This window comes from Peromyscus leucopus, chromosome 2, assembly GCF_004664715.2.
Source record: "Peromyscus leucopus breed LL Stock chromosome 2, UCI_PerLeu_2.1, whole genome shotgun sequence".
NCBI lineage: Eukaryota > Metazoa > Chordata > Mammalia > Rodentia > Cricetidae > Peromyscus > Peromyscus leucopus.
This window is the reverse complement of record NC_051064.1, coordinates 120,665,282-120,737,143: the sequence shown is the minus strand read 5'-3', so window position 1 is coordinate 120,737,143 and position 71,862 is coordinate 120,665,282. Positions and strand designations below refer to the sequence as shown.

Sequence of the window (71,862 nt, the reverse complement as noted above, 5' to 3'; positions counted from 1 at the left end):
TGCCTGTTTGTTCTTCTATGATGTCTACTTTTCCATGACAGCCCCGAGTCTCTTAATTAACAGTGTTTTAAATTCCCAGTCTGAGGCTTTCAACATCCTGTCATATCTGATTCTGGTTCCAATACCCGTGTTTCTCCAAACTTATTTGGCCTTTAGTGTGTGTTAGGATTTGCTGTTGTTGAAAGTTGTAAAGTGTAGTTGATGGAAGGAATGTGGTGTAATAAAAGGGGTCTGGAGAGTGTGGCTGCGAGGTGTAGGCAAGAGGAGGTGTTCTCCAGCTGGGTCTTAGTCCTGGGGGAGGCTGAGCTCCTGGCTGAACATCCCTTGTGCTTTCGGGTGCTCCTTCCTTCAGGTGAGACGGTGGCGAGAGAAGGCGGAAGCGGACTGTCCCCTTCTCCCGAAGGAGAGGTTAGAAGAGGTTGACGGGGGAATGTTTCTTTTGCCCCAGGACAGCTGGGCTCTGCCACAATCCCTAAAGATGAATTCTGACAAAATAGTTTCTCTTGAGTTCAGGAAATATCCCATTCTCTGAGATATTTCCAAAACATCACTCTTCCCAGAACAAAAATAATGCCTTCCAGCCATGCCTCTCTCTTCTTCCTCCTCCTCCTTCCTCTTCCTCTTCTTCCTTCCTCCTCCTCCTTCCTTCTCCTTCTCCCTCCTTCTCTCTCCTCCTCCTATTATTTTATGTGTGTGAGGATTTTGCTTACATGTATGTTTGTGTACTACATGTGTGCCTGGTGCCCAAGAAGGCCAGAAAAGGCCATTTGGTCCCTAGAAATGGAGTTACAGATGGTCATGAACTGCCTCGTGGGTGCTGGAAGTCAAACACTGGTCCTCTGAAAGGGCAGCCAGTGTTTTTAACTGCTGAACCATCTCTCTGTCCATCTGTAGCTCCCCTTCCCCCCCTTTAAGATGGGGTCTTACATAGCTCTGGATGGCCTCCAACTGATACGTAGTTGAGGAATGATCTTGAACTCCTGATCCCTCAGCCTCCAGCTCCCAAAGCTTAGATTACTGGCATGTGCCATCCCTCTTGGTTTATACAGTACAGGGGACTGAACTTGGGGTTTCATGTGTGTTAGACCAGCATTCTATCACTTGAGCCACATTTCCAGCTCCCAAACTTCTTCTAATTGGCCATTTGAGATCTTGCTACCAAGTGTTGAACACTCATGTGGAAGTAAACACTTTAACTGTTATCTCACTTAAACTCATCAATCCCACTACTCCAATCTATGGGATTGATTTTTATAGCTCAGTAAGAACTAAGTGATTTGCTCCAAGTCATGCAGTTAGACAGAAGGATTTGATCCCAGCACTTGGGAAGCAAAGGCGGGCAGATCTCTGCAAGTTCGAGGTCAGCCAGGTCTACAGAGCAAGTTCTAGGACAGCCAGGGCGACACAGAGAAAACCCTGTCTCAAAAGAGAAAAAACAAAAACAAACAAGAAAACCATCACCAACAAAACAGAATTTGAACTTGGGTCTATCTGTTTACAAAGTCTATGTATATCCCACCTACCATGCTGTCCCCCACAGAGTAGACTCAGGGTAAGGTTTCAGGGCCAGAGGCAAACACAAGCCGGATTTGAAATCTGAATTCCAGACTGAAGTAAAGGAGGAGAAGTAGAGGCTGAGAAGGTTGCCAGGGCTCATTCTTAGTCACCAGCCACAGGACTCTGGAGGTTAAGTGTCTACTCCTCCCAGTTCTTCCTCTTTACAGCCACCACTGGGCAAGCTCCATTACCTCTCCTAGCCCCAAATTCTTAGCAGGTAACTCAGAGGCTGCCAAATGGTTACTGCTTTAAAAAAAAGTTGTTTTTCGTGTTGGTGGAGGTGGTAAGGTCACAACTCTCAGCTGACTCCATCCTGATGCTGGGGAGAGGGAACTGGGCGGCCCTTGAGAGCATTCTTCTAGTGCCACTCTGAATGGGGTAGACCGGGCTTCCCATGGCCATTCTGATAGTCTCCTCTTCTGACTGCTGTTAGCACTCAGTGCCTGACAGCTTCAGAGCACAGTGGGGCGCATCCCTCTGGTCCTTGTAGCCAAGCGTCTCAACTGTTGAGAAGGAGGATCAAACCAAACCAAACCACACAAACCCAACATCCTCATAGCTCCAGCTCAGAGTCAACCCTGACACTTCTCAACCAATGTCAGAGTCAGGACCATGAGCCAGAAGGTCAGGGTGGCGTAAGAGACTAGGTTTACACTCCTGTCTAAAACAGCTTAGAAAACAAAACAGACCAAAGGAGTGGCCCTCCAGACAATTCCAATTAGGCAACGGGGTGACCAGGGATCACCAGGAGAAAGGAAGGAAAACAAGGAGAGTCCCAGGGCTGACTTACCATCGGGAAGCCTGTCTAAGGTCATGGTACTCCTTGACTGAGTAAGACGTGCCTGGGAGTCTAGGGAAGCCGATGATGCCATGGGCAGTGTCGTTGAGGAAAAGAGAGCTGTGGAGAAAGAGATTAGAGATACTCATGAAGAGGAGAGCGTTGGATATTTGAGTATTGTCCATGGATACTGCCTGAGGCTAGGAAAGGCCCACCCAAAAAGACAACAGGGAAGCACTTAGAACTCACACAATGCGGGGAAGTAGAGCTTGCTTTTGAGAGCCAGAGAGAAAGCTTCTGAGTTCAAGGTGCAAGGGTGAGAATTCCTAAAAAGGGCCTAAAAAGGGGATGACTGCTCCATGGAATAGTTAAAGGGAAGGTTTTTATTGTAGCTGTGAGAGAGAGAACAGCCGGAGGTGTGTGAAAGAGTCCAGAACAGCGAGAGAAAGTAGACTGGACATGGCCAGGGCTAGCACACACACACACACACACACACACACACACACACACACACACACACACACACATGAGAGAGAGAGAGAGAGAGAGAGAGAGAGAGAGAGAGAGAGAGAGAGAGAGAGGGAGGGAGGGAGGGAGGGAGGGAGGGAGGGAGGGAGGGAGGGGGAGGGGGGAGAGGGGGAGGGGGAGAGGGGGAGGGGAGGGGGGGGGAGGGGGAGAGGGAGAGGGAGAGAGAGGAAACATCAAGAAAAGTAGGGTTATAAGGAGAATGAGTAGCTACAGGAGGGAAGCCTGTAAGCTAGAGGGAGTTTAGGGGAGCGGAGGAGGGGAGAAAGGCTAGGAGGTGAGCATGGATTTTGAGCATGGATTTTGAAATGTGTAACAGGTATTTGTGATATTGAGGGAGCCTGGAGGTCAGCATAAGCTTTGATGTGCTAATAGGCACCCAGGAAGCCATATGCGCCTTCTGCCAGAGGTAAGGGAAATGACTCTTTTTGGTAGAGGAAACCAGTTTCACAAGCTCTTGAGGGAATGCTGGCTTTTATCTAACCACCAGGAATCCTCCTATAGTCCAAGTTAAGCTCATATCTGGTATTTGGATTGCCTTTTGGAGTTTAGGGAACTGGAGTTTCCTTTGGACCCAACAGGAAGGAAGCAGCTTTATGCAAATTCAGCTCCAGCCTCATTTAACCAAAGGATCAGACTGTCTCCAAATAACTTTATTCTCAGAATAAAATGCAATCTTCTTTATATAAACATAAAACACATGTAGCACCCAATGTATTAAAATGGACAAGTGTCTGGTTTCCAATCAGCAGCTCCCAAGAATAAAGAATCAAAGAGAACACTGTCCGCAGCCTTGAGAAAGCTCCATGAAAGGCACTTTCTATGCAAGCCTGGGGACTTCAGGGGGACAACAGAACTGACTTCACAGAGCTGCACTCTGACCCCCCCCCACACACACACTCAAAAGAGAGAAGAACTCTGCCTATAGTGAAAATATCAACTAACCCATTGACACTGCCCTGGAAATGACACAGACCGTAGAACCAGTGGACAATGACATCACAAAATGAAATATTTAGGGGATGGAGAGATGACTTGGTGGTTAAGAGAACTGGCCGCTCTTCCAGAGGACCCAGGTTCAGTTCCCAGCACCCACACCAGGTGGTTCACAACTGTAACTTCAGCTCCAGGGGATCTGGCATCTGTGGACACCTGCACGTACCCACATGTAGACACACACAACTAGACATAATTTTTAAAAATACATCTAAAAATGAAAGATTTAGGGGTTGGGGGGATGGCCAGTAGGTAGAGTGTTTGCCCTTCAAACATGAGAGTCTGAGTTCAAATCCCCAGCACCCGCAGGAAAGCCAGGTGGAGTAGAGCACAAATCCCGGAACCCCTACCACAGGATGGGAAGTAGAGAAAGGAGAGTCTACTGAAGCCTGTGGGCTAGCCTGGCATACACAGCCATGAGCAACAAAGAGCCTGTGGGCTAGCCTGGCATACACAGCCGTGAGCAATAAAGAGTCCCTGCCTCACACAGGTCGAAACCAAAGACACCTGCATTTGTCCTCTGAGCACCAGCCATGCAGACAGGTGCTGTCACTCTCTCACATATGTGCTAACATATCACATACTACACACACACACACACACACACACACACACACACACACACACATACACACACATATACACATACACACACACTCACACATACATACACACACACTCACACACACACATACACACACACACATACACACACACTCACACATACACACATACACACACTCACACACACTCACACGTACATACACACACACTCACACACACACACCAACGCACGCACGACATAGTTAAAATGAACTATTTAGAGACAAATCTGATAAAATATGTGTAATACCTAAATATCAAACTGATGAAATTACTGAGATAACTTAGCATATACCAAAAGAGAGAAATCGATAAACTTAATTTCATAAAAATTAAAATTTGCTCCTCTCAAGAACATATTGCTAAGAATGAGAAAAAGATGAATCACAAATAGAAAATAGAGTCATCTGGCAAGAGATTTGTTTCAAAATATAAAAAGAGTCATTACAAGTGGGTACTAAGAAAACAAATAATGTAATTAAAATATGGGCAAAGATTTGAACATACACTTCACGAAGAAAACAGATGGATTCTGAGCCAAACCAGGAGAACTGTGACTCCAGTATTGAGACAGATGAAGAGTTTAACATTCAAAATCATCCTTGACTTTATAGTTAGTTCAAGCCCAGACTGGGCTACAAGAGACAACATCTCAAATAAAACAAAACAAAAACAGCAAAACCCCCAACCAATTAATTAATCAATCAACAATAAATAAGTCAATGCTGGGAGCTGGAGATATGGCTCAGAGGTTAAGAGCACTTGTTGCTCTGGTAGAGGACTTAGATTTGATTCCCAATATCTATATGGTGGCTCACAACCATATGTAACTCCAGCTCCAGAGGACCCAACATTTTCTTCTGGCCTCCATGGGAACCAGGCACATAAGTGATGCGCAGACATACATACAAGCAAAACTCTTGTACATAAAAGATGAAAAGGGGCAGGAGATGGCTCTTCAGCTGAGACTACTGATTTGTCTTCCAGAGGACCTAGGTTCAATTTCCAGCATCCACATAGTGGCTCACAAGTCTTTGTGTCCCTGAGTGTAGGGAATCTGATGCTCTCTTCTGATCTCCACGGGCACCAGGAACACATGAGATGTACAGCTTACATACAGACAAAACACACATACACATTAAGTTAAAAAAAAATCAAGCTAGGTTAATTGTGTATGCCTTTGATCCCAGCGCTGGGAGTCAGAGGCTGGTGGATCTCTATAAGTTTGAAGTCAGCCTGCTATATATATTGAATTCTAGGCCAGCCAAAGCTACACAGTATGAATTGGTCTCAAAGAAATAAAACCCAACAAACATAGGGATGCTAATAAGATATGAAAAGAAGCCCAATATCACAGTCCTTAAGAAAATGTAATTTAGACAGTGGCGGTGATGCATGCCTTTAATCCCAACAGTTGGGAGGCAGAGGCAGGCAAATCTCTGTAAATTCAAGGCCAGCCTGGTCTACAAAGCGAGTTCCAGGACAGCCAGAGCTATAACACAGAGAAATCCTGTATCAAAAAACCAAAAAGGAAAAGAACAGAAAATCTAATTTAAAATTAGAATTTGGGACTGGAGAGGGCTCAGTGGGTAAAGTGTTTGCTGTGCAAACATGTGGTTCTAAATTTGGGTTCCTGCATCCATGGGAGTCCATGGCGCATGTAATCCCAGCTCTAAGAGTAAGGCATCTCCGGAGCTTGCTGGACAGTCAAATCTGAAACAGTAAACTCCAGGCTCAGTGAGAGACATTGTCTCAAAAAATAGATACAGAGTGTTTGAGGATGACAGTGATGTCAATTTCAGGACTCTACACACACGGGCACATGTACACACATACATGCACACATATACCACATACATGCATACATACCACATACATACACACACTTGCACACACACACACACACACACACACACACACACACACACACACACACAGAGGCGCGCACGAGATGGCCTTGCACCTCTATTAGAATGTCCAAAATTAAAAAGACTGATTATGTGAAATGCTAAAGAAGATATGGGGCAACTGGAGTTTTCATGGATGCTGGTGTTTATGACCCGACACACGTACTTTCAAATTCTGAAAGTTCCTTTAAAGGTTAAATATATGGGGCTGGAGAGATGCCTGTCTGCTCTTTCAGAGGACTGGGGTTTAGTTCCCAGCACCCATGTGGTGGCTTACAACCATCTCTGACTCCAGCTCTGGGGCATCTGATGCCTTCTGGTCTCTGTGGGCACTAGGCAGGCATGTGGTGTACAGACATACATATAGGCAAAATTATCTATATCTATCTATTACTATACATGTATATATAGTATCATACATATTACTATATCTATTACTATGTATATATACCTATGTAAGTATATATAGTAATTATATATGTATATGTTGCTATATGTATAAAGTTAAACACACACCTATCATGTGATGCAGCCATTCCACTCCTGGTTGTTTGTTCAAGGGAAGCATTACACAAGCTTCCATATGAATATTTATAGTAGCTTTATTTGTAATAGCTCAAAACTGGAAGCAACCCAGATCCTAAGGCCATGGAAATAGCAGACCGGCTTGGCTGCAGATTACTCAGGAAGGTCTGAGCAGGGACTGTGTGGGAGTGTGCAGCTGTGAAGTCAGAGGCTTCTGCATCTATGCAAATGGCGAGTTTAGGCGTCAGAGCCCAGGATCCACAGGGTTCTCATCGAAAAGGACCTTGTAACAACAGAGCTGAGTGCACAGACTGCTGTGAGGACTTCCCTGGACATAGTTCCCACCATCATCATCGTCACTGCTGTCCATTGGTCATTAACCCCTTCATCGTCATCATCGTGACCTTTGTCATTGTCTACCTCAAAGGATTCTGCAAAGGCGTCCACAAAGCAGCAAGTGGCTGCAAGCTTGTGAACTGCTTATGGGCAGCAAGGCAGGCACGGGAGACTTACGGCCAAGTGTCCTACCTGGCTTGGTGGGAAGATGATGGGGGAGGCTGCCCAGAGGAAGCAGCATTTAGTTGGGCCATGCAGGGTGTGTAGAAGTTCTCTGGGTAGAGCGGGGAGAAAATATAGCAGGATGAGTTTGGCAAAGACTGGAGTGTGCCTGAAGACACGGAGTGGTTTCACAGGGTCACGTGTTTGGGGTCAGCAGTGAGGCTGCATAGGGTCCTGGAGCCAGGTCACAAGGGGCTGGGATTCCTTACTGGGGGCTTAAATTGGTATGAGAGTGTGTGTGTGTGTGTGTGTGTGTATTCTTGGAAGTGTAGAGTTCCCACTTATCAGTATGACATACTCATTTAGGACTGTATACTGTGTATTGTGTGTGTGTGCACATGCACCATAGTGTGCATGTAGAAGTCAGAGGACAACTTGTAGAAGTTGACTCTTCTTCTACCATGTGGATCCCAAGAGCTTGAACTCAGAATTAATACACTAATTGGATTTTTGAGACAGGGTCTCACTAGGTGACTCTGGCTGTCTTAGAACTCATTATGTAGATCAGGCTGTCCTGGATAGAACTCATTATCTCTATCACTGCCTCTGCCTCCTAAATTTTGGGATTAAAAGTGTGTGCTACCATGCCCAGTGACTATTTGTGTGTGTATGAGTGTTTTGCCTGCATGTATGTCTGTGCACCACATGCATGCCTGATGCCCACAGAGGTCAGAAGGGAGCATCGGATCCCCTGGAACTGGAGTTATAGATGGCTGTGAGCCATCATGTGGGTGTCCAGAATTGAACCTAGGTCCTCTGCAAGAGCAACAAGTGCTCTTAACCACTGAGCCATCTCTCCAGTCCCTATTTTTTAATCATAATATATATATATATATATATATATATATATATATATACACACACACACACACACACACACACACACACACACATATATATATATACACATATATATGTATGTATGTATGCATTTGAAACACTTTAAAACAGGACCATTCCATGGTTCCACCAATAATATTCTGAACCAATGTTTCTGAAACATTCCTTTAGGACAGTGGTTCTCAATCTTCTTTTCTTTTTTTGGTTTTTCAGACAGGGTTTCTCCATGTAGTTTTGGTGTCTGTCCTGGATCTCATTCTGTAGCCCAGACTGGCCTTGAACTCAGAGATCCATCTGGCTCTGCCTCCCGAGTGCTGGGTTTAAAGGTGTGCTTCACTGCCGCCCGGCGATTCTCAATCTTCTTAATGCTGCAACCTTTTTAATACAGTTCCTTATGTTATGGTGACCCCCCACACACACCATAAAATTATAAAATTATTTTCATTGCTACTTCATAACTGTAATTTTGCTACTGTCATGAATCATAATTTAGATATGTGTGTTTTCCAATGGTCTTAGTCGACCCTTGTGAAAGAGTCTTTTGACCCCAAAGGGATCTCTGCTCACAGGTTGAGAACTGCTGCTCTAAGATGTAGCCCACTCTACAGAATCAGGAACAGAGTTGATGGATTTTGGCCTATCAAAAATTTGGCCCTCAACCAAATTAGAGCCAAGGATAATCAAGAAGTTGTAGCGTCTGAGAGAAAGAGGTTGTTGCCAGGGAGACCCCTGCTGTGCAATGCTACAGAGAAGGGTAGAAAGCCCTTGTTTGATGGGTGACAGAAGCCTGAGCATGGGCCTGCAAAGGTCAGAGCAGACCAGCAGAGACCCACTTCCCCATTCCTGATCAACACCTACTGAGCCACCTGAAGCCAAGAACAGACTCCTCTTGTTTAAGCCAGTTTCCATTCATTTCTTTATTTGACAATATATCCTGACTACTTACTCATGAGTATTACACATAATCTGAGTAGTAGTTGGAGTTACGTCTTCTGTGGCCAGAATCCTAAATCTCATTTTAGCCTGACCCTTAGTCATGAACTTGAACTCTGACTGACCATTTCTAGTGAAGAGCTGTTAGCTGGCAAGAAACAAATGCCCAGCCGTTCATGCTGACTCAGTCAGAGGGGCATTAGAATAAGCATGTGCATGGGGCACAAAGAGAAATCCCAGAGGTATTATGAAGAGCATACTCACAGTGGAGCTCCTGGATGAAGGGAGGCGAATGTTGGGGAATTCAGTCCCTCCCTAACCAGGAAGTTGGACATATCTGGGACCCGATATGGCAAGTTCTAAATATCAGAAGTCCCAACTAACAGCAAGATCCTTAAGCAATTATCCTTATCCTTTTCCCAGGATAAGCTCTGTGATCATGTTTGGAAATGGTTGATAAGGAGTTTCTAGCACTAGACAGATGTGCTAACCCGTATACGACTTCTAAATGTTTGATTAGATGAACACAGTAAACAGTCTTAAACGTGTAGAATTAGGACTTTAAGAACATTGCTGATTCCATTTTCCACTTCCTGGTTGAACTCAAGGACAGTCTTTGTTTTGTGGCCGTTCTAGTAGATATGTGGTGTGGTGGTATTTCATTGTGGCTTAAGTCTCCAGTTTTCTAATGAGTAATAATGTTAAGAATCTTTTTTAAAAATTCTTTTTTAGGGGTTGGGGATTTAGCTTAGTGGTAGAGCGCTTTCCTAGCAAGTGCAAGGCCCTGGGTCCGATCCTCAGCTCTGGAAAAAAAGAAAAAGAAAAAGAAAAAAATTCTTTTTTAGGGATTGGAGTGATGGCTCTGTTGTTAAGAGCACGCTTACAAAGGGACCAGGTTCAGTTCCCATCATCCACATGGTGGCTCACAACCATCCATAGCTCTAAGATCCTCTTCTGACCTCTGTGACACTGCACACACATGGTACAGCTACATGCTCATACATATAAAATGAATATATCTAATAATAAAAATAAATTTTCAAGAGATACATATTTTCTGTAAAATTTATTTATTTTATTTTATGTGCATGAGTGTTTTGCCTGCATGTATGTCTGTGCATCACGTGCATGCCCGGTACCTGTAGAAACCAGAAGAAGGAATCAGAGACCCTGAAATTGGAGTTACAGACAGTTGTGAGCTGCCATGTGGGTGCTGGGAATCAAACCCAGGTTCTCTGGAAGAACAGCCACTGCTCTTAACCTCTGAGCCATCTCTCCACCTCCCTAAAAAAGATACTTAAAAATTATGTTTAGGCCAGGTGTGGTAGTACATGTCGTTAATTTCAACACTTGGGAGGCAGAGGCAGGCAAATCTCCCAGTTCGAGGCCAGCCTGGTATACATAGTGAGTTCCAGGACAGTCAGGGCTATGTAGAGAGGGATATTGTCTCAAAAAAACAAAACAATACAAAACAAAACAAAACAAAACAAAACAAAACAAAACAAAACAAAACACAAAAAAACAAAACAAAACAACAAAAAACAAAAAAAAAATTTTTTTAGATGAGGTGGGGGAATAAAGGAGATGAGGGGTAAGTTAATCAAAGCTAAGGATGTATGAAAAGCCCTTATGGAAACCTCCTACTTTGTAAGCTAATTTAAAAATATAATTAAGAAGAAAAGGAATTTGAACACAAGTGCCTGCATGGGTGGACAGTGCTTCTCTAAGAAGACAGAGGTTCTTAAATGAAAATCTTAGTGCCAGGGTGGGGATACCTCCCTATGAAGTTATTGCTCAGTGAGGACCCAGAGGGGGGAAAAAGAGAGAAAGAAAGAAAGAAAAGAAAAAAGAAACCAAGCTGTTGTCATTGCTGTGGTTGTCCACATGGTAAGTAAGATCCTATTGCTAAAGACACAACACACTTTGGTTGCAGGACCTAGAGAAATCAAGCTGGAACTGACCAGAAAACACCCTTCCTGCTGGGTAGCTGTCACAGTGCTGGAAGGTGCTTTGTGGATCCTGGGAGCAGAAAAACCATCAGTGATAGTGTCCAACAGTGAAACCTTTTGCTACAATCCTGACACGACTGGCAAGATATACCCACTCGTGCAGTAGTGGCATGAAAGTTACAGGGGTAACCGCCTGCGTTTGGCTTGAGTTTGAGGCCTTGCTCCACAGGAGGGTATTCATGCCTAGTATTCTAAATTTCTACGGTGAGGGAGGTCATAGGTGTGGGTGGAGAGAGAGAAGGCATGACCTGCTCCTGCTGTCTTACTAAATAGACATGTCAAACCACCTTCTAAATACTTGTGTTTATATAGCGATCAGGAAGGTTCTCAGTCTCGGCCAGAGAAGCTTCTGTCTGCAGTGGTCAGCAGTTAATGCAGAGACTCGTAACGGGTCAGAGTGCTGAGAAAAAGTGACTATTGGGTTTTCAGGGACATCTGTATCACCCTTCTCCCCAAGGCTCGTGGGACTTTGCAGTGGGGTACGTGGAGAGAATGTAAGAGCTAGAGAATGGAGAGGCATGCTGTGAGATACTGTCTTCTGAGTATGACATGACTAGTGTACCCCACGAACTCACCGTAGCTATGGTTACCTGGACAAGGTCAAGCCAACAAAATCAGTCAACATTCCAGCATCCCAGTCAGCAGCACTAATTGAACTCAAAGAGAGAAAGAACGAAGAGGAGAAAACGGGAATGGGAGAGAGAGACTTTTAGCTACGCTTGGGAAGTTGGAGGTGCATATGATCAAAGCACACTGATTTTTGTCAAAGAATAAATAAAAGATATTCTAGTAAACATTTTTTATTGCTCTGACAACTTCATGTGTGTATAATGTGTTTTGATCATATGCACCCCATTGCCCTCTCTTTTACCCCCAATTCCACCAAACTACTTCTTCTCAACAAGTTCCTCTTTCCCTTCCTACTTTTTTTTTTTTTTTTTTTTCCCCAAGACAGGGTTCCTCTGTGTAGCCCTGGCTGTCCTGGAACTCTAATTATATAAACCATACTGGCCTTGAACTCACAGAGACGTGCCTGCTTCTGCCTCTGAAGTGCTAGGTTGAAAGGTGTACACCACCATGCCTGAATTCATACCTCTTTCTTGTGTGTGTGACCTACCGAGTTTAATTAGGGCTGGCTGCGTGCGCGTAAGTATAGACTTAGTTACTAGATTATTTGCTGGAGCATTGGCAACTGACCAGTGGCTACATGACAGAAGAAAAATGGCTTCCCTGCCCCACCACCATTACCTGACCATTAACCACCAAAAGTGGAGTCTCCCTGAGAGTCTTTCTGGGTACCTACTGGACATTCAGACATCTTCCCCGATACAGTAGTACCTATTCAAATACTTCTGTTGTTTTCTTGTTATTAAATTGCAGGAGTTCTTTACATATTCTGGATAAAAAGTCCTGTATCTGATATGTCTTTCCACTGTTTCCACCCACCTGCTTGCTTCTCCAAAGTCACTATGCTAACTCTTCTGCTGGTTTCTCGTCTTGGTCACCGGCCGCACAGGCCGGTGCATCTTTGGACTCTCCCGTGTTATGATATCTGCCTTCATGTTCCTATCATATTTTCCCAGTTCAAGTTCCCATCTGATCTGGCCCATCTCATCTTTCCTTCCATCACCGATTGTCGGGCAGTCTTTGGACAGTTCCCATTGGTCTAACTGTTCTGTCTGCAGAGGATACATAGTCCATTTGAACTGTTGGACTAAACAGCTTATATGCAACGGAAATGGTTTATAGTTCTGGAGGCTGGGACATCCACCATCCAGGCACGGAGCCGAGTGTGTCTAGTTCGGGCTTCTTCCTCAGTCACAAATAACGTCTTCTTGGCAATGTCCTCACATGGTGTCTCTAGCTAACTAATATTCAGGAGTCTCTAAGGGACTCATGGCCCAATGCTTGTTGGCTAATATCACCCCCTAGGCCCAGTGCTTCAACGTCCGAATTTTGGACATAAATGCTCAGACCAAAGCAGAGGACAGGGTTTGCATGGATCAAATGTGCTTCGTTCGGCAGTTGAAGTTGTGGACAGATCCAAATAACTCTCTTGACGAGACCGAACCTGTGGTGAACGCCTCTGACTCCAACCTCCCCCAGAGCCCTCACTCCTCCTGTCTTTGAGGTTTGCCGTTTCTTCATCTGAAAGAGTCAAACCTGCTTTTAGCACTGAACGTTTTTACCATTTGGCATTAATGATCTTCATTTTCTTTTCTAAATCCTCCCCCTTCTCCTATTCATTCACAGTTAGAACTAACAGGGCCTGCAAAAATCACACGAGACAATCTGGGCCTTTGGCAGTGGAGAAGAGGCATCTAGATAGGCTAAGTGGCTTGGCTAAGTTGATTAGCACAGAATCTCAATGCAGAAGTGAAATTAAATAAAGGCCTCCTGATTTCCCCATGAGTGGTTTTTCCCCACTAGCCAGTACTCAGTGCCAGTTGGCATGGTCTGCTCTCACCTCCCACTGGGGTCTGTGGGCCAGGGAAATTAGCGCTTCATTCCAGATGAGGCAGGCAGGGCACAGAGCAAATGGCAACTCTAATCCAAAATAAGTAGTCCTTGGGCAGGAGAGATGCCACAAAATCCGGCACTTTGATGTGCTGAGAGGTCTCAGAGCATACCTCAAGTCAAGGCCCTTCTCCCTCCCAGCACAGGGAAAGGCTGTCTGCAAAATTCTCTTATCTAACTGCGCAGGTCTACCGAAAGGGAAACACAGTTGTCTTCAGTCTTCGGAGACCTCACTAGCTAGAGCAGGCCCATAAATGCCTATCTGCAGGAAGAAAGCCTGAAGTCTGTCAACACTGTCCGGGGGACTTTTGTCATATACCATTGTCCCCTATTTTGGTCCCAAACAGCATAATTTACAATCCATTACCTGTTCTCTTGCCTCGAGCTCATAAGAACTCTATGTTCTCACACTCCTGTGAGTCCCTCCCAAATTCCTTTACTGGGCCTCTAAAACAGTGTTCTCAACCTGTGGGTCACAACCCCTGGGGGGGGAGTGGGGTGTCAGTCACAGGGGTTGCTTATCAGATAGCCTGCCTATCAGATATTTTTATTACGATTCATAGCAGTAGCAAAATTACAGTTACGAAGTAGCAACAAAATAATTTTATGGCTGGGGGTCACCACACCACGAGGGACTGTAGTAAAGGGTCGCAGCATTAGGAAGGTTGAGGACCACGGCTCTAGAAGCTCTTGTTTGTCCTTCTCACCTGCCCTGTAGCTAAAAGAGACTGTTGTAGCTTTGGAATCAGGTTGGGCTACTGGGTAGTCACACTCCTGTGATTTCCCCCGCACTGGAATGCGTCCCTTCGTGCATTATTAATAAGCTTGTATAGCTTGGCTCCTGTTTCCATCTGTCTTCGACAGTTTATTCCAGCCCAACTTTGGAGGGTAGAGGAGAGAGCTCCCTTTGCCCTGACACAGACATTCCACACCACCAGGATCCGACTTCAGAGCTTGGTGGTTACCTACTTAGGTCCAGGTTTGGCTTGGCAGGGCCAGGAGACGACTGGTTGATTGCTGCTGGGATCTCTGGACCAATCTTAGTGTGCAGTGGCTTTTGGAACCAGTTGCCCTGCTGGGTGCCCGGCAATAGCAGGAATGTTCTTTCCCCACAGAGGAGGAAGTCGGACAGAAAGCAAGCAGCAGCAGGCTCCCGCGCCCTTCCACACCTCTGTGGGAGAAACTGCTCTTTGCTTCTTCCAGGCTCAGGTGGCTGCAGATTTTCCGTGGCTTGTGGCCACATCACTCGATCTCTGCTTGTCTTCACACCGCCCTCTCCTCTGCATGTACTTGCTCTCTTCTCTCTTCTTTCTTTCCACGATGCTTGCGATGGCCTTCAGAGATTGCATGGACAGTTTAGGAAAAGGTATCTTTTGTCCTGGAAGGGGATGTTCAGAGGATTCAGAAATTTGGTACGAGCGACACTTTTGACTTCCCGTGACATTTCATAATAGACGCTGGACTGTGGGAGAAGAGCAGTGGGCCTCAGTTCTGTTTTTTTGAGGTAGGATCTCACCATGTAGCTCTGGCTGGTCTGGAACTTGCTGTGTAGACCAGGCTGGCCTCAAACTCACAGAGATTCACTGGTCTCTGTTTCTTCCTGAGTGCTGGGATTAAAGGCCTGCATCCCTATGCCTAGTCCACAATTCTTTCTTTATTTTGGGAGTTCAGAGGAAACTGAGGGTGGGGGAGGAAGGAGGATGGCGAGGAGGGAGGATGGGGAGGAAGATGAGAGGAAGGACAGGAGTGAGGGACAGAGTCCAGGAGGATACAACCTTGCCCCCTCTACTTCAAACACTTGCTTCTGTTCTCATTGAATCCACTCAATTGTTCCCATATTACAGATGAGGAAACTGAGGCTCTTGAAGAGGTCAACTTACTTACACAATTCATCTGACTGGTGTATGTCTGACCATGCCGATTTAACTCTTTGGGACCTGCTGGGAAGTTTACCGCCAAGTCTCTTGTGTAGCCCTACATGCATGGATATCACAGCTCTGCTTTCAAAGTGCATGCACATTCAGGGTACCTCTACAGCAGCACCTGACTCTGACCCCCAGTCACCTCTGTGTATTCATGGCTCTCAGGTCCCCTGCAGAAGGCAGTCACTGGAGGGAAGAGAAGAGGATCCACATGCTGGACTTTGTTGCTTTGTGATGGCTGAAGCCACAGGAGGAAGCGGTATGCATGTTCTGATAAGAATGTCAAGGTTAATGGTGGGGAAGGTGTAGATGGATTTTTTCTTTGGGCTGCCAGCCCACAAAAAATGACACAGAGACTTATTAAGTACGAAGCTTGGCCTATACCTTAGGCTTATTCCATTGGCTCCCATTTATATTAATCTATGTTTTGCTTTGTGGCTTTTTACCTCTCTTCTATCTTACACCTCCTGTTTCCTTTCCATCTCTTTGGAATCTCTCCTGCACCTAGATTCATCTCCTCTCCTTCCCTCTCCCTGGAAATCTTGCCTAACCTCTTCCTGCCTAGCTATTGGCCATTCAGCTCTTTATTAACCCAATCAGAAGATGCCTTGTCAAAGACACATCTTCACAGGGTACAAAAAGATTATTTTACAACATTTCCCCCTTTTTTGTCTAAATAAAAAGGAAAGGTTTTAACTCTAACATAAAGCTATAAACAATAAGAAAATATATCAGATAAGAATTATATTCAAAATGTCCAGTTCATTTGCATTTGGCAAATTCAGAGAAAATATTTCATTATCTATCCTATCTTGATGAGTCCAAAATTTTGTACCTAGTTTACTTTTTATCCTAATTTATATTACCAACCCAAAACTATTTGTTTATTTATTTATTTTTGGACCTCAAAACTTTTTTTTTTTTCCGAGACAGGGTTTCTCTGTGTAGCTTTGCTCCTTTCCTGGAACTCACTCTGTAGCCCAGGCTGGCCTCGAACTCACAGAGATCCGCCTGCCTCTGCCTCCCAAGTGCTGGGATTAAAGGTGTGCACCACCACTGCTCGGCCCAGCCTTTCATCTTCTATGGAAACAAAAACATAATCTCTTCCTCAAAGCAGTACATTTTGTGGCTTCCACTTTAGAGTTAAGGCGTTCCTAAAGCATCCAGGCTGGTTTAATCCAGCAGTCTCTCTTACAGTTGCGTGTCTCTCGGCAGCTGTGGTTTGCTCATCAGCAATCAAGAAATTCAAAGCCAACAAGACACCATCTGTAGTAGGACAGGCCCATAGGGTCAAGGAAATTGGCTCAGACCAGTTGCCAAGTGTAGACACAGCGTACTTCCTTAGGAGCCAACCTGGAGTCTGCCTGAGGGCCTAGCAACAGGTAATGTCAAGAGTTCCTAATTGCTGTTAGAGTTCTTGATTGTGCCCAGCCAATGAGGGACGACCATGCAATGCCACCAGATTGAGACACAGCCTGGGTGCTGGGGGGAGGGTATATAAGTCCTTTCCCATTTTTAAATAAACGAGTTTGTCGTTTGCCTTCACCTGACTCCCGGTGTCTGTGCTGTTGACATTGCGCCTCCTCACCCCCTCCCCTGAGGGAGCTGTTAGGATTGAGCAACAACCATTTAGGATCCAGACTCGGTATTTTTGATCTTTATGTGGCTTATCCTTTTTATATTATTTTATTCTTTCTTTAAAGATTTTATCTTGTCATTTATAAACTATTTTTTCTATGACTATACCCATTTCCTTTTCCTTTTTAAGCCTATGCATAGATATTTTTTAAACACATTGTGACCTGTTTAGAGGGTTTTTTTTTCCCCCATCTGAATCTGTCTTTACTGGGCACCTGCAGAGTTCTCTAAGTGCATGAGACAAATCTGAAACTGTCAGGTCAGCCGCTGCATGGTTCAGCTTAGCACATGGTGCTGGCACATGGCGCTGGTGGCTGGCTCCAGCTTGCATGCAGCAGCCAGGAGCAGTCCCTCTGTATGCCAAGCACCAGCCCTCCTGGGAGACTGCAGGACTAGAAAGCCACGTCTGGCTCCTTGTCCAAAACTTTTCTTAGCTTTCTCAGGCCCTGTATTTGGAGAATTGAGTTCCCACATTGGATGCCAGGGAGGCATGCTGGCCTGAGTTATAGTGAGACCACACACACACACACACACACACACCTCAATAAACAAATAAGCAAAACAAGAATGGCCTCAAGGAAGGGTATGGAGGCCCCTTTCACAGGAAGTTAGGAGACTTCAGCTGGAGTCCAGCCGGGCATTTCTGTCACCTGCTAGACGTCACTTTCTTCATTTGCCAAATGGACAATTTACTGTTTGTAAGGTGACAGTCAGGTCCTGACCCTCTGACTTAAAATGTTCTAAAGAAAAAATCCCTCAGATTTGCCTTCTAATTAACAAAATGTTTTCTCACTGGGGGTGGGGGTGGTGCACTGGGGGGTGGGGGTGGTGCACTTCTTTAGCCCTACCCCTTAGGAGGCAGAGGCAGGTGGATTTCTGTAAGTTCAAGGCCAACCTGGTCTATGTTGTGAGTTCTAGGATAGCCAGGGCTACACAGAGAACCCCTGTCTTGAAAAACCAAAAAGGGGGAAAAAAAAAAAAAGAAAAAGAAAAAGGAAGAATTTTCTCAGGGTGGTAGTGGTGCACGCCTTTAATCCCAGCACTAGGGAGGCAGAGGCAGGTGGATCTCTGTGAGTTCAAGGCCAGCCTAGTCTACAGAGCAAGTTCCAGGAGAGCCAGAGCTACACAGAGAACCCTGTGTCTGGCGGTGTGTGTGGGGGTGGGGATTTACTCATCCCTTAGCATTCATTCAGTGAACTTTGCCTTCTACCACTGACCTGAGCTAGACAATCCTGGGTTCCTGGGTGACAGAGGTCACAGAGATCGAGGACAGCAGCTCCTGTGAACCAGGACCTGCTCGTGCAGGTCCACAGGCTTGGAACCGGGAGAGGAGGGAAGAGGGCCCTGAGGGAGCTGAAGGGGAAGGCAGCGCCGCACACAACCCCAGTCCTCAGAAGCAGCTGGGGCATTTTTGTCTCTTTTACACATAACAAACCCAAGGTCTAGAGGAAGAAAGGGCTGTCCGAGGACATGTAACCAGGAGGGGGTCAGGCCTGCCTTCAGGTGACATGGTCCCAGTTGCCGTATACCATAGAGGTGGCTGAGATGGAGGAGGCCCTGAGATACCACAGCACCCGTGCTGAGGGCTGACTGCTCAGAAATCACAGCATGGTCCCTTGTGTGTGTCCTGTCTTGGGCCGGGAGCTGAACTCCAAGGCTTCCTGATTCTAGGGAAGATGCTGCCTGCCGCACCAGGGGCACAACAGTGACACTCCGCCACAAGTCCCAGCTTGCACGGGCACGTGCAGCAGCTTTCTCTCCAAATGCCTCCCTCCCTGGTCTGAGACATTTGGGGTTTTGTTTGTTTGGTTGGTTGGTTGGTTTTGGCTCTCTGTGTTGGGAACTTCCTTCTTTCTTAAATACTGGTCATGAGCCCTGAGCACCCGGGGCTGCACTTGATCTGTGCAGTGGCCACAGCGTCCCCAGGACCTGGGTATGGTCTGCAGCCTCTCCAGCTCACCTATAGGCTACTGCACCAGGCTGTGTGGTACCACAGAGTCACCCCACCCCCACCCCAGGGAATGGTGAACTCTACAGCAGCCCTGAGGGGCAGGACCCCACATCACAGCCACCGCACTGATGAGAGAACAGAGGCAGGCACCATCTCCTGGCACCCCTCACTCCCATCCGTTGGGATCAGCTTCCCCTTTTCTCTTAGGCCCTCAAAGCCTACCCTGGGTGGTCCGATGACCTACATTTAGTGGCTTTGGTGGGGGATGGGAGGCCACTCTGAAGTGAGTAGGGCTGTGAGGCCCTAGGAGAGGGCAGCTGCTTGGGAGCAAAAGGACTTTCCCTCCCAAATTACCTTTGTTTTCCTCGGTCAGCCTCTGGGTTGCCCACCTCCCTTCCCACCCAACAAAAAGCCAGGAGGTGGCCAGGAGGGGGAAGGGATATGACCCCGAAGGGTCATTCTGAGTTCATTCTCCAGCTCTGCTCGGCTAGTGGGAAGTAGCTGACAGCCCACCTGCAGTACTACGTGTGTGTAGTCAGGTGTGGACACAGCCTGGAAATCTCTCCATGCCCTGTGTGAGCGAGCACCTATAGAGGTATCCTATGGAGACGTGCGGTGGTGTCGCGGGGAGCTTGGGAAGACTTGGGTCTCTTCTTAACCTCATCCCTCCCCCATTCTTTGTTTGGGACAAGACTTCAGAACCTCGCGCCTCTTAGAAACCCGTTCATCCAGGTAGACTAATGGCCTCTCCGATAAGGCATTCCACAGCGAGCACCAGAATGTACACATCAATCCAATTCCGCCCAGAGGCCTGGGGCGGTCCCTGTCCTCCCACCGAAGAGAGGGTGCTGATAGGACCACCACAAATTCACCCCTTGGCTGGCCGACCTAACCCCAGGGCTGTGAGTTGTGGGGCTCCCCTAGAGACCCGTGCTCAGTCCCCTTCTGCGTCTGGGCCTGGGCCATCCCGCCAGAATGCAAGGATCGTGGCGCCTTCCTCGGGTGGAGGCCAGAGTCCTGGTGCGACAGATCTCTCCTGGGCCCCCGCACCCCACCCCCATCCCCCTGCCTCCTCCTCCTGGCCCAGCCCTGGCGCCCGCCCCACACTAGCCTCTTTGTTACCTGCCCCGGCGTGCGGAGCCTACGAGCGCTACGTGCGGTCCGGGCCAGGGCGGAGACCCGGCACGGGGGACGAGGGGGCGCGGGCCTCGCTGCTTCCCCGCCCCCTCCTCACACAGCCCAGCCCTCGGCTGCTGCCACCTCCAGCCTGATCTTGGTGAAATTGGGTCCTGGCATGCCTCGCCTCAAGTTTGGGGGTCCAGGCCTTGGGGCCCCTCACTCGCTTCCCTTGTGCGCCACCCTCCTGAATAGCTCCTCAGGCTCCAAGAAGCCATCCTTGATAGTCCACTCCCTCTGCATGCGATACCTTCTTTTCTTACCCTCCCTGTCCAGTCTGATAAGTCTGCGTCCCAAGACCAGCTGCTTCTCCCGGTTTCCGTCACTCTCTGAGAGCCCTTTGCTCAGATTTCTCTCAGGTCCATGCTTGTCTCTCCAAGATCTAGGCCAGGCAGCTGCACTGGCGCAGCCTGGCCTGCCTTACAGATGATTTCAACGGGTGACTGAGCGGAGTTGAGACCAGGAATACGGTTCACTGCATGGATCGTAGGGCATCTCGTGTGTCCCCCAAATCATGCTCAGTTGCTCTGTCCACCAGGACCTCTGGCCTCCCAGCCTCACCCAGGCCGTTCTTTCTGCCTCTTTCTAAACAAGTGAAAATTTGACCTTCCCAGGGCCCACCTCGCCTGGAGAAGCCAAGCCTGACCCTGGGAGGTTTGTGGGTGTCCTGTGTACCTGTTTGTGCCGGATGATCTACTGGTAATGTTGATTTTGTCCCTCCTCACAACCCTGTAAGGTGATGTGAGAGCCTGTACCAAGAGGGTTTGGGATGTAAGCGCTATCCTAGAAAGGCTTCAAAGGTCAAAGAGGCAGCAGGCAGGTTCTTTCCCCCACCACACACTCTTGCCTCTTTCTCCTCGGTCATTCCCTGGGAACCACGCTACTCTTTTGAATCTCTCCTCACCTCTTCCCCCTTCTCTTTTCAGCCAGGAGCGGGGTGGGGCGGGATTCCCGCTCTAAATTAGCAAGGGTCCCCTGTGGCTTAGAGCCTCCGAGAAGAATTTCGAGGGAGGACGTGCAGGGCGTGGAGAGAGGTGGGGGAGAACTACAAGAATGTGGGGCTCCGGAGGCAAAGGAGAAAAAGGTGGAGAGGGCGGTGAGAGATGACTTTCCCAGGGCCCTGGGAAGCAGGGGCCAGTTTGAATGGCAAAGGTTCCCTGGAGAGCAAAGGAAAGCTCTGGGGGGATGGGAAAGGAGGAGGAGGAGGGTCAGAAGGGCGGGGAGGAAGCTGCTGTGGGCGCCCATCTGCAGCTGCCCTTTCAAGTCCGCTAAATCCCTAACAATGAGAGGAACTGACCAGTGGACAAAAACGGGCAGAGGATGATTAACGTAGTTCACTGAAGAAATACAAAAACCTTGTAAAAACATTAGAAGTCCAAAGTGCAAATGAAAAGGAGATTCTGGGTTTCCTCTCCACACAAGTGGTCAAAACAACAGCAGGCAAAACAGCAGATGTTGGGGAGGTGTGGGGAAGTGAGCCCCTGTCTGGCTACAGGAGGAGGGAGATTGCAGTCTCTCAGCAGGGTCACTAGAGTCGGCATCAAAGCTTCACACCGGAGAATGCTTTGATTTGTATGCTCAGGTTTAGCAACTCTCCTTAGTAAACCCAAATCAAAGATCTATCCCCGCCTCCGGTGGGACTGGGCAAAGCTGGGGATTGTGTAATCGGTTAACGAAGGGCACTGGGTAAGGGGATCATACCCCATTCGGAGACAGAGGTCTGTGCAGAAGTGCAAAAGCACGATGTGGAAGAATATTAGATATAGGAGGAAATACTCAAGATAAGCCAGGGGAAAACGGAAGTTATCAAGCAGCATGGCTCATTTTATACAATGTCTACATAAATCTGCGCAGCATCCACCATGCACAGGTTGGATCGGACTTGAGAACTGAGGCTCCCAGGCTCTTCTCATCTGAGCCCCGAGACAGCCCTCGGAGGGAGATGCTAGCAGAGAGGAAAGATACCAAATTGGAACCAAACTACAAGCAAATTCAAAATATTGGCAGTGACACGAAGAGCACTTTTAATCATCTCCCAATTTTCTTTGGTAAAACATACGAAAATTGAGATAAAAATCCATTCACTCCCACATATTTTCAGCAGGCTGTTTTGGGGATGGATGGAGGGCAGCTTTCTCTTCTTGGTGCTCACCTACTGGGGACCACGCACTGCACACCCGGTGGCTTAAGCCACAGAAAATTCGTTCTCAAGGGGCTGTGGAGGCTGGAGGCTGAGACCTAGGCGCTGGCAGGATCGTTCCTCTGGGCCGCAGGAGGATGTGCCCAGGCCTCTCTCCTGGCTGCTGGCAGCCCTGGGGCTTCTTTGTCTTGTTGCTTCTTGCGAGTCTTTAAATCTTCCCTTTCTCCCTGTCTCTTTCTGTGTCTAGTCACATAGGACGAGTGGGGGTTTGTTCACCCCAATGATCTCATTTTAATCTGAATACCTGTATAAAGACCTTGTTTCCAAATAAGGTCACACATTCTGACATATACTGGAATTTGACATGAAATGGGGGCGGGGGGGGGGCAGTGGCAGGGGACTTAAACTCCCCCCAGCCTTGTTGATTTTTAGTGCTCGCTCTGAGATAAGTGTGGCTGGAAGGTGGGAGGGGGTAAGGGTCTATTCTGGTTCTTCTTGGATTTGCCCCTGTGTGTAAACCCGGGGCAACAGTTTCGAGCTTTGTAGATGGGGGCTGCTCCTCTGGGACCCTCCAGATCAGTACTGAGTGAGAGGGTAGGGAGAAGTGCTCTCCAGAGGACGGGCACGCAGTCGTTCTTAGGACGGTCTTCTTGCGCCCTTGTCTCTTCTCAGCAGGTACCGTGGGGAGAGCGCTGGCTCTTGGCTGTGTGGTCCCTGTGAGCCCCAGTGTCCCGGCTCACACCGAGCGACTCTAGTTTCCCTGCTCTGGCACTGGGAAACACCGCGGCTGATGAATAAAGATGAGCTAGACGGTAGAGACAGAAGGTCGGGGAAAGGTGGGGCCAGTGAGGCTGTCCAGAAGGCAGGAGGTGAGTGGGAATGTCACCTTGATGGGTCTGAGGTTTTCTCACAGTCTGGATTAGCCTCCCCACCCTAGGCTTCCCCCCTCTCCATTATGGAGATTATGTCCTACCAAATAGAGCAAGGGCCACATCTTCTTAGGAGCAGGAGGGACGTCTTACAGGAGACTGCTGCTCTGTGTGCCTTTTAATGGACTACATGAACAGAAGCAGTGAAACCCTCTGCTGGCAATGTGTGTCGGACAAAAGAAACATGCACCAATGGTACTGTGTAGAAGTAGTTATCGATACCTGATAAAACCTGCGCAGTTGCCGGGCAGTGGTGCCAGCCCTCAGGAGGCAGAGGCAGGCGGATCTCTATGAGTTCGAGGCCAGCCTGGTCTACAAAGCGAGTTCCTGGTCTATAGCCAGGGTTGTTACACAGAGAAACCCTGTCTTGAAAAAAAAAAAAAAAAACAAAAACCAATAACAACAATAACAAAAAACAAAAACCATGTAGTTAATTGGATATGATGGTTCAAGTCTGTAATCCCCGCACTTGAAGCTGAGTCAGGAAGAGTGCTGTGTGTGAGTTTGAGGCCAGCCTGGTCTACATAGCAAATTCCAGGACAGCCAGGGCTACATAGTGAGCCCTTGTCTCAAAAACAAAACAAAACCCAGTCACATAAAACAGTCGTCAAACAACAAAAACAGTCACATACTTAAGTACTTAAGTATAACTGTTGACTCTGCTTTGGAAGTATACCCCAGGCAAATAATGCAACAGCAAAGCAAAATCTTATTTGTGTAAGTACATTTTGAGCTGCCCATGTGTTCTGAAGAAGAGTGGAAATCATAGAGCGATGAATGGCAGAGCCCAAGCTGTGGCAGAATAGACATCAGGAGCCCTGAGCGCAGTGCAGCGCACGCGGTGGGCAAAGTTCTGTTGTCCAGGTAGACCAACAGGCAAAGGAGGACAAGTACCACACACACAGGGAGGCAGGGTGACAGAGGAGGGAGAAGAGCCCAGGCGGGGTCAACCCCAGAGGAAGGTCTCTGGAGAACTTCTTACTGCAGCAGAGACTACGCTGGCTCCATGATGAAGAGTGGGAAAGAGAGGGCGCAGCCGAGACAAAGACGAGGTGCACCCAGGAAACGGCAGGTTTTAAGTGTGGCTGCCGGGTGGGAGGCATGCGGGTTGGTATAAGGCTGGAAAACAGGAGGCCAGTTCAGCAAAGCCCTGAAATGCTAAGGCTGCTTTACCCAGCAAAGACAGAGAAGAGGCCACCCTTAGGGAGATGAGCAGGATCGCCTTTGGGACTGAAGGTCAGAATTTGGGCTGAGGAGATGATTCCGTGAGTGAAGGTGTTTGTCACCAAGCCTAACTTGAGTTTAATCTCCAGGCCGTAGGAGGTGGCGGGAGAGAAGTGGCCCCTGAAAGTTGTCATCTGACAGTCACACGCATTCTGTGGCATGTGCGTGCACATGTGTGGGTGCACACACACATACAAATAAATAATAAGTCAATGAAGAAGAAGATGGAGATGAGAACTCGGAGGCTGCGCTGCAGAGGACAGTAGCTAGCAAGACCTGGTGGGAGCCTGTTTTCTGGGTTTGGGTAAGATATGCCAAGAAGGGAGCTGGGACAGATAGAGGGAGGCAGGGGATCATGAGGTCAATTCCAGGCTCCAGGGACTGAAAACTCTTGGCCAAGGGAGACGCAGGCGGGGTTTGTGTTACCGGGTCTCGGGCAGGACAGGGGAGCCCAGGAGGAGGGCCAGTGTGGGAAGGAATGAGGTAAGGCCAGTCTTGGATCTTTTGGGCTCTAAGGGTGGTGCAATGTGCAGAATACAGTGCAGCAGCGGGAGGCATGTGGATCTGGAGCTCAGGTCAGGTTTGGAAGCCCCAGGCTGGAGGTACAGTTGGGAGGCTGGGGACCACCCGCCCCCACCCTGACAGAGAGTGTAGTGAGAGAAAAGCATTCCCTGTGCAGGGTGAGAGGGCCAGCGGGCACTGTGGAAATGGTCTGGAGGGAGCTCCAGTAGCAGCACATCAGGCTGGGCTCATCTCACAGAGGCCTGGGGGCCGGGGATGTGAAGGGCAAAGGAGACAAGAGTATTAGAAGTACTCCATTTCTGGAGCACCCTCGGTGACTGTCCTTACTTGCTATCAGACAATGGACCCGTGTGGGCTCCCTACTGCCTTGTTGGGGCCTGTGAGAAACACCCCCAGCTTCATGTATGTCCTTCAGTAATCCCAAGGACTTCCTGGGGTCTCAGCCTCGTCACTGTCATCTATCTACCTTCTAGCAGTCTTCAGTGCTTCAAGAAACGAAGGGGAGAGCCTGGTGGCGATGGTGGTGCACGCCTTTAATCCTCGTACTCGGGAGGCAGAGGTAGGGGGATCTCTGAGCTTGAATTTGAGGCCAACCCGGGCTGCAGAGAGAGTTCCAGGACAACCAGAGCTGCACAGAGAAACCCTGTCTTGAAAACAACAAAACAAATAACAACAACAACAACAAACAAATAAGAAAAGAAAAGAAAGAAGAAATGGAGGTGAGATTTGCAAGCACCTCTGTGGTGAGTGATCCCTAATTGGCCTTTTAAATGTCAGGGGCTTTCATCCCGGGCTCGGATGGTTATGTTGGATGGTTATGTTTTCTCTTGTCTTTGATGGTTCTTTGGCTCACACATCCCTCCTGTCTCTCTTCCATCTGTATCTCTGTCCTGACTTGTTCTGTGGCCTGTTGTTGATCTGTGGCTGGCCTAGCCTGGGATTTGTTGAATCATCTATTCAACTCAGATTTATTGATAGTGACTGTTGTGAGGCCAGCTCCTCAATCCATTTCCTATAGCCCCACCCCCTCTCCCTTTGGAGACAGAGTCTTCTTATGTAGCTCGGGCTGATCTTGAACTTGCAGTGATCCTCCTGTCTCAGCCATTCAAGCGCTGGGATTGTGGCTATGTGCCCCCACACCTGCATGTTGTTAAACTCTTCAGATCTTTAAGGTCTCTGCCACCTCTGTTTCCCCTCAGGAGACTCCAACTCTTCCCACCATTAAGAGAGGTGCAGAGAGATGCTCTAAGCACACCTGTGGAGACCTTAGTCTATCTAACTTGATAGAGTCAGCTCTCCTACTGTGTGGGACCTACGGTCGAACTTTTAGGCTTGGTGACAACCTTGGAAAGCTTTGAACTGGAGATCCTCCTGCTTCAACCTCTTTTTTTTGTCTTGACTTACTTATTTTACTTTATGTGTATGAATGTTTTTGTGGGCATGCATGTATGTGTAACATAGGTATGGCTGTTGGATCCTCTGGAACTGGGGCTATGGTTGTGAGCCACCATGTGGGTGTTAGGAGTTGAACCCAGGTCCTCTGGAAGAGCACCAAGTGTTCTTAACTTCTGAGCCATCCCTCCAGCCCTGCTTCAGCTTCTGGAGTAAATGGAATTACAGGTCTGGCTCTACTTTTTTTTTTTTTTAAAGACAGTGTCTCTCTACGTAGCCCTGGCTGTCCTGGTATTCACTATGTAGACCAGGCTGGACTTAAGCAGAGATCGCCCTGTCTCTGCCTTCTGAGAGCTGGGATCAAAGGCGTGTACTCCCACATCTGAAATTCTACTACCTTTTATTTTTTTAATTTTATTTCTTGGATTTGTTGATTTTATTTATATGAGTGTTTTACTTGCATGTGTATATGTCTACTACCTGTATGCCTGATACCCAGAGGGGCCAGAAGGCGGCTTTGGGTTCTCCGGAAATGGAAGCACAGATGGTTGTGAGCCACTGTGTAGGTGCTGGGGACTGAACCCAAGTTCTCTGCAAAAGCAGCAAGTACTTCTAACCACTGTGCCATCTCTACAGTCCTCCACCACCTTTCAATGGGGACAAGGGGCTGACGAGACGGCTCGGTGGTTAAAAGTGCTTGCCGGCAAGTCTGACAACCTGAAGTCAGTCCCTGAGACTCACATGCTGGGGCAGAGAACTGACTCCCACAGGTTGTCTCAGACTTCACCATGGTATGTATACACACACACACACAGAGACACACATAGACACACACACACATAGACACACACATACATACACACACATAGACACAGACACACACACACACATAGACACAGACACACACACACATACATAGACACACACACACATAGACACACACACACATACACACACACATACACAAACATACACACACACATAGACACACACACATAGACACACACACATAGACACACACACACACATACACACACACATACACAAACATATACACACATAGACACACACACAAACATACACACACACATAGACACACATACACAGACACACACACACACATAGACACACACACACACACACACACACACACACACACACACACACACACGAGACAAATTTGTCTTCTGAGTCTTCCTCCAGCTCCTTTTTCATCTGTTTTTTCTTTCTCTCTGGGACAGTGTAGTGTCTCATGTAGCCCAGGTTGGCCTTCAGTACTAAGTAGCTGAGGATGAACTTGGACTTCTTGTCCTGCCTGTACCTCCTGAGAGCTTGGATTTCAGGTGTGCATGAGAGGCAATCACTCTACCCACTGAGTTACACCCCCAGCCTCCATCTGTATCCTTCTCAACCAGTTCTTTTTCAAATGATTGTATACATCTCCCCTTGGTCTGTCCATCCTCAAGAATCTGGCATCTGTTCTTACTTAAATTCTTTGTGTAAAAAAAAAAAAAAGACACCTCCCAGCCCCCACCATCACCCCTGCAAATGACATGCCCCAGCCTAGCTTGTGGAACTTGAAAGGGTCTTTACAGATGTGACTAAGTTATGGATCTCAAGAGGGGATTATCTTGGATTTAGGGTGGACCCTAAATATAGTGACAGGAGCCCTTATAAGAGCAAACAGGAGACTGGAGGGTAGACACAGAGGGCAAGGTCACGCGTGTAGAAAGGCAGAGGTTGACATTATCAGGTGCAGGCGGCCACGGGAGTGTCAAACTTGCTGGCAGTCCCCAGGAGCGAGGAGATAGGCATGGAGTAGCCTGTCGCTCAAGCATGCTGTGAGCCAGCCCTCTTAAGACCTTGATTTTAGACTCTGGCCCGCAGACCTCTGAAGAAACTCATTCTGTGGTCAACCTCCCCATTTGTGGTGATTTGTGAAGGCAGCTGATGCAGTGACATGGAACACATACTCTGGGGCTGGGTAGAGGTCTATGGGCCTTCTAGAAATTATTTCATTTAATTTCTCCCACCACCCTGCAAAGCAAGTAGTCAGAAAAACAGTATTCATTTAACAGTTACTGAAGGGGCTGCATCTTTGGCATTTAAAGGTTGAACCTTCTCAGGGTGTGGTGGCGCATGCTTTTAATCCAGTATGTGGGAGGCAGAGGCAGGAGGATCTTTGTGAGTTGGAGGCCAGCCTGATCTACATAGTGAGTTCCAGGACAACCAGAGTTATATAGAGAGACCCTATCTCAAAAAACTGAGAAAAAGAATAAAATAAAAAATGAAAATTGAACCTTCAACCTGAGCAGTGTGCGTTACTGTTTTTCTTTCCTACAGGACTCTACAGGCCCAGGACTTACATCATTCGCCCAGGGTCATACATACAGCAAAGAGCAGTGGAGCCAGGATTCCAACTTTAACGACTCCTGTGAATATCTTTAGCCGATTTGCACTTCTCCTGAGGTCACTGGTAGAGGCCGGGGTGATCTGAACAAGGGCTGAGTTTCACACAGTGGGAAGGCTGGAGTTGGGCAAGGGACTGGTGAACTTGGGGGAAATATTCCGGTACAGAGGAAGTAGAGTAGATCTGGTCCGAGGGATAGGAAGCGGGAGATGGGAAGTCTTGATGACCCTGTGGGCAGATATCCCTGGAACTGGAAAGCCAGAGAGAGGTGACTATGGCCACCCAGGGACCACAGTGTCCTAGAACCCAGAGCAGGAGCTGTTCTGGATAATGATAAGGTTAGTTGTAGCCTTGGGGTAATCAGCTCAACAAAAGTGGCTCTGTGAACGTGGTCAGTAGCCTCCAGTAGGTCACGGGATGAGGCAGGCAAAGGTCATGCCAAGGGCTGGGGATACAGCTCAGTAGGTAGAATGCTGGACTAGCATGCCTGAAGTCCTGGGTTCCATTGCCAGCATTTGGGAGGTGAAGGCAGAGGCAAAGAGGGTCAAGGTTCTCTTTGACTGCATAGCGAGTCCTAGACCAGCCTGAGATACCGTCTGAAAAACAAAACAAAACAATCACAAAGAAGAAACCAACCATTCTGGAAGTTCAAAGAGTCGGACAACCATTCCTATGCTTATCACGAGGAAATAAAATAATAATGATGATGATGATGATAATAATAATAATAATTACCGGAATTGATTATTGAAAAATATAGAAGCAGATAGATGGGAGATAAGAAGATATTTGGGATGAAAGGACATAAGAACGACAGGTAGCCTGGTGTGGTGGCGCACACCTTTAATCCCAGCACTTAGGAGGCAGAGGTAGGAGGATCTGTGTGTTTGAGGCCACCCTGGTCTACATAGTGAGTTCCAGGATAGCTAGGGCCACAGAGTGACACCCTGTCTTAAAACAAAACAACAAAACAAATGAACAAATGAAAAACAAAGATAGGAAGATTGACTGTGGTAGGGACTTGGATGTGCCTTAACTGGTCCCTTGCTGAAGCAGGGATTTAGCTACACACACTGAAGCGTGTTCAAGTTTCCTCTTAGAACCCGGGCCATTGTGTTTGCCTTAGTCTGTCTGTTCCAGGTGTACCCTGAGTATATTGGGAGTACACAGCAGAGGACGCCCCTGGGAAACACGAGAGTGCTGCTGTGCCCTGCACTCTTCCTGCCCCTGCATGCGCTAGGCCCCGGCCACCTGGCACTGCCTACTTTGGAGCCTCACCAAGTCAGGGCTAGCTTCTTGGCATTTGGGAATTTTTAAAAGGACATGCTTGAGATCTGCTTGTTGTAATGTGTCAAAGTTAGGATGTTCCCAGGAAGTGAGGCAAAGCTGTTTTTCCTTGAGAGAACTGTCCTCCCAGAGTGCTGAGCCCTTTCAAAGATGGTGGGACACACCTCAAACATGTCCCATAGAAGGAAAAGAAGCATTCTTGTCCACTGACTTTCTGAGTTATCAACTGTGTGACGGTTGAAGATGCTTCCAGAGGCATTAACTCTCTCTGACTATAGAATGCTGCCCAGGCAGAGGAATCCTGGCCAGGTTAGAGAAAATCCTCGTCCAGAGAGCTGTGACCACTTGAACAAATCTGTTGTGAGGCTAAGGGCTTCTGGGTAGGTTGCTAATAGCACTTTGTAGACAAGAAAGCTCAGTCATGGGAGCCCAGCAGTCTCTTACTAGATGCTTGTCAGTAATGGAATCTCTCACCAGCTCTAGAAAACCCTGTAAGGGAAAGGCAGTGAGATGAGACATCTGGGGTGCAGGTGTGGGGGTGGGCACGAGGATGGCTTGAGGAAAGCCCGGAGTAGAGTTTGATTGGATCTGTGTGGAGAGAAGGGGGAGAAAACGGGGGCATCAAAGAGGTGAATGGTGTATCTTTATTAGGTATGGTTAACATCTCCAAGACACATCTTTCTGTTCCCGTGTGTGCCTCTGCACATGTATGTATGTGCATGTAGAGGCCAGACATCAACCTTACGTGTTCTCCAGGAGCCATTCACCTTGTTTTCTAGAGAAGGTCTCTCAAGGGGACCCAGGCTCTCACATCCAGCTAGGCCGGCCGGCCAGCGAACGCCAGGGTGCCTCCTGTCTGCCTCCTCAGCCCTAAGATCACAAGCCACGCTACCGTGACGGGCTTTTTAGGTGCATACGGGGGTTGAACTCAGGTCCTTATACTTTGGTGGCGGACACTTTATCCAGCCCCCAAGGTACATGTTGTGAACATACTGAACAGACCAGGAACCCCAACATAAAGTACTTTTGTTACATTTATTTAGTGGGGGAGGGGAGCACACGTGGAGGTCAGAGTTCAACCCGTAGTCAGAGTTTCTCTGTACCACCGGCCCCCAAATAATGACATGGAGACTTATTATTAATTATGAAAACTTGGCCGTAGCTTAGACTTGTTCCTAACTAGCTCTTATCACTTAAATTAACCTGTTTCTATTAATCTATGTTCTTCCACCGGCTCTTTACCTCTCCTCCATTTTCTATGTTCGACTCCCTTCATGTCTCCCTGATGTCTCTTGCATGTCTAGATTCTAACCCTCGGTCTCTGTCTCTGTCTCTCTCTGTCTCTCTGTCTCTGTCTCTCTCTCTATTTCTCTCTCTGAAAGTCCTGCCTATTCCCTCCAGCCTAGCTGCTGACCATTCAGCTCTTTATTAAACCAACCAGATGCCTTAGGCAGGTGAGGCGAAACAAAGACACATCTTCACACAGTTTGCTTAAGTGTCCTGCAATAACAATCTGCAGGAGTCAGTTCTTTTCTTTTGTGCAGGCTGCCAGACCCAAAAGCATCCACCTTTGCCTCCTGAACCACCAGCTCGCCAGTGGTCCCTCGGAATCTCCTTCTGAGCACTAGTCAGCCAGGCTCTCCCTACCTTCGACCTACTTAAAAGTAATAACATTCACTTAAATTACTTTCAGTATCTACCTATCTATCTATGGTAGCCCTGGCTAACTTTAAATGAAAATATCCTCCTGCCTCCTGAGTGCTGAGATTACCAACACATACTACCGTGCTTGGATGTAAAGTCCATTTTCTAAGGTATCCGTGTATCAAGTATACTGCATTCTTTTTAACATTTTCACAGCCATTCTGGCTGTTAGGTGCTGTTACGATTGATCTCCACTTTATAAGTGAGGAATGCGGATGCAGAAAGGCTGAACAGTAGAGAGAGGGTCCCACAGCTGGTGGGTGGGAAGGAAAGATCGTTTTGACAAGGCCTTTCTCTGTGCTTCCCATCTGCATTTGTCACATGGCCTGAGGACAGACTGGTTACCAGCAACAGGCCTGAGCGGAGGCCTAGCATTTTAAGTTCCTAAATCGTGTCTGCTCATGCCTGTGTTGAGTCCCTGGAAGAGCTTTGGAGGTCACAGACCGATTGTACCCTCATTTCACAATGACATTGAGGAGGCCCAGATTCATGGAATACCTTTTCCAAAGTCCCATGGCTTGTCCCTGCCTCTTGTAATTTATTTATTATTTTTTGGACAGGGCCTAATGTAGTCTATGCTGGCCTCCAATGTTGCCAAGGATAGATAGCCTTAAACTTCTGCCCTTCCTGCCCCCATCTCCCAAGAGCTGGGATTACAGTCATGATCTACTATGCCGTTTTTTTTGTCTCTGACTCCTTTTGTTTTGTTTCATTCTTTGAGACTCTGTTTCAGGTCAGGCTAGCCTCCAGCTCCTGGTAATTCCCTGGCCTCAGCCTCATGAGTGTTGCCTTTACACGGTCATCATGGTCTGTCTCATCTCTGCTCAGGTTGTGTCCCAGGACGCTATCTGGATGCACGAGTCAACAGGGAGGTCAGAGTGGGGGAAGAGGAGTGGCAGCCTCTGACCAAGGCCAGTGGGTCAGTCCTGCCCTGCCCGCCCTGGTGAGTTCCCCTGGTTATTACATGAATGGCTGCAATGCACATCCCTTCATAGGCTGGGAATTCTCGAGGATAGAGATTTCAGCTGATCTGTCTGCATGTCCCCAGTACATACAGAAGAGGCACTCCATGATTACTTGGTGGTGGCTAATGACGACAGCATCCTTCCGTTGGGTGACCAATATATATGTCACATCATGGTTACACCATATACAGAAATGTCTTTGGTTACAGGTGACAAGATTAAACTGACTTAAGGAAAAAAATAATATGGATAGTGTTAAATTGAAAGAGCCTTGGACCAGTTTAGCTCCAGGCTTGTCTGGGTCCTGGCATTCAAACATTGTTCCTCTCTAACTTTTGGCTCAGTGTCCTCTGGATTGACCTTGGTTTGGGGAAGGCTCTCTAGCTGTACCTGTGACTCAGCTGAAGGGGTACTTGCCTAGCAGTCATGAACCACTGGGTTTGATACCCAGTACTGCATAAACCAGGTGTGGTGGCACCCTCTATAATGCCAGCACTTTGGAGACAGAGGCAGGATGATTAGAAGTTCAAGGCTGTCCTTGGCTAATTAACAAGTTGGAGGCTAGCCTGGGCTGCATTAGACCCTGTCAGAAATTGGGGGTGGCAGAGAGGAGGATGTTGATACTACTAAGTTGAGAAGCCCCAGTAAAAAGAGGCATCTCGACAGGCGGTGGTGGCGCATGCCTTTAATCCCAGCACTCGGGAGGCAGAGGCAGGCGAATCTCTATGAGTTCTAGGCCAGCCTGGGCTACAGAGCAAGGTCCAGGATAGGCTCCAAAAGCTACACAGAGAAACCCTATCTTGAAAAACAAAACAAAACAAGCCAGGCGGTGGTGGCGCACGCCTTTAATCCCAGCACTTGGGAGGTAGAGGCAGGTGGATCTTTGTGAGTTTGAGGCCAGCCTGGTCTACAAAGCAAGTTCCAAGACAGCCAGGACTGTTAACACAGAGAAACCCTGTCTCAAAAAAAAAAAAAAAAAAAAAAAACAAAAAACAAAAAAAACAAACCCAAACCCAAACCAACCCAACCCAAACCAAACCAAACCAAAACAAAAAAGAGGCATTTCTATCCAGCATAGCTAAGGGACTGTGGTAGCCCCACCATGAGTCAGCCTGGAGGTGCCTACTTCTTGGCTATTTAGGGTACTGGAACCCATTAATGGGCCATGCTTAGCTTAAATATCTATCCATCAAGTGAAAGGATGGGGTCAGTCTAGTCAAATGTAAGAGAAAGTCTGAGGCTTTGTCCAGACAACCAATTGACATCTTCTAGGATAGGTAACCCCATTTTCTAGATTAGAAGAAGGAGGAGGAGGAGGAGGAAGAGAAGGAGGAGGAGGAAAAAAGAAAAGCTGGGTCTGGATTTGTAAATAATTTGGAACACACGGCTCTGTTAGGGTCTAGAACAAGGGCACAAACCATGCCTTGTAAAGAACTGGCCCAGGAAGCCCAGAAGGCAGAATATACACCCCACCAGCCAAGAAGCCTTCTTAGGAAGCTCCGCCCCTTGCACTGGTTGCTGTGGCTTGCCGGCCTGGTCTCTTCTGTCTCCAAGACAGGCATCAGGCAGGGCTGCTCAGGCCCGAGCAGCTCCAGTGCCTAAGGGCTATTGGTCTGGATCCAGATGGATACTGGCTGATTCCGCCCAGAGCCTGTGAACACCTGGCACTCTCCACCCCCATTTCCACAATTTCACATTGTGCCCTAAGGGGGGCAATAATGACTGACCTAGGCTGTCCTTGAAAAGTCACCATAAGACTAGTTTATACCTTCTCTCTCTCTCTCTCTCTCTCTCTCTCTCTCTCTCTCTCTCTCTCTCTCTCTCTCTCTCTCTCTCTCTCTCTCTCTCTCTTTCTCTGTCTCTCTCTTTGAGATAGGATTTCTCTTTCTCTGTGTAGCCCTGGCTGTCCTGGAACTCACTCTGTAGACCAGGCTAGCCTCGAACTCACAGAGATCCACCTGCTTCTGCCTCCCGAGTGCTGGGATTAAAGGCATGCACCACCATGCCCTGCTCCAGACAGTTTATTTTTAAGCCGAGGCCGAGGTGGAACTTCAGAAAGAGGCTGTCTTGACCTTGGGTTTCTTGAGCGGGTCCCAGGGATGGTTCACGGCATGGCTCCTACCTTTGTCTCTCCCTCTGGTGCAGACACTTCCTGGTGGGTCACGGGTCAGCAGAGCAGTTCTAGGCACGAGCATTTCTCATCATCAAGATGACTCAGGGTGGCAAGTGTAAACCAGAGATGCCCTGGAGCCAGCTCAGTTCTTTATTGGGAGGTTAACAATCCCCTGGCATCCTGGCTGTGCTTTCGCTGGCCTGTTCTGTCGTGCCTGGTACCGTGGAGAGTCTGCTGCTGCCCTGGGTGAGAAACTCGGTTCTGTTCTCTTGCTGAGTAACTGGAGGCAGTTCATGGCACTCTGCTCCTCAGTTACTGCAGCTGGGAAGGTGTGGACCGCCCACCTCACGGGCTGATATGTGGAGAAACTGCTTCTGTAGCCTGAAGAGTCTGGAGGGGTAGATGTGTGAACACTTCCTCCCCGCACCTGGAGAAGCTGGAGAACTCGGGCTTGGTTCTTGCAGAAACTCGATGCCTTGCAGCTGTGTGGCCAGGGGTCAGTTTCTTAGTCTCCCTGAATCTGTATCATCTCATCTACCAAGAGCAAAATTGGTTATGGAGGATGAATACAACTGCATACTAGAAAAGCATGCTGCTCATCATATACTTATTAATTCACCTTTCCTTCCTTCCTTCCTTCCTTCCTTCCTTCCTTCCTTCCTTCCTTCCTTCCTTCCTTCCTTCCTTCCTTTCTTTCTTTCTTTCTTTCTTTCTTTCTTTCTTCCTGACAGAAGAATCTCAGGCCTGAAATTCAACAGGATGGCCTCAAACTTAGGTCTAATCTTCCACTTGCCTCCTCCTCCCATGGGCTGGGATCACAGGTGTGTACCTCTATGCTCAGTTTTATGGCATGCTGGGGATTGAACCCGGGGCTCTACACATATTAGGTAAGCTCTATCAAGTGCGTTACAGCTCCAGCCCCAATTCACATAGTTACAACTAGTGTTATGGTTAGGTCCATCTGATCAGGCATTAGAGATACTATGGTGGACAGAGACCGACAGGCTCTTTCCTAGTAATATAGAAGGGAAATAGGCACACAGATCACCAAACCACAATCACTGCAAATACTGCAAAACGAGATATAGAGTCTCTGTGTGAAAATGGGACAGGATAAGTCAAAGAGGGCTTCCCTGAGAACGTGAGAATTGAGTCAGTATCTGAAGCATGAACAGGAAGAGCAGACCCCAGGTACAAAGTCCTGAGACAGGGAAACCCCCAAAAGGCCAGGGCAGTGAGAGCCCTGGGAACAAGGGTCCTGGGAAAGCAGAAGTCTGGAGCTGAAGGGAAGCCCCGGTTTGCTGACCTTGTCGGCCATGCCATGAGTTTTAGGCTTTGCCATATTTCAACAAGATTCCTCTGGATGTAGCTTAGAAGTGACGCCTGGGCACCCGGCAATGCAGTTGGCTGCTGAGTGGCAGCCAACTATGGCACAGGTGAGCGATTAGCATTTGGGAGTTTGGGGCTCAGGGATGGAGAGGAGGGAAAATTGAGGGGTGACATGGTGGTACTCTGTGGAATGGCAGAAAATGTTGAGAAAAGTTTCCGGGCAATGCAAGAGGCTGCTGTAAGGCCCAGAGGGACAGTATACTGCCCCTAATTAAAGTGTCCAGTTTGACAAGTTGCACACACCAGAGCAATTATGGCCACAGTTAAGACAGCCAGCGTTTCTATCACCCCACAAGCACACATGCTTACAGAAGTACACATGCAGACATATGCACTAGGTGCCTTAGTCTGGCTTCCTATTCCATCACACAGTGAAAATACTCTTGAAGGCACAGAGAGCTACATGTTTCCAAATCCTACGAGAAGTGGTGATTGCCTCTTAGATATCTGAAAAATACTTCAAATCCAAAGCTAGGCGTAGTGATGCACGCCTTTAGGTCCAGCACTTGGGAGGAAGAGACAGGAGGTTCTCTAGGAGTTTGAGGCCAGCCTGGTCTACATGGTAAATTCCAGACCAGCCAAGGGCTACAATAGTGAGACCCTGTCTCAAAACAAACAGATCAACAACAAAAGAAACACAGGGAAGACAAGCGCTGAGCACTGTGCTGTGTGGAGGAGGCTGAGTACTTTCTACAAGACGAGTGTTGGAAGTGAAACTATGGGGATAGACCTCCTTTGTAGGAGACCAGCAGTGGACATGAGTGTAGACATTTGTTGGGGGAGGCGAGGTTAGGGAGTTGGCTTTTGATTAATGAGGTCGTTTGACCACATGCACAGGCCAACAGAAGAATCAGAGCAAGAAGTAGAAACCCAAGAGAAAGAAGAGATAAAAAAAATTATAAAGCTGAGTGTGGGAGTTTAATGCCTGCAATCCCAGCACTTGGAGGCTGAGGAGGGAGGAATGTTATGAGTTCAAGGCCAGGCTGAGCTACATGGTGAGTTCCGGGCTAACCTGGGCCTTAATATGAAGCCCTGTCTCAGAAGACACAAAAACAAAGAAGTACGTGGTTCCTATTTGTCTGCATGTATGTGTCTGCATGTATACTTCTGTATGTGTGTGTGTGTGCATGTTCATCTAATGTGCACATGTGCTTCTCTATGCATGTTTGCACATGCATGCGTGACAGGGAACAGATAAAGGATGGCATCTCCTTTCTCTGCCAAGTGGGAGGTGGAGGTGCCACTGAGATCAAGAACAGAGGATCGCAGGTGTGAGGAGAGTGGTGAAGGCTGAAAGAAGCTGCTGTTGAGTGACTGGTTGCTGGGCAACGTCCAAGGCCCCTTTGTGGTGAAGACTGTGGAGTAATGAGGAAAAGTCCTCTCGCCTGTGATGTGACAGGTTCTGCGGTGTTTGGCTTGCTAGGCACAGCTAGGGAGGAAGCAGATAGGAAGGAGTTGGCCTGACCAGTGAGGTAAAGGACCTAGGGCGTGCTTGATAGTGTCATGGGGGTGCTGGCCCTGAACTCTGAGATGTAACGGGGAAAGGCTCGAGGAAGAAGAGGCGTGATGGGCCGGAAGGTGGAGGGCCAGGGCTGGAGGTGCCAATGGCAGCCAGGAGCAGTCCGAGTGGGACTTGTGCGGTGGTGGTGGGGAAGAGTCGAGTTTGTGGTTGGGTGATGCAATGTTTGAGTTGCAGGCTTAGAGAGGAGAGGTTATTGTTATTCCCGCGACACCAACAGTGTCTGAGGCCAGGTTGCAGGACAGAGGAAGCTCGGGAGGCGGAGTAGGCTGATCTACTTCTGAGGTCACGTGAGCCATTGTCTTCCTGTAATTAACCCATCTGCCTGTCCCTTTTCATCCTCTGGCTTGCCTACATCTTCACTCCAGTCCCCTTAACTCTTTCCTCTTTGCTTCACATTTCTGCTTAACATGCCCCTTCTTCTAAGCAGTCTTCCCTAGATGCCATGCCAGGAGGGGGTTCTCTGAGGCAAGGACGCCGCACCCACCTTCTCTTTGTTCTTCCTCACACCAGCAGCCCTTGGCTGTAATGATTAGCAGGAGTCAGAGTGGAATTCTCATCTGCAGAGTGGTCTTCATGTAGCTAGCTAGCTCTGGAGCTTAGGTCCTATACTCACTTCCTCATCTTACCCTCAAAGTAATTGTAGGAGCAGAGGGTACCATCACACCTTCTTCCTTAAAAGTTAAGACTACGGGAGACTAAGGGGATCGTCAAAGTTGTAGAACCAGAGAGTCTTGCTCATCTCCACATCTGCACTCTAGAGTGGGAAGGAGCCACGAGTGAACTGGCCAAGCGTACTGGCTGGTTCTCAAGTCTTTGCCCATCTCAAGTTCAGGACCAAGTCATTCCAGGTCCTCAGCAGCAGAGGCCACACAGCCCTTAGCTTCCACATAAACACAGGCCCACGAGTTTGCCCACCTAGTCCTCTGTCTCTGCTTGGGGTTTGGATCATGGACTAAACATTCGTGTGCCCCAAACCCCAATGTCATGGTGTTTAGAGATGGAGTTTTAGGAGATAATTAAGGTCAGGTGAAGTGATCTGGATGGGACCTTGTAATGATGGATTTGTGTCCTTACGGGAACAGGTGTTAAGAGCTCGCTTCTATCTGTCCCTACTCACATGCTGAGGCAGGCTGCGTGAGGGCAGTTCCAGAAGGTGGCTGTTTGCGAGCCGGAAGTGGGCCCTCACCGGGACAGAAAGAGCCAGTCTCTTGACATTGGCCTTAGTTTCCAGAAGATGAGAAACAGCTTTCTGTTGTTGGGCTCTGGGGGTAGAGCTCAGTGGAGAGCCGTCTGCTCTCCGTTCTCTTTAGCATCCATGCTTTCTCAGAAACCATTGACTGCTGTGAAAGAATGAAGTAGGAGTGCTCACAACCGATAAACTGTGAGGAGTTCCTCCTGCAGCATCCCTTCCTTCCCTTGGGCTCCTCTGCCTCGTCTTTCACGACTGCACAGTTGACACTCTGACAGAGGACATGAACGCCGCACAAAGCAAGAAGGGGGTGGCCCAGTGTGGTGGCGCACACCTTTGATCCCAGCACTTGGGAGGCAGAGGCCCGCTGATCTCCAGGAGTTGGAGGCCAGCCTGATCTCCATGGTAAATTCCTGACCAGCCAAGGGCTACATAGTGAGACCTTGTATGAAAACAAGAAAGCGAATAACAAGCGAGCAGCTACCCCAACAGCGAAAGAAACAAGGAAATGAAAAGCTCTGAGCCTTGTGCTGTGTGGAGGAGGCTGAGCGAGCACCAGAAGGCAGGCAGGGTGGCCCAGGTGTGTAGGTTCCCACTTCTGGAACCAGTTAGGGCAGGTTGCACATCTCAGCACCTCTATCCTTCAGGGAGGTGTGACTGTGACCCCCCTGAGCCCCTGTCTCCTCGTCACTAAATAACGCCTACCTCATACCTCCACATTGCAGCCAAAGTGCAAGACCTGGGATGTCTTTAACAGGTGACCCAGCATACGGGGAAGGTTGGTGATAACGGTGTTGGAGGGGGTTAGGAGTTAGGAGCTCCACCTAGACGGCAAAGGCCTCTCTGTAGGGAGGAACCCAGCTCAAGCCTCAGCTCCTCTGACAGTGGGGTCACCTTGCATAAGTGACTTTCCTTTCCTGGGCTGCTCTCCCTTATCTACAGTAATGGAGGGGAGGGGATGCTCCTCCTGAGGTGGCTGGAGGAATTTGTTGAGTGGGCAGGAGCAAAGTTCCCGGAGTGGTGACGGGTCACCTCAACATGTGTTTGTTCTCTGTCCCCTCACAGGTAGGCGAATGTGTGTGTCTCCCTCTTGATGAATCATGTGGAAGGGCGTGCTGGTTCCTGTAGACAGACACCCAGAAGCCTCCCTCAGGAGGGAAAAGGGGGGCACACTACTCATCTACGGAGCAAAGGGCTGCATGCTTTAAAGCAGGAGCAGGTACCCCAGGCCTTCCCTTTGTCTCCCTTTCCCAACTTCTTCACAGGATTGTGACTTTGGATTTGGGGCCAAACAGCTCACAGAACAGTGTCTAGCACCCACACACGGTTGAATGCTTGAATATTTATTAAGTGAATAAATAGTGTTATAGAATAAAACTCGCTCCTTCTTTCCCGTTAGCCAGTGGACCTAAGTCGTGAATCATTTGTGAATGATTTAAAGTTAAAAAGATAGATGGTATACCAGGACTTTAATCCCAGTACTCAGGAGGCAAAGGCAGGTGAATCTCTATGAGTTCGAGGCCAGCCTGATCTACATAGTTCCAGGCCTGTTAGGGTTACACAGTGAGACCTTATCTCAAACAAATAATTAAAAAAAAAAAAAATACACATCAATCCTAGAAAAAGAATTAGACCAGGAAAGGCGCCAAAGCTACACAGAGAAACCCTGTCTCGGGGGGAAAAGATTAGAAAATACAGTTGATAGAAAAGAGGTATGGTGGCACATGCCTTTAATCCCAGCACTTGGGAGGCAGAGGCAGGTGGATCTTTGTAAGTTTGAGGTCAGACTGATTTACAGAATGAGTTCCAGGACAGCCAGGGCTGTTACATAGAGAAACCCTGTCTCAATCAGACAAACAAACAAAGACAAAAACCAAGAAGGCTGCCAATGTCATCCTACTGCCCAGTTGTACCACCCTTCCTGTGCGTGCATATGTGTGTGTGCGTGAGTGTGTGTGCGTGCATGTGTGTCAGGGGTGGGTAATCATTTGTTGTCTGAATTCTTCTAGGTGTTCTTATAAGTAAATCCATTTAAATACCCATCAAGGTGCATTGTCTGGTAATCGGCCTTATTTTCCTTTTCACTGAATATGATGTAGGGCTGGAGAGAGGACTTGGTGGTTAAGAGCACTTGCTCTTCTTGCAGGCTTTGGGTTCAGTCTCAACACTCCACATGTTGGCTCACAATGTCTATAACTTTAGTTCCAGGGCATCCAACACCCTCTTCTGACCTTCAAGGATTATAAGGCACACTCATGGATATATACATACACCAGGCAAACCCTCATACACATAGCATACAGATAACTAAATGCTGTGGGATGTCTTTCTGTATGCTGTGAATGTATTGCTCTGATTGGTTGATAAATAAAAAGCTGATTAGCCAGTAGCCAGACAGGAAGTATAGGTGGGATAAACAAACAAGGAGAATTCTGGGAAGAGGAAGGCTAAGTCAGGAGACACCAGCCTGCCATCCAGGGAGCAGCATGTAATGGCACACAGGTAAAGCCACAGAACACGTGGCAATATATAGATTAACAGAAATGGGCTGAGTAAGAGCTAGTCAGTGGTAGGCCTGAGTTAACAGCCAAGCAGTTTTAATTAATTAAGCCTCTGTGTGTTTACTTGGGTCTTAGGGGCTGCGGGACTATGGGACCTTGGTGCCTGGTGAGCATAGGAAAATTTTGTCTACAACTAAATACAAAAATAACAATATTTTGGATGTCTCTTCATGTCATTGAAACTTCTTAAAGTACTTTTAGATATTTTAGTATCTGCATGGTATTCTATGGACATTCTACAAACAGAACCTTACTGTTGATATACAGGTGTTTTTCAAATATGTACCTCTGTCTACATATATATGGTGCTTACTTTACTTATGGTAGCTGGTTTGATCTCCAGCCAAGCCTTAGGTTTTTATGTTATCACTGCTTGAGTTTTATAAATTGGGACATTTAAGCACAGAGAGAACAGAGAAGGCTATTTGTCCAAAATCATAGCAACTAGCAAAGCAGTTCTCAACCTGTGGGTTGTGACCCCTTTGGGACTTGAGCTACCCTTTCACAGAGGTCACCTAAGACCATCAGAAATATCAGATAGTTATATTATGATTCATAACAGTAGCAAAATTATAGTTATGAAGCAGCAACAAAAATAATTTTGTGGTGGAGGGTCACCCCACATGAGGAACTGTATTGAAGGGTTACAGCATTGGGAAAGTTGAAAACCACTGAGCTAGTGGGTTAGGCAGTGAGACCCCATTAGAATTCAGGCAGAGGAGAATCCCCACCAAGTCTGTGGCTCACTTCTCCAAGCAAGGCTCTTCAGTGCTTTGATGTGCAACCTCCAGCTACATCTTGTGCTTATCCTTAGCTGGTCCTTTGTGAGGACCTAGATTAGGACACGTGCATTTGACAGGCTTTCTCCCTTTCTTTGTGTCTCCACCTTCCCTCCCCGTCCCCCAAGAAAGGGTTTCTCTGTAGCCCTACCTGGTTTCGAACTCACTCCATAGACTAGGCTGGAGTCGAACTCAGAGATCTGCCTGTCTCTGCCTCGCAAGTGCTGGGATTAAAGAGGTGAACCACCACCACCTGGTGAATTTGGATGTTTTTCATGAGTTGTTTCTAGTTTGTTTTCTTTTGTTTTCTGAGATGGGGTTTTTCTGTATAACAGCCCCCCTGGATGTCCTGGAATGCACTTTGTAGGCCAGGGTGGCCTTGAACTCAAAGAGACCCACCTGCCTCTGCCCCCGGAGTGCTGGGATTAAAGGAGTGCACTGTTCCCTGGCTGATTTTTTGTTTTGTTTTGTTTTATTTTTATTTTGATTCTATATCATTGGCTGGCCTGTAACTCACTATATAGTCCAGGCTAGCTTCAAATTCATAGAGATCCTCTTGCCTCTGTCTCCAGAGTGTTGGGATTAAAGGTGTGCACCACCCTGGCCGGCTGGTTCTGATTTGTGAATTCTTCAGCCCTTCCGATCTGCATCCTGCCAACGCCCTCTGTACAGGTTTACTCTGAGATTACTGAGTGGTAAGAACCTGTGTCTGTGGGTTCTCACAGAATGTTCCTACTCTGGGCCTGTTGGTCTTCCTCCTCCAGGAAGCATTCCCAGTCTCCAAGGCAATGGCCCCTCATTTGTGTTTGTAGCCCCTGAGGCAGTCTTGGCCATTTGCAATGTGACCCTTTGTGCTCATTCTGTGAGCTCCTGCAGATAGTTAGCAGCTGAGTCATCTGGGTCGGAAGTCCTGCCTCAACCTCCTACATGCAAGGACTGTAGGCTTTAGGTACTGTTCCTACTTCTTCCTCAGTCCTTCTGTAAGTTCATGAGTACTTTTCTGACCGAGAAAAGCAAACGCTAAAAAATTCATTTTTGAGAGGCTGGAGAGATGGCTCAGGGGTTAAGAGCACTGGCTGCTCTTCCAGAGGACCCAGTTTCAATTCCCAACATCCACATGGCAGCTCACAACTGTCTGTAACTTCAGTTCCAGGGGACCTGACACCCTCACACAGACATACTTGCAGGCAAAATACCAATGCCCATATAAGTAAATAAATCTAACTGGGCGGTGGTGGCGCAGGCCTTTAATCCCAGTACTTGGGAGGCAGAGCCAGGCGGATCTCTGTGAGTTCGAGGTCAGCCTGGTCTACAGAGTGAGACCCAGGATAGACACCAAAACTACACAGAGAAATCCTGTCTCAAAAAAACAAAACAAAACAAACAAACAAAAAAACAACAACAAAAAAGACAGAGATAAATAAATAAATCTTTAAAAAACATTCATTCCTGCTGGTGCCTCAAGCTCCGGCATGCAAGGGTTGTAGGCATGAGGTATGGCTCCTGCCTCTTCTTCAGTCTTTCTGTAATTTCATGAGTACTTTTCTGACCAAGAAATTTATTTCTGCTGGGTGTGGTGGCACACACCTGTGATACCAGCACTCAGGAGGCAGACGCAGGCGGATCTCTGTGACTGTGAGGCTAGCCAGGTCTACAGAATGAGTTCCAGCACAGCCAGGACTGCACAGAGAGACCTTGTCTCAAAACAAAGCATCCATTCCAGTAGCTGCGCCTACTGCCCCGTCTCTCTGCTTTTTTCTTAGCAAGGTCAGCAGAGCATCCGCACTGACTGAGGCACGTGTTTGTTTTATGCACTGGTCTGATATGCCGGACCCTGCAGGAGCCCCACTGTAGGGGGCTCTGTGTGTGTGTGTGTGTGTGTGTGTGTGTGTGTGTGTGTGTGTGGTGAGAAGCAGGGTTTGATGTCTGCCTTTGGCTGAATGTTTAGTTCTGTCAGTTAATCTTTTAACTTTGAGCACCTCCTCTCTACCTCAGTTTCTCCGTCAAGAAACACCAGGTGTTAATAACGATAATGAAGCTCTTTTAAGCCCCTAATTGATAGTCTAAGAATCACACCACAAAGAGCTACAATGACTTCCTGCTGATAACTCCACCAGCTTCCTGACTCTGCTTCCAAGGGAACTCTTAGCTACTTTAAAATATGACATACTAGCCGGGCAGTGGTGGCGTAAGCCTTTAATCCCAGCACTCGGGAGGCAAAGGCAGGTGGATATTTGTGAGTTCAAGGCCCGCCTGGTCTACAGAGAGAGTTCCAGGAAAGGCGCAAAGCTACAGAGAAACCCTGTCTTGAAAAAACAAAACAAAACAAAAATCACATACTATATATTGTACTGTTTCTTTTTTTCTTTTTAACAGAGATCTTTCTTTTCTTTTTGTTTCTCTATTTTTATGAGTACGGGTGTTTTGCCTGCATGCATGTCTGTGCACTATGTGCAGCCAGTGCCCAAAAGAGGGTTGTTGGACCCCTGGGACTGGAGTTACAGACAGTTGTGAACCTCCACGGGGGTCCTGAGAATGAAACCTGTCTCTTCTGCAAAAGCAGCCAGTGCTCTTAACGGTTGAGCCATCTTTCCAGTGCCTCCTTTTTTTTTCTTTCTAAAGATTTATTTTATTATTTATATGTGTGTGTGTGTGCATGTGTGTCTGTGTGTCTGTACTTGTGTGTGCCAGTGTCTAAGGAGGCAAGAAGATGGTGTTGGATCCCTCGGAACTGAGGTAAAGGCAGTTGTGAGTATCCATGTGGGTTCTGGGAACTGAACTCCAGTCCTCAGGGAGAGCAGCAAGCACTTTTGATGCCAGAACCATCTCCACAGCCCCCACATTTTATGTTTTGGACAATGCCATCTTTGGCCTCATTTAGGGTCTGGTAATTATGGCTTATAGGATAGCCTAAATAATTACACTACATGGACATTGTCCTTGTTGAGTGGAAGAAAAATTGGGATGCCTAGGTGTGAGATACTTGTCCCTGTGTGGCACTTGGGGATGCCAGTGACAGGGTTGGGATGGAACCTCTGGCCATGGGGCCCATCTGTCTCACACAAGACAGAGAAGTCAAGTGGCTTGCTGAAGCTGTCATAAGTTTCTCCTTTGTCACACCACTTTCCTCTGCAGGCTGATGGAATTTTCCAGGGTTCTGGGGCTGGATGTGACCTCTATGGTCTTTAGATGTTACCAGGACAGCCACATCCTGAGTGTCAAAAGATCACACTCCATGCCCCACCAGGCTAAGTGGGTAAGACGGTGCGAGAATCCCAGGAATCTCAGGCTGGAGATCAGAACTCTCCACCCCCAGGCGCCCAGCACTTCCCTCCCTGCCCTTTCTTTCTCCAGTACACCCTGCAGGAAGGAGGCCTTGCTGTCTGCTTCGGGAAGCAGCTCCCAGGGAGACAGTGCCTCACCTTAGCCTGGCCCTTCCTCTCCTCTCCACAGACAGTGAAAGTGGAGCAATCACAATGATCCCGATCCTGGGTACTGTTTATTCTCAGGACTTTCCCTGTGTTGTCCCCCAAGTTCATCGTCCCAAGAGCCCCAAATGGGGCACTAGCATTCCTATTTGACAGAAAAGGAAACTGAGGCTCAGAACGGGCAAGTCGTTTGGTGGACATCCTGCAGTGGTGGGGACCCTGCTCTTAGTCACAGAACCCGGGGTCACCCTGGGAGCATCTGGGCAAAAGGCTCTGCAGTGTCGCAGACTAGGAAGTGTGATCTCAGAGGACAGGACAGAATTAGCTCCCCAGATGTGGCTCTGGGTTCTGTTTACCCTCTCTGGGTCTTGAGAGACTTCTGCTGTGCCACAGGAGCGACTAAACGCTCCCACTCCACCCAGCTCACGCTATGTGCGGCGGGCAGAAGGGGAGGATAGATAAGGGTGGCCTTTGAGTGCTATGTGGGCACCCACAACCCGCCTTGGCACCACTGCCAAGTTCCGTGGCCTTAGTTTGTGGCTGAGCAGATTTTATTGAAGGTGACGTTAATTTGCAACGGGAACCACAGTGGGACAAAAGTAAATGGGAAATATTTCTTCAACAAAGAAAAGAACGTGGCGCTTCAGTCGGAAGGTCTGGACAACAGAGTCTGTCAGTTCACAGACTCTGGGCTCTGGGCTCAGCTCTTTCTTATCTAGCCTCAGTTTTGTGATCTGTAAAATGAGAATATACACTCACATACACACACACACACACACGCACACGCACACGCACACGCACATGCACATGCACACACACACCTATACACACCCTTCCCGAGTTTTTGGGACGAAGTCTTTCTATGTAGCTCAGGCTGGCTTTAAACTCATGATTCTCTTGCCTCAACACCCCAAGTACGGGACTCACAGTTATATATACCACTGTGCTCAAGGATATGTTTGCAGTCACTGACACACTTGCCCTCAGACACCTCTTATGATCACTAAATCCCGCTGCTACCTCAGTTCATGTTCCTGGTACCTCCTGAGGCCTGCCCTGTTCAGATCCCCAGGTGGGAGAGCCTGGACGCAGAGATGGGAACCCAGGTGGGCAGAGAACGAGGAAGGGGCACAGTGCCACAAGAACAGGCTGCTCCCTCTTTGGCCCCTAGGTCCACCCTCCCCTCAAGTGGCTGGGGGCCTGGCCTGAGATCAGAGGTCCACCAGCGTCAGCCCGCACCCTGCCCAGCGCGTCAGGAGGCGCCTTCTCAGCACAGAACAATGCCGGTTCTTTGAAGGACTGGGCGGCAGGGGATGGGTGTTTCTCCAAACACAGGGCCTCCTTTGCAAAACAGGCTTTGATTCCCAGGCCCGGAGGCCCCAGGTGCCTGCTGGACGTCAGTCTGGTGGCTGGGGGCTTTGTTTGGCAGGAAGGGGGGCCTTGGGGACTCAGGAACCAAGGCGGGGACAGAGCTGGATGGAGCTGTAGTGGCCTGGGCAGGCAATCAGGGTTACAAAAGTGGGGGTGGGGGTCTGTACATCTCCGGCAGTCCCTCCTCAACCTGGCCCACCCAGGGCAGTCCCCATTCTCCTTTCTTGGTGACTCTATCACAGATACTGCTTACACAGTTGGACTTCAAGGTTGACCCCTGGGTTCCAAAAAAATTCTAATTTGGGAACGAAGTTGGTGAGATTGGCGATCAGAATCCAAGAGGCAGGGTCTAGAGAGCCCAGAACAGAGAGTCCTTGTATTGTGCAGCAAGTCTTAGGGTAGCCTGCCAACCCGGAGGGGTTTGACTTGTGTCAAATTCCATGCTGGGTGCTGGAGGCACCCGGGTCTCTGGTCTAACCCCCATCTCCTCTACTGATAGTATCTGAAGCCCCTATGGGGCCTCTGAATGCATCTCTGCTCATCGTTGCTCACCCTGCTCGTCCCCCTTGGCCTTGCAGATCTAGAAGGAAGGACTCCATGCCTGCATGCTTGGGCAGGGCTGGCTCCCAACCTCTTTCAAGTCATGGCTTAGAATCTTACATTCTTCAAGGCCTCCATGAACCCTGACTCTGACCCCCGTCACACATTTGTTCTCACAACACTCTGCATCTCTTAAGATAGACGCCAGCTCCTTAGGACGCGGTTGATGTTATCAGATACAATGTAAGGTCCACCAGACTGGGTGCCTTGGCCAGTGTTCCTTACACAGGTAACTCCATTTAGACTCTGCTAGACTGTAGAGGTGATTAGCATTTATAATCAACTGACTATAGAATAGATTATCCTCCACAATTCAGAGGTGGGTCTCCCACACAGTCAATGGATGATTAAGGGCAGAGCCTGATATGTCTCTTTCAAGAATGCAACATAGAAGTCCACCTGAGCTCCCCATCCCAGCTTGCCCTGCAGATTTGGGACTCAGGGCTGTAACAGCAATTCTTACTTAAATTTCCAATCTGCAGGCCTTCCTTACTGATTTTACATTTACCAGCCCTGATAATCATACACCGTGTTCTCCCAAGCCTCTATACACACACACACACACACACACACATACACACACAAATAAAAATTTTAAAAACACTATAGTTGAATCATGTGAAAACCACTGTTTCTGTGTTATAAGTGATTGGATATAGGTAATTTCATATAGTTCAACCTAATATTTATGAAATGAATAAATGAATAGGCCTCAAAACTATCATGAGATACACATTATATTTCATTGAAAAGAATGTTAGGTACTAGAGGAAACTGGAGAGATGGCTCAGTGGTTAAGAGTACTTGCTGTTTTCCCAGAGGATCCAGGTTCGATTCCCAGCACCCACACGGAGGCTAACAACCTTTTGTAACTCCAATCCCAGAGGATCCAATGCCCTCTTCGGTTCTCTGCAGGCTCTACGTGCTGGTAGGAACGTATACAGGTAGGAAAAACAAAAACACTCATATGCACAAAACAAAAATAAGTAAAATCTAAAAAGAAAAAAAAGAAGAAAAGGAAGGAAGAAGACTGGGACTCAGAGAGGTAGCCAGGCGAGGGGGCGCATGCCTGCAGTCTCGGCACAAACCTGGGGAGTAGAGGTAGGAGGATCAGGAATTGGAGGACATTCTCTGCTACATAGGAAGTTTGAGGCCATCCTGGGCTACATGAGACCCTGTCTTTAAGCAAAACAAAGATTCAGAGAACAAAGTGGTCGATCTGGCATTCAGTCTTCAGACCCACTCCAATGCTAACCAATGCCTAACTGACATTTCTAACAGGGCAGCTTCTCTAATTAAGGCGCTATGAGCAAATATAAGCAGAGCATGCTACCTCTTTGGGGGCTTTAGTTTGCCAGGCCAGTGACATAGTTAACATGAAATTCAGACTGGCCTAAATGCGTTTCAACCTCAAGCTTCCAGGCAAATAGCAGCTCCCCAGTGCCCTTCATCCAAGTGAGCTCAGGCTGCTGGTAGACTTCCTTGCAGCCAGAGATTCTGTTCAAGGGGCTGGTGACACATCTGGTCCCAGTCCCAGGGGAGTTTTGAAGGGAATTGGAGGAGCCCTGCTCCCAGGCTCACCCATGACTGCAGGTGTCTGGTAGGTAGCAGGTCACAGGAGTCTGGGGCAGAGGTGATCTTGGAATAGCCCACATGAGTACAAAACAGGGTTTGGCCATTTAGTGACCTGTGACTTTGGTATCTGGATGCCAGGCTCCCAATAGGTAAAAAATGGAAGCACAATATACTTTCTTTCATTTTTCTTTAAGATTTATTTATTTTACTTTATGTATATGAATGTTTTGCCTGCATGCATGCGTATTTCACCAGTCTGCATGTATATGCACCAAGTATATACCTGTTGGAGTCCCTGGAACTGTACCCACCCTCGCCCCTCCAGGAGCCTCCCTTACGATGCTGTCCCCCTGGGAGGAGAATGCAGTCATTCCTGCCGCTTTGCTTCAGTGGATCTGCAGCTTCAGGTGTGGCCCTTGGGGCTGGGAGGAGAGATGTTCCTTGCTCAGAGTTGAGCTCTTATTCTGGTTGTTAAAAACAAACCCAGAAGAGACCAGCATTTCAGACGACTGGAAATGACAGGTAATTATGATATCTGAAATTTTTTCCATAAACTGGTGTTTAACCTAAAACTGTAGGTGATGAGTACTTTAGTCCAATTTTTAACAGGTGAAGAAAATCAGGATCTGGGAGGAGACGGAGCCATCAACAGTCACCAGCAGTCCCTGTAAACACCACTCTCTCTCTACCTGTAAAGATGGCTGCCTAGGGGACAGTTTGGTTTCCATTGTAGAGACAGGACTATTTTCTAGTTTGGGGATTTTTTTCTCTTTATATGTTTTTTTTTTTAACCCCTTCCTTCCTTCTTCCCTCCCTCCATCCCTCCCTCCCTCCCTCCCTCCCTTCCTTCTTTCTCCCTCCCTTCCTTCCTTCTCCCCTCTCCCCCCTCCCTGTCTCTCTTTCTTTCTTGCCTGGATTCTCATGGAACAAACTATGTAGCCCAGGCTGGCTTTGAACTTGTGATTCTCCTGCTTCTGCTCTCAGCTTCTAGAATGTTTTGATTATAAGGCATGAGCTGCTATATCTAGTTCTTTATGTATTTAGAATTTTTTTTTTAAATTTCATTTTACTTATTTACTGAACTTGACAGCAGGTGCCTTTACCTGCCGAGCCATCTTATGGGCTCTATATTTTTTTAAATAATAGAAAAGTAATTATATTTTATTATTATTTAGAGACACATAAATAGAAAATTTAGAAAATGTTTCTATATTAAAGCTGCTTGCTCAGATTATTTTTAACCAGTAATGGTACGAGATCAAAGAGACCTCAGCCCCAGGGAACCATCCTGAACTTCAACATTCAGGACAGCTTCCTTCCTGCACTGGGGCTCAGCTTTGCCTGGGTCTCTGCTGGGGACCCACAGAGACCTTCAGTGCCATCTCTCAGACACTGGTGGCTCCTGAGCCTCTTCAGAGCCATCCACTCTCCCAGCCACCAAACTGTCTCCACTGACTCACAATGGTCCAGGAGGTTATGAGTACTGGCGCCTCCAATAGCCTTTTTTGTTATTTGGGCCTGAGTGGTCCACCTAGGAACTTCAACCTCCTGCCCCTTCCCAGCCTGCTGGGTTACAGTGTGTCCTTAGAGAGAGAGTAAACAGAGGAGGTGACAGTGTCAATAAATGTCTCCATGTGGCCTTGGCTAGCACACATGCCTTTCCACTAAGAGACAGGTAAATCTGGGCTTGTGGCCTTTCCTACAATGCACACAAAAATAAATATTAAGACCACAGGAAGCAGTAATAAAAATAAGGAAAAGAACAAAAAGGAAAGGAATGTCCCTTATGGTCTCTGAAAGAGATCTTAAAGAGCCAACTCTATGCAATACAATGTCCTGGTCCTAGACCTGTATTGGGAGGAGGACATTTGAGACAGAGCCAAGGTAATCTGGTAACATGGGTTTCCCATTCTCAGACAAATGTATTATGGGAGCAGATCATTTAATACATTAGCTAATGGAGAAACCTCTAAGATATTACAGCTAGTTCTGAGTAGAATTAAGAGACCCACACTTTGGGGCCGCGTGGGTGGCTCAGAGTGAAGAGTACATACTGCTTTCCTGGAAGACTGGGTTCTACACCCAGCATCCACACCAAGTGGCTCACAACAGCCTGTCACTCTGACTTCAGAGGGCTCTGACTCCTCTGGCCTCTAGGAGCACCTTCAGTCATGTGTAACACACACACACATACACACACACACACACTCACGCATGCACATGTATGCAGTTAAAAATAATACAAATAAACCTTCAAGAAAAGGATGCCGATGAATTTGAAACCATTTCCAAAACTTATCTATCTATAAGCATTAATTAGCTGTATTCCAATGGGCCCAATTCACTTTCATTACGGGAAAAAATTTTATATTGTTATTAATTTTTCATAATTTATAAAGTTATAAAAGATCTCAAAGACAGTAAAAACATGAAAATAAACTGGAAGAGAACTCTAGCTTTTAACAATTTTATTTATTTATTCATCTATTTATTATTTATTTTTATGTGTTTGAGTGTTTCCTCTGCATGTATATCTTATACCACATGCTTGCCTAGTGCCACCATATGTGTGTGCACACACACACAGAAAGAAAAAAAGAAATTTGGTAGCCAGGTGGGCACATGCCTTTAATTCCAGCACTCAGGAAGCAGAGGCAGGTAGATCTCTGAGTTTGAGGCCAAATCTAAAGAGATTTGGCTTGATCTACAGAGCAATTCTAAGACAGCCAGAGCTACACAGAGAAATCCTGTCTTGAAAAAAACCAAAAGCAAGTAAATAAATAAATGGATTTGGGAAATGCAATGAAAAATGTTCATTAAGCATGGATCCTGGGGGAGTCAGCATGGGAAGTAAGTTGTTTCATTACGCCCTGGATTTGCTCCTACGGGTGATTCAGGAGAGAGCAGCTTGCTCTTCGGCTGGGAAACCTGACTCCAGTTCAGCCTCACCCCACTCTATAGCTGGGAAGCCTTGGGCCATTCACAGCTCTCTGTGCTCATGACCTATGGTTTACAAAATGGGCATGGCGATGATCAATAACATCATGGGAGGAAATGACCCACACCAGGTCTGGCACAGGGATCTACAGTTCTCTTCCTCCGTTTGAGCACTAACCTCAAGACTCCCTCAGAAGACATGTTGTCTTCTCCAGGAGCAAAGGCTTCATATTTCAGCTACCTGGCACTGAAGATAACTCACCATCTCACGGGTCGGGAAGTCCAAGCGTGAAATGAAGGTGTCAGAGGTTAAGCTAGAGAAGACTGTATCCAGCCCTTCCCTAGCTCTGGGATCCTCAGGCTTCTAAGATGTACCATCCCCATCCTGCTTCAAGTGGGCTTCTTTCTAGGTCCGTCTTCATGTGACCATTTTCTTCTTTGGACACCAGGTCTATAGGACGGAGACTGACCCTCCTGTATGACTTTCTCTTAGCTAATTACATCTGTAACAACGCTGTTTCTAAATAAGGTCACATTCAGAGGCACAGGGGGCTAGGACTTCAACATACCTTATTGGAGGGGACATAACTCAACTCATACCAAACTACAAGGTACAAGGAGTGAGGTAGGGAATTTCTAGTCACAGCACCTTTGGGTGACCATCTCTCCTGGTATCTCTTGGCCAGTGGCTGGGTACAATGGAAGTAATAAGGCTTGGTCATTTCTGCCCAAGGTCATAGTCCATGTTCATTCTGCAGGCTGGTAGAGCTTTGGTTGGGTCTCCATCACAGTCTCAAGGCTCTCCTTACCTTATCTTATTTCCCTTATTTGTTTGTTTATTTATGTATGTGACAAAGTGTCTCCTGTAGCCCTGGCTGGTCTCCAGTTCACCATGTAGCTGAGGATGATCTTGAACTTCTGATTTTCCTGCCTTCACCTCCAGAGTGTATTACAAGCCTGTGCTACCACACATGGTTTGTGTAGAGCTGGGGATCAAACTCAGGTCCTTATGTATGCTAAACAAACACTGTACATATTGAACTGTGTTCCCAACCTCTCCCTTCATCTTTCACAGGCATCATATCCCAATAAGCATCTTGCATTCTTAACCTTGTCTTCTTGTCTGTTCCTGATAACCCCAGCTGGTCCAGAGTATAAGATTGTTTTATTTATTAGACCACTTGCTGCCCAGCCATCCATGAAGATTTTATTCCATATATATATATATATATATATATATATATATATATATATATATACATAAACATACACACACATATGAAGTGTGACATATGGATCATAGACAGAAGGTTATGTCTGTGCTGCTAAAACTCTCAATGACTTGGATAAAAGTCTCAATGGGGGAACACTGTGGCCATACGATAGATGGTGAGCACAAGAACAAGAGAATTAGCTGTAGTCTTAGGTAACATTGACTCTACAGAGAAATGATGAAAGCTGTGGACATTTAAAACACAAAAAGTAAGAGAGAAGGAGTTCTTAAATGGCTTACCAATCAGCAGATAAAGCTTAAATTCCAAAGTGAGGCCTTAGCAGAATGGAGTTTCAGTGTGGACAGCATTCCTGAACGACATAGGTCTATTATGCTAGGCTTAGGGTCCTGGCTGGGAAAAGAGCACAGTGCAGTGGTAGAGTGCTTGCCTAGGCATGTGTGAAGTTTTGCATTCTGCCCCTCCATCCCATACCCGCCCAGGACCTGGCACAGAAGATGGAGACATGCCAGATGGGGACGTCTATGTGTTTTGACTCTCCAGAATTTTCTGTACTATCAAAAAAATGCAGAGGTGACCCACCTTCTCCTAACATGAGATAGCAACCATCACTTCCATGCAAGAGATACTGAAGAACATTCTCTCCTGCCAGGTTCCAGGGGCCCAACAGGGGCTCCCGTAAGAGTCCACCCTCATCTCTTTTCCTGGCTGCCAGACTGATAACTGGAGTCTAGCTGCACTGTGACTCAACCAGGGTCTTATCTGGGAGTAAAGAGACTGCACCTCAGAAGAGCATCGAGAATTAAGCAGCATATAATATGGCTGGCTGTATTTTTATACCATATAAAGAGATCTAGAATCAAAGACTTGGATTTTATTCTGCTGTGGATCCAGGGGATGGGACAAACTTGATGGTTAGGAACCTTCTAGAAGCATGGAGAAAGTGATAGCCCATTCAAAGCAAGGCTGAAATACCTGACTTCTTTTGGTACATAGTGGAGAGAGGGATTAAAAGGTTCAAAGAAGTGGACAGGCTATAGTAAATGTATCATTGGAGGCCAGAAGACAAATCAGAGGATTATAATCCACAGGAAGGCACAGAAGAGGCATCCTTCATCAGTTTACTAGGAATGTGTGAGAGGTGCCCCAGTGAGATTAAATTCAGTGACAACTTCCTCTTCTGTAAGCCTAAAATGGTGTTAGAAGAGATGGTTCCAGAGCATGGCTTGTTGATAGAAATGGAGGCCACAGTACTATACGAGCTTGGAGTCTGGGACATGGTGGTACGTGCTTATAATCACAGCTCTTGGGAAATGAGGTTGGAGGTTGAGAGCTCCAGGTCAGCATGAACTGTGTAAGAGTCCTCGTTCCAAGCAACCAACCAAACAACTAAACAAATGAATAAACAGCCAGGGAGCCACAGTTATAGCAACCAGCAATATTAGGAAGGTAGCCAAGGAAGCATAGCCTGAGGAGTTACAGAGGACATCACTACAGGCAAAACAGCACACTGAGCAGAGCATCAGGAGAAAGCAAGGGTGTTTACACAGGAGGTTTGGAGTGGATGCCCTTGACTATTGTGATCTCCTGCTTTGTTTCTGGACCTGAGTATTTAGATCTTTGTGTTTGTGGATGGGAAAAACCTGCTGACTGAAGACATGCATGGAGGTCTCCAGGGGAAGGGGAGACAGGATGATCTGTGAAGACCTCCCTAGTTCTAGAGCTATTGAGTTTAGGATCTGAAGCTGACATTGACACTCAGAGACCCTAAGTGTCACTACGGTCCCCTTATTAAAGTGGGGTCATTTGAGTGAGAGTTACTAATAAGTGGACTTCAGAGTCCAGTTCATAGTGGGCCACTGAGAATTCGAGGTCACTTTATAGTCATGTCTCTGGTTTCTCGTTACATTTTTATTATTTGTTATCTGTGCAGAGATCGGAGGAGGGGGTGGTATACATAAGCAGTAGCACCCCCATGGAAGTCAGAGGACAACCGTGGGAACTGGTTTCTCTTTTCCCACCATATGGGACTGAACTCGGACCGCCAGACTTGGAAGCAAGTGCCTTTACCTGCTGAGCCATCACGCTTCTCTGCTTTCCTAAAGTACAAGTGGTTTGAAATAGCAGGATGCTGGATTTATCCCCATATGAGGGCACTGGCCTGTGGAAATATTGATATTCTTAAAGATCTCAGGACACAGGAGTAGAGCCTCCTGTGTGGTTTCCCAGGGGCCAGAATGGATCCCAGAGTGTGACTGTAGACAAACTCTATCAAATCAGAGTTCTAAACCCAGTGTCTGCTGGTCTGCTGCTGTCTTTACCAGAACACATTAATATGAGTTCAGGTACACAGTACGCAGTTACCAGTTGGGTCATTTTATTTTTTTTCTCTCGAGAAAGGTCATGACAAGTCATGTTTGCGTAGAATGAACAATATACACTCCTAGTTTTACCCCAGAGCTGTTAATTCCCTTGCTCCTTGTCACGGCAGAGTCTGAAGAACATGGCTCACCTGGACATTCCACAGAACATTTCATGGATTCATTACATTAGTGACATCATACGGTCCTGGAATGTAAAGAAGAAGTTGCCAGCACACTGAAGGTCTTGCTAAGTTGCGTTCCAGAGGGTGAGGTGATAAGCCTTACAAAGACTCACAAGACTGCCACATCAGCAGAGACGTTACGGGGCTAGGAGTCTAAGGCATGCTGGAATGTTCAACCCAAAGCAAGGGATATTGGGTTGCTGCTACCATTTTGTTCCTGACACCATAAAGAGGCAGGCACTGTGCCAGTTCGGCCTCTGGGTTAGTTAGGCAGCACACATCCTCCCATACCTGGGGACATGTCTACAGCCCACAGATTGGAAGACAAGCAGGACCTCCAGCTTGAATGGGACCTGGGGTGGGAAATAGGCCTAGGTTGCAGTGCGCTTTGGTACTGGAGGCGTCAGGGTGGAAACAGATGGCTGTAGCTTATGCTACTTGGGAAAATTTCAGTTCAGGCCCTAAGGTTCAGGGACAAGGATATGCCATCCATAAAGAAAGCTGAACTCCTTTTAGAAAACAGTCCCCATGTGCTGCGGTGACCATCATATCTGTGATGACCATGGAACAACAGATGGTCGTATGTATTCAGTTACTTTTTTTTTGTTGCTTTGACGATAATACCTGACAAAAGACTTAAGGAAGGAGTAATTTATTCTAGCTCCCGGTTGGAGGGTACAGTCCATCAGGGCGTGAAAGGCATGGTGGCAGGAACTCGAAGCAGCTGGTCAGGAAGCAGAGAGATGAGTGATGGCATCCAGCTCCGTTTCATTTTTTTATTCAGTGTGGGACTCTGAGCCTGGGGAGGGGGTGTGTGTCCACCTTAGAGTGTCTCTCCCCACCTCAGTTAACTCAGTCTGGAAACCCCCACACAGGCAGCCTCTCAGGTGATTCTAGATCCTGTCAAACTGACAACCACTATTAATTGTCACACCAAACATCTGGAATCACCCATATGTCCTGTGCTCTCTTAGACCCCCGAACCATAAAGTTAGGCAAGCCTAGCTGTGATGAAATGATACCTCTGTGACCTACCCTGAGTGAGACCTCAGTACGCTGCATGAGCAAGTGGTCCCTGCTTCCAGAATCCCCATCATGGCTGCACCAATGTCTCTACGTCTCTATGGATACTTGGTATGACTACTCAAGAGAGCAGGACAAACCAACAAGCTTGTTTTGTGGTGAGGCTCTGTAAAGATGGACTCTGCCCTCCAGACTTGGATCCTAAGACCTCTTCGTGGCTTCATGGGTTCAGAAAAATACTAAGGTTTAAGAGCCAAAGGAAGAAATAGGAATGGTCCCGCTGACTGTCATTCCCAGTGACACACTAGAGCACTGTGTTCCCATCCCTGCAGTGCCTGGCTCCTCAGGGTCAGAGGTCCCGGTCCTAGAGAAGAGGTGTTCTTGGTAAAGACATACAGTGAGGCCAGGTGTGATGGCACACATCTTTAATGCCAGCACTGGGAGGTAGACAGGCAGATCTTTGTGAGTTCAAGACCAGCCTGGTTTGCATAGTCAGTTCAAGGCCAGCCATGGCGACATAATGAAATCTCCTTAAAAAAAAAAAAAAAAAAGATTCACCATTTTAACTGGATGCTTGGTGTGGAGCTTTTAGCTGTTTTTTTTTTATTTATTTATTTATTTTTTTTATTTATTTATTTTTTTATTTTTTCACCAAGAGAAAATGAGGAGAATGGGATTAGGGAGCTGCTTCAGTGGATAAAGCTCTTACCACACAAGTACTAGGACAGTTCAGATCTCCAGGACCCATGCAAATGCCAGGATGTGGACGTGGCAGCTTGCTTGTGATTCCAGAGCTTAGAGGGCAGAGATGGGGTCCCTGGGGCAAGTTGGCTAGCCAGACCAGCTGTCGGTGAGTTCTGAGTTCTACTGAGAGACACTGCCTCATTGCCTCAATGAATAAGATGGAGAATGAGCCCAAGAGACTCCCACCAACAGCCTTGGGCCCCCACATGCATGTCAAACATGCACATGTATGCATGTACGTACCTACACATATGTGAACACACATACGCATGTGCTGGAGAGAAAAAATGAGGAGACTGTGTGTGGAGCTAAGATGGTCTTTCTGGGACCTCTGGGACTTACTTGTGACTGAGTGGGCGAGGGTGCGATTACCAGAACAGAGGATCGATCGTCCCACCTGATTGGCCGAGCAAGGTGTTAGTGACAGTGAGAGGAATTCAGAATGATGGTGGCGAGGGCGATGATGTGCTCCCACGAAACCCTGCAGAGCTGCAGAGCACGGGTCTGTCGTCCGTCGTCTCCCGACTGTCCCTCTTCCGAGAGGTGCAACCCTGCTGCGTGTGGGTGGCTGGTGGAGACTCAGAAGCCTCCCTTCACTCAGGAACTGGCCACTCAAGCTGTGAAGGAGCAGGAAGTCGACAGCCTCCAGGTACGGTGTCTGCAGGCCACTGTCAAGCTCTCTGGACAAGGTCCAGGGACATGAGGAGGACGTGGGTCCCAGTGTGGGACTTCTCTAGCCGGCCATCTTTGCTTGGGCAGTTTCTCATCTCCGCTGAAGGCTTCACCCTTGCTGCCCATGACCACTTTCCCACAGGACAAAGCAAAGAGTCTTGGTTGTAATGCTTTCTAGTGTGGACCCGAGGGAGTGCTTTCTTCTCTCCGCCTCCTTCCTCATCATAAAACAGAAGGGATGACGCCTGCTCTCTGAGGTGTCCAGGTTAAATGAGATGCTGTGTTCAGTTGGCCTTGACACTTTTGGCCACTCTATAAATGGAGCTGATAACTATGGCAGGCTTGCCACAAATAGGGACCTCTATTTGGGATACTGTGCAGACTCCTCTACCCAGCAGAGGCTCCCCTCTGCCCAGCTAGGGGCTTTCCAGAAGAACAAGGAGCCCCCAAGTCCTTTCATTGTTCTCACATTGGACTGACAGGGACTTAGATTCCAATCTTCATTTTGCTGTTGACTGTCTAGATGCCTTGGGTTATTTTATCTGTAAAAATGAGGTGTTAATAGGCTTTTTATGGGATGATTTCAGGCAAATTGCTCACAGCAGTGCTTGAGAACCAGGAATTTGGTTAATTTGCTTACTTAATGTATTTCTTGAGCAGTTACTTTGCATATGGCTCTATGCTGTGTACTTGGGCCACAAAGAGAGAAATCAGCCGGGCGGTGGTGGCACACGCCTTTAATCCCAGCACTTGGGAGGCAGAGCCAGGCGGATCTCTGTGAGTTCGAGGCCAGCCTGGTCTACAAAGTGAGTTCCAGGACAGGCTCCAAAGCTACAGAGAGAAACCCTGTCTGGAAAAACCAAAAGAAAGAGAGAGAGAGAGAGAGAGAGAGATCAAGCTCATTCATAAAGTTAGAAACGTTACTTCAAATGAAGAACCTGAGGCTCAGAGGGGTAAAGTGACTTGTTCAAGGTCACAGAACAATTCAAGTGTTAGAACTAAGACCTAAACCCAATACCCACCCACTTCTAGAAGGTTCTCGGGCACAGGGCAGCTTCCTAAGCCACCATGGTCAGCCAGCAGGCGTTGAAAAGGACTTGGTAGAGCCCTAAACTCTTGCTGCCTGGTAACTCTGTATCTCCTCACGTGGCCACGGCACGGAGGGCCAGCGCTTACGGCAGCAGAACAAGCAGCTTCAGCCCTAGGCTCACCTCAGCTAAGCCAGGCTTTCCGTGTCCCGCTGGGTGAGTATGGGAGGTGAAAGGTCATCACGGGCTCTTTTGGGAGGCCGGTCTCTCCCTGTTGGACAGACTCTGGGAGTCAGCAGAATTCCTGTAGAGTCAGATAAATCCAGTTTTCTTGACGACAGGCCACAGAGCTTTGAGCTTGGTGCTTCCTGAAGAGGCCTCATCTTCATCATCGCTGGATTCCCCGCTCACTTCTCATCCACGCCACGTGCCAGTCTGAGTCCCACAAGGGCAGAGCCTTTGCCAGGAGCTGCCAAGGAACTCTTCAGGCAAAGTCTTCATTTCCAAGACCGGCTCGTTCTCCCTCGGCCTCTCAGCCTACTCTCTTGGGCCCCCGACGGGAAATTTCATAAACTTTCAGGTCCCTACTCTGTGCCAGGTTCTAAAACTGGGTACCCTCTGTAATACCTTCCACACTACCTGACGAGGTAGGCCCTGTTGCCACATTCTTGGGGAAAAAGAGCAAAGAGAGGTAGGGCAGAAGCTAGGAGGAGGAGGAGCAGGGACTGCAAGGCCGGACTCCTGCCTGGGGACCTCTCACCTCAGGCTTCCTTCGCTCTCCATGCAAGCATGGCCAGGCGCGATGCTTCCCCAGGTTGATGGGCCTGGAGAGCCAAGGGGTCTGGCTCACAGCCAGATAGCCAGGTGTGGGAGCAACAGTCAATCCAGCTGCTGCAGCTGGTGGGGTCTGTGCTGGATCAGGAGCCTGGTGTGTGTATGGCACAGGGTGGAGGAAGTCTGAGAAATCAGGAGCAGCTCTGGCAGCTCCCTAGGGGCGTTTGGGAATGACCAGCACTCTCTGGGAAGCAACAGAAGTCCTGACAATTGTGTCCCTGTGAGTTCTCAAATCCTTCCTTCCTAGGTGCCAGATCTCACGTAATCAGTGGGGAGGAATTGCTGAAATTCCCAACGGGGGGTCTGTTTGGTTTCAAAGTTCGTTCAGGTCTCCGCCTCTCTCGGTTTCAGATGCTATCTCTCTCTGTCCATGTCTCTCTTTCTCTCTCCGCCTTTTTCTCTGTGGCTCCCACCTCCCCCTCTGTTTTCATTTATCAAATTTTATGAGACAAAATTTTTCTGCATAGGCCTGGTGGACCCGATACTTGCTTAGTAGCCTTGTCCAACTTTAAGCTCACAGCAATCCTCCTGCATCAACCTCTTAGTCATCTCTTCTGGAGATATGAGCATCCACCTGTGAAAGATGGATGGCTGAACATGGTGCCCTGGCTCCAAAAGCTATGACTTAACCAAGCTGCCTGGCTCTGCCCAGTACCCCTGCCTTGCCCTGGCTCCCCAGTCCTGCTCCAAGCTCTAGGTTTGATGTGGCTGATCCTACCTAATTGAAAAACCTAAGGGAGATGGGAAGGACTTTCTGAGTCCATTTAGAGGGAGAGTGATTGAAAGAGTGGGTTTGACAGGATGAGTGAGCGCGAGCATAAGATTGAGAGTGAGTCAGAGAGAGACTAAGTAGCCGGCTGATGTCTATAGTTAGCAGAGTATAACACAGGGGACCCTGACTTCTTAGAATGCCCAGGAGAAAGCGTGTCAAAGCAGAGATATAGTCCAGTTCCACTGCAGGCAACAGAGGCCAGGATGGGCAGGGTCCAACCAGCTCCACACTATTTGAAGTAACATTAAGGCGAAGATGGGAGCTGAGAGTTACCAGGAGACAAACCCTGAAACACCCTGCCTCAGTTTAAGCATGGGAAAACTATGGTACAGTGAGCTTGTGACAATCCTAGGCAAATGTCCAGAAATTCCTTTTCTAAGCAGGGATTATTGGGAGCCAAGATGGGTTGACTTAGGTCAAGGCATGACTGACTGCCAAACTTCTCTTGCAGGAAGGGTAGCCAGAGCACGCTGTGGGAAAAGGACCACAGGTTCTGAGTTGTAAAAAGAACTGGGGTGTTCTAAGAACTGCGTTGATGGAGCATGGAGAGAGCCCACTATTGAGGGCCTGGACCTACCACACCCTGGCTCCCTGCATAGGAAAATTATAGGCTGCCTTTTATAGCAAAGGAGACACGGATGCTGCCGAATTTACCTCGTGGTCAGCGGTGGGAGAGGGGCCCTGGGCACTCTAGTGAGGAAGAAGAGGTGCCCTGTGGGGATGGATACGGATAACATGCAATGAGGGGAGAGGTCGTACTAGTCCACTAAAGCAGCTGTGATGTCAAAAGGCTGTGAGTTTGCCCAGGAAGAATAACATCAAGGTTGTTTTAGGCACGTAAAGACTGAGGCAGGAGGATCATGAGTTCAAGGAAAGCCTGGGCTATAGAATGAGACTAAGGGGCGAGACTCCTTGTCAGACATCGACACCATGGTCAGTTTGGCTGCAAAGCTTGTTTCTTCCTCTTCCTCCTCCTTCCTTTTTTGGGGGTGGGGGTGGTGGTTTAGAAACAGGTTTCCCTGTGTAGCCGGGGCTGTCCTGGAACTAGCTCTTAGACCAGGCTGGTCTCAAACTCACAGATTTGCCTGGCTAGGTGTCTTCCCACCCCAAGTGCCACCATGTCCTGCTTGTAACAATATCTCTTACATTCATCTTTGAGGGTACATAGGGAAACGCTGGCCAGATCACAGGGTGGCCTGGGTTCTGTGGGGCTGGTTACAGCCCCTTGCCCAGAGTGGCTTAAATATAGGGTAGGGCTCTGTTGTCTCTGTGACCCACAGCATCAAGCAGTATGGTCCACTGTGTGCTGGGCTGGCAAACATCTCCTCCACCTGCAAACATTTAACCTCAAGGAATAAGGTTTCTGAGCTAATCTGTTTATTGTAATGAACACAAAAGCAGAATAAGCAAAACTAAGCAACACACACACACACACACACACACACACACACACACACACACACACGAAAAACTAGTAAATGAAAATCTAGGCAAAATAGGAAACAATAAGTATAAGAAATCACTGGAGTGCCAAGTGCTGGTGAGGAGGTAAATGCTATGCATCCATGGAAAAGACACTAAGAAGGTCTAGGGGACTGGTTCCTTGAAGGTGATGCTTGATTTGGGTCTGGGGGTTGTTCCCAGGGACTGTTGGGACTGTTGACTTGGGTAGAGCCTCCAGGGGCTGATGCCATTCCAGAGCGAAAACTAGCGAAGGGTGGAGTCGCAGCCAGATGTGCCTCCCATGGGCACTGATGTTTACAGTGCCTGAAGATGTGTTATCTCTGCTTCCCAAAGTGGACGGGAAGGTCTCAGATATCAACTATCTCACTTGCACATTGGTGCAAGCGCGTCCAGGTGGCTATCAGCCAGCTGCTTGGCTCAGTTACAAGAAGCAGCTCCAAGCAGAGTGAGCACTGTCACAACAGTCACATTAATCATCATTAAAATACCAGTTTACTTGGATTCACAAGAATCACAGCATGGTGAACTACACATCATAGCATGCTTCCAGTGACCCTAACCGTCTCTAATCCGGGTGCACCCTGTACGGAGCACTGAGTGCAAAGGCGGGGAATGTACGTCTAAGCTGGGAGAGAAAACTCTCACCCGAGGCCTCCATGACCCCTATTTGCTCCTGCGTTGCTCTCTACTTCCCTTCATGATACAGCCATTTCCACCAAAGCCTCAGACTGGGAGGTTCAAGGTTCAGATTCTGGAGTCCTGACCCTTGACTGCTCCCTAGTTCTACTTACTACTGGTGACCTTGAACAGGTCAGTTTCCCTACATTTACATTAATTTTCTTCATTTGAAGGCGGGCATTATAACACTTCATAAAGTTAGAGTGTGGGCTTTTGGCTTCTGAGCTGTGATTCACGGTGAAAAATATGTTTTATATCAAGAACTGGTATGCACATTTATACATATACATAGCTATATGTATGCATATGTATAACTAGAAAAATAAAAATTTCCAAAGAATTCTCAGTCTTAGTGATGGACCAGATCTATTCCATTCCATTCCATCCTATTCTATTCTTTCATTAAGCAAAATATTGACGGAGAGCCATGAAGTTGGTTTGATTGACCTACTGACATAATTCATTGTCTACACTAGGAAAGCACTGGGGTCCAATTTGAAAAACATGATTCATTTCAAATACAGCAAATTTTTCACATCCCATCATGTTTACAGAGATCTGCATTCCAGCCTGGGCAGTGGTGCACACCCATATCCCAGCACTTAGAAAGATGAGGCAGGAAGATTGCTTGGGCTTTCTAGACAGTTCCAGGAAACTCTCAATCCCATCTCCCAAGAGAACTGTATCCGGAAGAGAATGACCACAGTCTTCCATTCCTTCACGTCATTCCTTTCCCCAGCTCTCCCCCTGCTTATTCATTCATTATTGCTTCACTAATTTCATTAATTCATCTTTTATCTGTTTTTATTTCTGTGTCTGCGTGTGTGTCTGCGTGTATGTGTGTGTGTGTGTGTGTGTGAGAGAGAGAGAGAGACTCGTGTGACAGTCTGAAGCTGAGTGGAGTCAGCTCTGAAGATCCTTCGCTCTCTGAGCCATCTTGCCTGCCCACCATTTTTCACAGATTTAAGCTCTGAAGAGGTGTTCTAGAATCTTCTGTGTTCTGTAAGTCACAGGAAAGAGGAAATGAGCCTGTTTCTTGCAGTCCTCAAGACAGAAATGGCAATTTTAGCTGTAAATGACAGGTGAGTTGCTAGCATTTTCTAATCCCTTGTGTGCCTTGACTATGGGTCTGGCTGCCCTTCAAGGCTTCTGTTTTGGAAACTGATCAGAGGGCAGAGAAAGGAAGCCACGAGGAAGTTTTGGGTATTGTAGATGGGCAGCTGAAGCCAGTCTTCCATCTCCTGCTCCACTGAGCATGGCGGGTTGCTGGGACAGGTTCTGGGCTGTAAGGGAGAATAGATAGCGGAGACCATGTGTCTTGGGTTCTGTGACTACACTTTACAGGCAAAGCAACTCCACTGTTTTATGCTTTGAGCTCCTTCACAGGGTTTATTAGAAAGAAGAGCCTGGTGGTGGTGTTGGACGCCTTTAATCCCAGGATTCCAGAGGCGGAGGCAGGCAGATCTCTGTGAGTTCTGAGTTTGAGACCAGCCTGGTCTACAGAGTGAATTCCAGAATGTTTCACAAAAAAACCCTGTCTTGAAAAACCAAAAAAAAAAAAAAAAAAGGAAAGAAAGAAAAAAAGAAAGAAAGAAGAATCCCCTTGCTCTTCTCCTCACTAAAAAGTACAAAAGAACATATTCCATTGTGGATGGCAAATATTTTTCTTAATCCCTAAACTAACTCATTAAAGTCTCGTGACTCTCAGAAGCAATCTAGGACTCACAAGGTCACTTTTTCCCTTTAAAAAACAAACCCATTAGAATGACAGCCTAAGCCTTTGTTTTGCACTTAAATCTAGGTGTAATCGAGAGAAAGAGTTAAAGAATGGCCAGTGTGTGAGATAATGGATTGGGATGTTGTTTTGTGCAGGTGTCTTGGCCCTTCATTCCAAGCAGAGTGGCGCCTCCGGGCTCTGCCTGGAGTGGTGGTGGACAGGGTTGCTGATCAAGTCTTCAGCAGACAGCTAGTTTTTCAGGTTTGTGTTAATGGAAGACTTGGCTTTATTGGGGGGATTGCTTTGGGAGAAACAGAAGGGAGGAATGAGTTAGGTTGGGTGGGTAGGTCTTGAGAAGAAATGGAAAGATCCCAGAAAGTCTGGTCCCTTCAAGGAGATGGGCCCAACCACAGACACCCAGGGTCCTTTGATTCTCTCTTTGAAGTCAGTGGTGCTGTTAGCTTTGGAGAGAGGTGGCATTGGGGATTTAAAGTCTACAGTGTTTCTCCAACATTAAAATATTCACAGGTTACCTGGGAATTGCAGCCCAGATCTATATTTCTAGCAAGATCCCAAGGAGACTCGAAGCTTCTCATCCTTTGACCACACTTTGAGTAGTGAGGAGCCAAAGGGCTTCCAGATTCTTACATTCCTAGAGCAGAGAGTCCCAACAATAACAGACCTGGCATTTCTCATCAGCAGAGCGTGAAGAGATGCACCATCAGGTTTCATTTTCTTTGGAAGAATCTACACATTTGAGTTTGTGATTCTGAGCTCAGAATTGCTGCCCAGGTCAAGGCATGACTTTATGGGAATTTAAGGGTTGCAGGCCCCCTCTTGTTCTAGGGTTCAATTAAGCAAGTGGAGTCTGGCTCACCTTTCTAAGGTGAGAAATTCCATGGGCATTGTCCATTGTTTAGGATTCTCTGAGGCAATTCTGGGGCTGGGAGTTAGGGTCCTGGTCGCCTGGTTTAAATCCCTTTAGCTCCTTATCTTGATTTCTTTGGTTGGAATTTCATCTGCTTCTTATCTTGTCCTTGCTTTGAGGTGCAAAATCCCTTGGTAGGCATTCCTCGGCCAACCCCACCGAACCACACAAGAGGTAAACAAAGGAACTAGGAAAAACAAACAAGGCAACCCACCCCTCCTGGGGCCTCTCTCTTCTGGAAGCAGAGTTTGAGTCAGCTGCACTGGGTGACCAGGCCATTTCCCATCTCTACTTCCTTTACTTTCTAGGTGTTCTACCTAGAAGTATAAATTATTTTGTAAAGAATGGGCAAAACCCTTGCCAGACGGTGGTAGCACACGATTTTAATCCCAGCACTCAGGTGGCAGAGACAAGCAGATCTCTGTTAGTTTGAGACCAGCCTGGTCTACAGAGTGAGTTCCAGAACTGTCAGGGCTACACAGTGAAACCCTGTCTGGAAAAATCAAAAAAGAAGGGGCAAAACCCTACACAAAACAACACAAAACAGACCAACAACCCCCCCCCCCAAAAAAAAACCAACCAACCAACTAAACAAAAACCCCAGATCCAACTGTCCCAGTCTAGCCCTTCCCTGAAGTTACAACCACCTCAGAAAATGTTGTTATTTTCCATGCTGGGGATCGAATCCAGGGCCTGGACCCATACTATGCAAGGACCCTTCAAATTGCTTCAAGGAAACAATTCTCACAAAAGAAAAAAAACGTTTTGTCTTTTTTGTTATGTATATGTATAATGCTTGTGTCTGTACAGCACCTGAAGTGGGTGCTGGGAACCAAACTTGGGTCTTCTGTAAGAAAAGTAAGAGCTCCTAACTGCCGAGCCCTCTCTCCAGTCCAAGAAAACATTTTTTTTTTTTTTAAAAAAAAGTTGTGTTCATTTTCATTTTATGTGTATGGCTGTTTTGCTTGCATGTATGTATTTGTGCTGTGTTGTGTGTATGCCAGTACAGACCAGAAGAGATGGCTGAGTCCCCGGGGACCAGCGTTACAGATGGTTGATGAATGACCTCGTGCCTGCTGGAAACTGAACCAGGGTTCTCTGTAAGAGCAGTAAGTGCTCTTAACTACAGTCTTCACACCTCTCCAGCCTCCAAGAAAACAATTCTTTTTTTTTCCCCTCTGAGACAGGGTTTCTCTGTGTAGCCTTGGCTATTCTGTAACTCACTCTGTACATCTGGCCTTGGCCAGGTGGTTATGGTGCACGCCTTTAATCCCAGCACTCGGGAGGCAAAGGCAGGTGAATGACTCTCTGTGAGTTCGAGGCCAGCCTGGTCTACAGAGAGGGCTACACAGAGAAACCCTGTCTCAAAAAACAAATAAACAAAACAACAACAACAACAACAACAACAACAAAGAAAATACAACAATTCTGAAACCGGACTTTACCTTCATCCTACAAATTGGAGGGCATTTGTTAATGGCACAATGTTCAAATAGTCCTTGCCTAGAAAGTGACAGTGTCTCATCTGATGGCCATTTGGTGCTTTCCCAGGAATCTGGCGTTAGTTAGGCACCTGCTTGTGCTGGGGACACTGGCTCATTAGTCATCTCAATAGGCGCCAAGAGGAGGCGTCTTACTCTTCATCTATCTCTTCATCCATTCATATTGAGGCAAATGACCCTTCTGTTTAAGAAAATGCTATAAGGCTAGGTGATGGGAGGCAGAGGCAGGTGGATCTCTTGAGTTCCAGGCCAGCCTGGTCTATCAAGTGAGTTCCAGGACAGCCAGAGCTACACAGAGAAACCCTGTCTCAAACTGCCTTTCCCCCCACCAAAAAAAGAAAACGTTATAGAAACAAAATTGGGTATACTGACAACTTTTGAAAGTTTAGTTTTTGCTTTAATTGTTTGGAGTCATATAAGGAAACATTATTAATTGCTTCTTCATGTTACATTTACGTAAACTTGTTTGAAGGGAAGAAAGCTGACCTCTGGTTCCTTCGGATTATGACAGATGGCCCAGACTGTGTTCGCCTCCCCAGTGTCTGTGGGACTAAGACTTGCAGTAGGCGAGTGCAGGGCTGAGGTGGCGAGGTAGCAACTCTGCCCTCCTCAGCTGGCGCGGAAGCCCCTGGAGGAGATTTCTCTCCTTGGATGTTCTGTGATTCTGATCCCAGGAAGGGACAGAATGGTCTGGGTAAATCCCAGGATGTGCTGATCATGGGAGCCTGGATGTACTGAGTCTTGTATGTGGAGAGGTTCAGAGCAGGGCTGTGCCTCGGCTCGGAAACCAGGTGACGGGCTTGTCCAGTGCTGGGACACTGGCAGCAAGCTCAGCTCTTCCCCTGTTGGTACTCACCAGGCCTGGGCCCCTGTCAGAACTTGCCAGGAGCGACGCCTCAGTTTCCCGTTTAGAAAAATGGATTGTGTGGATGCTCAAATCTGAGACTGTCCCAATGTGAGTGTGAAGGAAATGGTTTTCTTTCCTTGGAGACTGTGATCTGTTTGCCTTATGGGATGTTAAGTGGACGGACGGACGAATGGACGGACAGACGGACACACGGACACACACACACACACACACACACACACACACACACACACACACACACCAGCATTGGGAGCTTTGGTTCTAGCCAGGTAGAGGCCTCTGCTCTCCAGATGGAGCTTTGTGGCAGACCACTCAAGCTAAGGAAAACCGCTCTCCCTCCACCCCCACTGGTGGGGGACATTAGGGTCTCGCCCAAGAAAGGAAGCCCTGCTTCCTGGTTTATGTTGAGATGGGAAAGACTTAGGCAAGAACAATGGCATTTTTGCAAAACACCACTTTGTTCTGGTGAGACCAGGAGGGGGTTTCCTTCGGGACCTAGCCTGGTCCCACTGCCCCTGACCTGCCAACCACAACAGCCACATGGCGTTCTCTGGAGCGACCTTTCATCTGAGATAGTTGCTCAGAAAGAAACCCTGGCTGGCTTAACCCTTGAGACTCCATTGTGCCTGGATGATGATAGCAGCTCTGAGTTCACGCAGCTCTTCTTGGCAGGGTCAGGGCTTGTGGCACGGAAGCCAAGCACACTTGATATTTCTTGGTCTTCCCACTCAAAAGAACCTTCTGGAGAAAAGGGCTCAGACCTGTCAGGAAATGTCTCAGTTCCCAAAAATCTGAATAGTACCAGAGTTAGATGCTATTCCTCTGGCCTGGGTGGTGGAGAGAAGTGTTTCCCAAGGCCACACTGAAGTTAGCGTGGAAGCAGGGCTGGGGTCCAGGACTTTGGCTCTCAGACGCTGCTCTTTTCGTGAATAGTTCTGTTCTAGAGAAACTTCAAGTTTGGGGAGCAAAGGCAAGCATACACTGGAGGGAGAGATAAATCTACCACGGCCCAGGATGTATGGTGGAAGGCAGGAGGGTCTGCAGCATCGAGAGCCTAGCTTCTTGATTCACAAGCAGGGGGAGGTGGCTCCCCAAACCACTCCTGTGTTTTCCAGGCATGCATGGCTGTTCCCCAGTGAATCACTTAGTGGACCAATTTAGTGGAACAATTGTGTCTATTCTGAGGGAGCCATTAATGGGAAGCAAGAGGGCATGCCATTATAGAGCCAGGACAACAGGAAGAACCTTGCATTTACCCAACCACTGTTTTCTGTCCTGCAGGGAAATGGGCACAGGAAAGGGCAGGTCTCTCAAATGGTTGGTATGTGATGGTGACAGCCATGCTGGTGTTGTTTGCAGTTCCGGCAACACAGTGGCTGGTGGCAGTGGCTTGTGGGGATGCAAGTCTCGTGTTGGTACAGTGGCGGTGATGATGGGGGGTGGTGTGTAACAGTGGCAGTGATGATGGTGGGTGGTGTAACAGTGGCGGTGATGATGGTGGGTGGTGTAACAGTGGCGGTGATGATGGTGGGTGGTGTGTAACAGTGGCGGTGATGGTGATAGAAGTGTGCACAATGACGTCAGTGCTGGTGACAGTGGGAAGAACAGCGGCGGGCTGGTGTTAAAAGGTCACATTTGGGTGCTGAAATGACACTGGTCGCTTTGGGGAGAAGACGGAGATGCTGTTGATTCAAATGTTCTTAGTGACACTCTGCTTTCACAGACACGATGGTGGCAGAGCTGGTGGCAGTGTTTTGGATGGTGTTGGTGACGCTTGCTTGCCTTAGTTTGTGACTTCAGTGGCTTGGGCATGTCCTCCCAAAAGTTCATGTGTTGGGGACTAAATCCTGGGGGGAAAAAATCAGTGGAATTTGGAGTTGGGGGCCTTTGGGAGGTGAGTGGGATTAAACGGTGTTGGGAGAGTGCAGCCCCAGGGTGTCATGGCAGCTTTTATGAAAAGGGAGGGGTCTGCAGGGCCTAGGGATGCACCCCTGTAACCCGGGCAGTTAAGATGTGGAGGCAGGAGGATCATGGATTCGAGTCTAACTTCGGCCACCTAGTGAGTTTGGGAGCAGCCTGAGTTACGTCATGACGAGCCTCTGCCCCAGACCTTGCCAGCCACGAGCCTTGCAGTGCCATGATGCAGGAATTTCTCCCTAGACGCCAGCAGACATCAGTGCCTTGTTCTTGGACTTGCTGGCCTCCAGAACTGGACCCACATAAACTTGCATTTTCGTAAGTTACCTGTCTCAGATATTTCAGGGCAGCAGCAGAAAATGAACGGAATGGCATCAGTGAAGTGGAAGTGGCGTGGGGTGGCTGTGCCAACGGTGAACTTGCTATTGTGGTGTTGGGAATAGAGACAGTAACAGGGAGGGTGGAGACGAGACGGGCACTAGGATGGTGGTGAGTACTCAGAGTGGTGGTGACCATGAGCTGACCACAGCTCCCCTGCTAAGCTGGTGGTACACAGACTGTGGGGACATCTCAGAACCTTTCCTGAGCCCAGCTTCCCACGTGCACATTCCTTCTCAGTACAGGAGAGATGTCTGTTTTCTGGGGGCCAGGGGTGGGGGGATGGTGATGAGAAACAGATCTGGGCCTGGGAACCCAGACGGAGAGGGCTGCTCACGAGGGAGGGTGCTGTTGGAAGGATGTAGGCAGCAGAGAGGCATGTGAGGCATGTCAATGGTGGGGCCCTGCACTGGGGTGGCAGAGAGGCTGGTGGCTGCTGGCGTGCAGGGGCTCACGTAGCTGCTGGAGCAAGGGCTGCACTTCCTGCTGACTCAGCAGAGCAGGCTGGGACCAATTCTCCCAGACTAATGTGTCTTCTCCCCGGGATTAACTCACACAGCTCTGGCTGGGAAAGGGGGAGGGTGACAGCCTCTCCCATCACCCTAGGCTTAGAGATTTTTTTTTTTTTTTTTCAGAAGGTCTGGACGGACCATGGAGCCCAGCTGGCCCTGCATGTCCTGAGTATCCTCAACTTCATTCTCAAGAGACTCCCATTTGGCTGGCAGGAAACCAGGCTCACCTAGTGTCAGGGGATAGAGCTGCCCCATCCCACGTGGCAGGTTTTTCTGGCATCCATACCCTGGTTCTGCTTTGCAAAAGACGGCATAGCCCTGGGGCAAAGCAAGTAAACTCAAGTCAGACCACTGAACCTCCTTTTCTGGGTGTGCTGTGCTCCCCTGCACAGGTGCATCCTGGGTCATCTGTAAGGGGCTATGCTGCTCATGGGCTGCCGTGAGGGATGGACGAGACAAGGTACAAGGTGACTAAGGAGGGCTAGCATAGAGCAGATGTCCAGAGGGTGGATGTTTATTGCTACTATCAGGCATAGGGTAACTTTGAGAAAATCTCTAATTTCTTCAGCTTCTGCT

At 47.8% G+C, this 71,862-nt stretch overlaps 2 long non-coding RNA genes across 2 annotated transcripts; one reads left to right on the top strand and one right to left on the bottom strand.

Annotated features, from left to right (window-relative positions):
• Positions 1–28,885: 28,885 nt before the first annotated feature.
• Positions 28,886–54,223, bottom strand: LOC119087441. The gene is made up of 3 exons (XR_005090893.1): positions 53,986–54,223; positions 35,131–35,655; positions 28,886–29,648 (listed from the first exon to the last, which is right to left on the bottom strand). It is a non-coding gene; the product is annotated as an uncharacterized LOC119087441 (long non-coding RNA).
• A 9,046-nt stretch (positions 54,224–63,269) lies between these two features.
• Positions 63,270–64,871, top strand: LOC119087356. The gene is made up of 3 exons (XR_005090766.1): positions 63,270–63,596; positions 64,426–64,546; positions 64,840–64,871. It is a non-coding gene; the product is annotated as an uncharacterized LOC119087356 (long non-coding RNA).
• Positions 64,872–71,862: the final 6,991 nt, after the last annotated feature.